The 69,167-nt window shown below is 51.0% G+C and overlaps 3 protein-coding genes, 1 long non-coding RNA gene and 2 other non-coding genes across 7 annotated transcripts; 2 read left to right on the top strand and 4 right to left on the bottom strand.

The window, feature by feature from the left end:
• Nucleotides 1-1,814: 1,814 nt before the first annotated feature.
• LOC123036248 (signal-regulatory protein beta-1-like) lies at nt 1,815-26,462 on the bottom strand. Its single transcript, XM_044455350.1, has 5 exons — nt 26,348-26,462; nt 13,923-14,255; nt 9,854-9,961; nt 5,513-5,555; nt 1,815-2,543 (listed from the first exon to the last, which is right to left on the bottom strand). The coding sequence occupies exons 1-5, from the start codon at nt 26,418-26,420 to the stop codon at nt 2,507-2,509; spliced, it is 594 nt and encodes a 197-aa protein (XP_044311285.1). The 5' UTR covers nt 26,421-26,462; the 3' UTR covers nt 1,815-2,506.
• Nucleotides 26,463-34,343: 7,881 nt separating this feature from the next.
• LOC123036507 (signal-regulatory protein beta-1-like) lies at nt 34,344-42,366 on the top strand. The gene is made up of 4 exons (XM_044455807.1): nt 34,344-34,463; nt 36,192-36,536; nt 37,708-38,028; nt 40,639-42,366. Exons 1-4 carry the CDS (start codon nt 34,391-34,393, stop codon nt 40,803-40,805), a joined length of 906 nt encoding a protein of 301 aa, XP_044311742.1. The 5' UTR covers nt 34,344-34,390; the 3' UTR covers nt 40,806-42,366.
• Nucleotides 42,367-46,068: 3,702 nt separating this feature from the next.
• Nucleotides 46,069-52,398, top strand: LOC123036121 (signal-regulatory protein beta-2-like). Its single transcript, XM_044455126.1, has 5 exons — nt 46,069-46,132; nt 47,115-47,444; nt 48,280-48,384; nt 49,572-49,904; nt 51,999-52,398. Exons 1-5 carry the CDS (start codon nt 46,069-46,071, stop codon nt 52,100-52,102), a joined length of 936 nt encoding a protein of 311 aa, XP_044311061.1. The 3' UTR covers nt 52,103-52,398.
• A 5,743-nt stretch (nt 52,399-58,141) lies between these two features.
• LOC123036481 lies at nt 58,142-67,973 on the bottom strand. 2 transcript variants are annotated; one of them, XR_006417148.1, is made up of 6 exons: nt 67,591-67,973; nt 66,537-66,829; nt 64,315-64,473; nt 62,200-62,266; nt 59,356-59,557; nt 58,142-58,578 (listed from the first exon to the last, which is right to left on the bottom strand). It is a non-coding gene; the product is annotated as an uncharacterized LOC123036481 (long non-coding RNA). The 2 variants fall into 2 exon arrangements; XR_006417147.1 differs by having other exon boundaries at nt 58,142-59,557; nt 67,591-67,957.
• On the bottom strand, nt 63,347-63,481 carry LOC123036533. Its single transcript, XR_006417161.1, has one exon. It is a non-coding gene; the product is annotated as a small nucleolar RNA SNORA5 (small nucleolar RNA).
• On the bottom strand, nt 66,240-66,373 carry LOC123036532. Its single transcript, XR_006417160.1, has one exon. It is a non-coding gene; the product is annotated as a small nucleolar RNA SNORA5 (small nucleolar RNA).
• Nucleotides 67,974-69,167: the final 1,194 nt, after the last annotated feature.

The raw sequence follows: 69,167 nt of genomic DNA, 5'->3' as shown, positions 1-69,167 counted from the left end.
AATAAGTTTTAAATAAAAAGGTCTTCGCCTGGCACCGAAAAACAAATAACGACAACGCCAGGTGGACCTCTCTGGGGAGCGCATTCCATAGATTGGGCGCCACCGCAGAGAAAGCCCTCCTCCAGGTACTCACCCTCCTAATATCATTCACAGAGGGTTCCCGGAGAAGGGCCTCTGCGGCTGATCTGAAGGGGCGGGAGGGCATATATGGATGCAAGCGTTCCTTTAGATATCCAGGTCCCAAGCCGTTTAGGGCTTTATAGGTCATAACCAACACCTTGAATTGGGCCCGGACTTCAATCGGGAGCCAGTGGAGCTGACAGAGAACTGGGGTTATATGAGAACAACGCCCAGTCCCCGTCAGCAACCTGGCAGCTCTATTCTGCACCAACTGAAGTATCCGGACCGTCTTCAAGGGCAGCCCCACGTAGAGCGTGTTGCAGAAATATAATCAGGAAGTCACCAACACGTGTGTCACTGTCGCCAGGCAGTCGTTCTCCAGGAAGGGACGCAGCTGATGGATCAGCCGAAGCTGAAGGAAGGCGCTCCTCGGCACCACCGTCACCGGAGCTTCTAGAGACAGCTCAGGGTCGAGGAGCACTCCTAAGCTCCATTAGAGGGCATCTGAAAGCTGAGAAAGCTTTCCCTGCTCCTTGGAATGCTCCCCAAGGCCACAGCGGTGTTTCGGACATGGAACAAATTGGATCACATCAATTTGCAAAAGGCCATTAGTCTGCTCTGGAGCAATTGCGGTGCAACAGAGCTGCCAGCTCAGTCGGATAAACCGGGAAGCAGGGAGAGGCCCTTTGCTCTGGTCTGCTGTTTATTTGCAAAACAGCCAGGGAGGCTGCGGCGCGGACTCTGCCAAGAGGAAATCTATCTGGAAAAACATGTGAAGCGTTTACAAACAAATTAAGGGGAGGCAGAGAGACGGAAGAGCAGGGGAAGGTGCAGGGTTGCCCGCAGCAGGTTCCCTTGGCAGGGCAAGACCTCGCTTCCTTGCAAACAAGAGGGACTCTGGAGTGCATTTGCTATTCACGTGTTGCTGCCCTGGCAGAGCCGTCTCCACCAGGATGCGTCATCCTGCTTGCATCAGTGCCTTCTGGAAATACGTAGCTGCATCAGTGCCTTGGGAACAGCCCCCTCCCCGCAGTCTGGTGGTTTGCTTGCCTAGCTATCAAATTAATTAGCTACGGATGGCTTGGTCTAGGACAGCGTGGCAGTTTAATACATAAACACCGCTTTTCTGCTCACGGATGATGCAGATAGTCTGTCTTCTGTCCAAGCAGCCCTGTAATGACCCGGGCGATGGTGGGTGGCCTCAGGGCAAAGAGCACAGCGCAATTCCCCGAGCGTCTCTTCTCGTGGCTTCTCCTGCTCAAAGTGCGAGAATGTTGGCGACAGAAGGCAAGCAGCAGTCCGGCCTAACGGAGACTGCAGGGCTTTGTTACACTGAATTGCGGCATCGGGCAGAGGCTTGCAAAAGGTGGAAACTGTCGGGAAGCCGCAACAGCAGCCGCAACAAGGATACCCAGGCTCAGTCAGGAAGGACCCCTTTCCCCTTGAACCTCGGTGGTTTTATTGAAAGATCACCCAGGCCCCCTGCAGTGACGTATGACAGCAGGATCCCGGGCCGTGGTCCTCACCGCCAACTACAAAATCACAGCCCATGTACAGACACTATTACAACCTGCTAGTCACATACACCAATACAGAGTGTTAAGTTTCCAGATGATCTTGGTACAATAGCATCCTGATGTCTTTAGTCATGATATAATGTTCCAAACCGATCAGGAATACTGGTAACAATAGTACGGAAAACATGACTGATTGCTTTATTAACATGTCAGTTCAATAGATTCAGTAGGTTTCTTTGCGGTTTGGATCCTGCTTAAACAGGCAGATGGGTCCGATGGTGGAACCGTTCAGGAAATCTGGTTTGGCAACTACACTGGGCAGGCACTTGCCTCTGTGGAACTAGATGCTTAGGTGGAACCATTCAGAAACAAATGGACACCATTGTTTCAGTGATGGGAACACAGGTATTTCCTCACTGATAATGTTACCTGCAGCAGCTTCTCAGTCCAGTTAAGAATGCCATCATCTTAAAGGGACAGCAGCACTAAACAATGACCTGGCTTGGAATTCTGGTGCTTTCTGAGAAAGGGGTGCAGGTTTGATTTTATAACACAAAGGCCCATATAAGCAACCCTTTTCTGCCAGGATTTATTTGAATTTTCCCAACAAAATGAAGCATCTTTTGGTCTAGAGAGAGGACATGGAGTCTTTTTTGTTGTGTCCTCCCTGCAGCAAGCAGATGGGCACCTCGCTTTGCACCTGGCTTCACACACCTTCCCACAGGTCCACTCCAGGGGGTCTTGGAGTCAGGGCAGTGAGGCCTCCCTTCCATCTTTATCCAGAGGAGACAGTGCTACCTGGATGGTGGCATATGCCGAATGTTCTTCTTTATTGCTTTGCTTGGGCCTCTGGGAAACACGGGGTTCCTTCAGGTCGGCATAGACGATCTCTTTATCAGCCGAGACCTGCAAGAAAAGGCACGTGAACTCCTTTCTGGGGACATTAAACCCGAAGTGGTCTGTGCTGCATGAGCATGCAGAAAACCTGCAGGCTGTGATCTTGGAGGCTCGGTACAACCTCCTGCAAGCCCCAGCTCCTTAAGCAAAAAGGGGCAAGTTTCTAGTCCTTAAGATTACAGAAAGTGATGGGCCTACATTAGAAAAATTCAGAAGCCAGAGTGGAGATGCAACTCGGGAGTGTCACCCAGCCCTCCCTACCAAAGGGGTTCTTCAGACCTGGCAGAGAAGAAACACAATGAATACATCCAGCTGCCTACTTGAAGACTAGCAGAGCAAGACTTGTGTGAAATACAAAAAGCAGCTGCATAAAAGATGCCTCACAAGAGAAAATGAGAGTAATTTATACAGATAGCCAGCTATTGTTGCTGCAGAATTTCATTATTTTCACATGGAGCGCTTAGCCCTAGTTAAATCCATGCCCCATTCACATGAAGCAGCAGTGATGAATAAAACTTGCATGAAGAGGCCATTCGTACAGTTTCTTGTCAGCTAATTGCTGCCCAGTTGGTAGGACAATGTCAGACGGACAGGCAGACGACACCGGTCTTTAATGCTGTATCATTTCCCTCAAAAGCAACCAGCCCCTTCCTGAGGCACAGAAACATCTTCAAAATTAGATGGTGGTGAAGGTGCGCTCGCTCGTGATGGCTTACGGCTGCTCAAAGCCGTGGGAGTTTACATCATAAGTGTTTACATCATCAGTGAGTTTACATAGCTCAACACTTCGAAAGTTGACCTTGGCCAAAGAGTAGGAGACAAATTTCAGTTTGTGCAACCATGTCCTGGGAGGTTTGATGTTTCTTTAAAAATTTCTTTTATAAGTCACTATATTAGGAAATCATTAATGTCGGTGTGGGAAAAGTTAAAGACAACATTGTATAATAAATTACCAAGATGGTTTTCACCTATGGAAGCTCTTGTATATCCAAATGCATTGAACTTTGAAGGGATCATAAGATATGATGACATTTTGGATAATGATGGAGGATTGAAATTGAATCAAGAAACACAAGAACAGGGATCTAATATTTCTTGGTGGCATAAGGTGCAGATAAAATCAAGATATGCTAAAGACTATAAAATGTGGGGCTTTTATAAAGATTTAACAGCATTTGATCAGGTGATGCTTAAATCAGATGAGAAAATGATCAAAAGACTATATAATTTCTTATTCAATAGGAGAATGGAAGATGAACAGATTAAGGAAACCATGATAACATGGGCACAAAACTTTGGATATAATATTGAATTAGAAAAATGGCAAAAGCTGTGGGAGAGAAATATTAAGGTAACATTAGCTACTTCGTATAAAGAAAACCTATATAAAATGTTTTATAGATGGCATCTGTCGCCAAATAGATTAGCTAAGATGTTTCCAAATATGTCAAATGGATGTTGGAAATGTAAACACAAATTGGGTACTTTCTATCATATGTGGTGGACTTGTGATAATGCGAAAAAGTATTGGATTAAAATACATAAATGGCTTGAGGAAATGCTACAAAAATCCCTAGCTTTTAAACCTTAAGTCTTCTTATTAGGCATTATACCTGTTGATATACCTGTTGAAATAACGACAGCGCCCCATCTATGGAATGCGCTCCCCAGAGAGGTCCACCTGGCGCCGTTGTTATTTGTTTTTCAGCGGCAGGCTCAGACCTTTTTATTTCTGAAGATTGATGTTGTTCTTAGTTTTTCTTTTTTGTAGGGTTATTTTGAATAAAACTCATTAAAAAAATCCACAGGGTTGGTTCTCTCCTACTTAACTTGTAGGTTTGCAAATGTACTAACATTAAAAAGCCATTCTAATGTTACTTTTTCCCAGGGAAAGGTTGTTACTACGAGTCTCTGCTCCCCAGGTTTACCGCCCTGGCTGTGGGCTTAAGGTTTTCTGGAATCCCAAGGAAAGCAATATGTCAAGTCAAGTGTTGCTTACAAGGTGAAAAGCAATTTATTGTGCACAAATAGAAGTCAACTCGCTTGCAAAGTGCTTAGCAGCAATTCCTTACAACGCACCATGGACAGTCAGGAAAGGCTGCCAGAGATGAGCTCTGAGCACGGAACCATGGGCTTGGTCGAGTGATATAAGCTGGTCACTAGCCAGGCTATATCTGCCCCAGGCTTGGTTTCAGCATTGTAAGCTGCCTAGAGAGCCCTCAACTTATGGGGCAGCACTGAAGTTGAACAAAACAAATAAATCAAATAATAAATACTAGCCATTAAGTGAGTTTTAACGAACCGTTGGCATGGCATCCCACTGTTTGCAACAGGGGCCCTCAAACATTTCGAATAGGAGGCTGGTTGAAAGGCTGCGGTGACCGTCGCGGGCCGGTGAGGTGCTGTGGGGCGCGCGCGAGGCGGCCTCGGGCATGCGCGGCGGTGGCTCGCTCACTCGGAGGTCTCCCAGCGAGGCCAAAACCACCTCCGAGTGAGCGAGCCACCCCTGCCCCACGCTGCGAGGCAGCGGCGAGCGCGCGCATACAGGAGGCAGGCGGTGGCGGCTTGCTTGCTCAGAGGCCAGCAAGCGCGTGCGCAGGCAGGGAACGGTGGCGCAGGCCGGACGGAAGGCCATGGCAGACTGGATCCGTCCCGCGGGCCGTAGTTTGAGGACCCACAGTTTACAACATCCTTCCCAATAACGTAAGCGTGTGAACTTATCCGCCTCAATGTGCTACAAAGGGGTGTTGGTGTGACAGGCGCAGTTCACAACCTCCTGGCCCGGCTGACATTTGAGCAGCTAATTAATCGGCAGGTGGAGGCTAATACGGCAGGCAGGCCCCGGTCTTTGACCCACTGACACTCACTGACAGCACTCAAAGCAGAAGCTGCAGATGCAGGGAGGAAGAGACGGACGCAGGGGTACCAAAGCCCACAGGAGGGAAGCGGGGAGCACGTTTCTGCATCATTGCCTGTACCTGATTAGTGGCAGCTCCGTCGACGGGAAGGGTGTCTTCCGATCTGGTGGAGAGGAAGCACAGAGAATGCAACTGAAGCCCCCCCAGCGACTACCTGTATTCTCGCATCTCTCCAAGCCTTCGCAACTTATCTAAGATTGTTTATAGCTGAGCCGTGTTCTCCCCTCCCTTCCCCACCCCACACAGATGCGCTGTCTGGAAAACCCAACACTTCTGCCCTGTGATGAATTTCACAAAAGTGTTCGATGCAATGCAAAAGAATGTGCTTAATTTGTCATTAACTTCTTTGTATGCTTTATTATGAGCCAGAAATTTGGCTTTTCACAGGACTGTGGGGGCAGCGAGGAAGGGGAGCTGTTGCAAGGAATAATCAGCCCAGCGCTCCGTGCTGGCTGGGGAGCGAAGGGAGCTGCGATCCCGTTCCCAGCTGGGGAAGGGCTGCGCTTGACAATCTGCAGAGTTTTTGAAGAAGGGGCAGTGGGGAATCTTAAAAAAGGAGAATGGGAACAAAGCCTTGAGGCAGAAGCAGGGGGGGGTGGGCGGGGGGGCGTGCGGGGGCTAAAGGGGGGGGGGGGGGGGGGGGCTTTGAGGACACTGCTGCCAGTTGGCAGCCCATCAATGTGGACAAGAAACTTGCTTTCTGAAGAGAAAGTTCTGCACCTGCGACCAGGATCTGTGCACAAAATGAAGATAAAGTTTGCAAAGGGGGAGAATTTAGGGTTAGGGTTGGATGCCACAGGTGTTTAAGTGAGTCTCTCAGTGCAATCCTGTACCTGTCTGCTCTGAAGTGAGCCTTTGGGGTGCAATATGGCTTTCTCACAGGCAGGTGAGACCAGGATTCCACCATTAAATGCCCGGGATTTTGCATCTTCCTTACAGAAGAAGAGTAAAAGAAGCAGATATGGACAATGGAATATGCTCCCCAGAGAGGTTCGCTGGTGCTGGCATTATGTTCTTTTTGGCGTCAGGCAAAACCCTTTTTATTTTCCCGCTATTTTAATATTTAATTGATTTTAACTGGGGTTTTAGTACATTAATGGTCAGATGCTGTGGGGTTTGTTTTATTCTACTTATTTATTGTAAGCCGTCCTGAGGCACTTGTAGAGGATGGGATAGAAAAGCTTTTGATTGATAGATAGATAGATAGATAGATAGCCCCCAAATCCCATCCATTTTATTATTAGCCACGTGAATAATTCCCCTTCAGTTTCTCTGCTGCTGCCTCTTAAGAGGCACTTTCCTGGCCACCTTTCAAGGCCTTTCCATCTCTGAAAGCCTTTTGGCCCCTGCATTTTCAACGGCTGCCTCTTCGCCGCACGGCGAGGAAAGCACCAGTCATCCATGCAGGGCCCAAGGGGTGGAGAAGGATTTCCGCTCGTCGGGATCCCTCCTGGGGTGCCGCAGCATCAAGCGGTCAGGGAGGGCGGGTACGGGTTGGCTTGGCGGCTTGACGCTCGGGGCATCTTTTCCCTTCCCACTGTCATTCTGAGCTAAACCCACCCCAAAGCTCCTCCTTGCAGGAGTGCCTCGGCCCGTACCAGCCCACCCACCACCAAGGAAGATTAGGGCAACCTCCTGCCCAGGTGTCTCAGGTGCGTTCGGCATCACGAGGGACGGGACATCTTGCGAAGGGCCCAACCGTGACTGCTGTCCCCGTAAAGCTGCAGTCGATGCAGCCACCTTAGCATGGACTCGGAGCCTTTCCTTTGCTGGGGACTCCGTGGATTTGTTTACACTATTCGCTGATTTCTTTCTTTGAGGGCGAGGATGAGTTTCTTTGGCTGGTGGCATTTTGTTATGATAATACTTGTACCAGGCCCACCACCTGGAGAAAGGGCAGCTGGAAAGCATTTAAATAAGTAAATGCACCTTTTGAGGCAGCTGTGGGCGGAGGGAGGAAAATAGCAGCTTTGAGGAGAAGCACTTTGGTTAGGCAAATAATGGTGTGCCAGAAGGACAAGAGTCCGACTTCCTCCGGTGCCGCTGAGCCACTTGCGCTAAGAAGCCTTTAAGAGCAGGTGCTTTAAAAGCAGAAACCAGCATCTCAAGCGAGCGCTGAACCGGGCCCTCTTTCCCCCCGCATCATTTGACTCAGACAGAATGAAAGTAAATTTGGCCAAGGGAGAGAGGCCGTGCCCATTGCAGGATCCGGCCCTTCTTGGAGGGGTCGACTTGGGTGGTAACCTACCAGGCGCTGTTTGACCTTGTGAGTTGCTTGCAGAGCCGTTGCTTGTTCTGGCCCAGATAACATTTAGGGTGAGAAGGAGAGGGGAAGATTGGCGGCCAAGCTGCACGTGGGCTCTCTTGCAAGCAGGCAAGTGGCGGGATGGAGGGGATGCAGTGGATGCGGTTTACCTGGATTTCAGCAAGCCTTTGACAAAGTGCCCCATGATATCCTGGTGGAGAAACTGAGGAGTTTTGGGATACACCAAAGCACTGTCCGGTGGATTAGGGCATGGTTGACTGACCGAAAGCAGAGGGTAACCATTAGTGGGGAATCATCGGGATGGCAGCCAGTGACAAGCGGGGTCCCCCAGGGCTCTGTCCTGGGGCCGATCCTGTTTAAGCTTTTTATCAACCACATGGAAGAAGGGGTGAACAGTCTGCTGATCAAATTCGCAGACGACACTAAAACTGGAGCAGTGGCCACAGCTGAGGAGCAGGTACTCCAGATCCAGAAGGATCTGGACAGACCATGGAAGTGGGCAGGAGACAACAGGATGGCGTTCAATGTGGATAAGTGCAAGGTCTTGCACTTGGGGCACAGGAATGGGTGTCATAAGTGCAGGTTGGGGGACAAGTGGCTGGAGAGCAGCACTTGTGAAAGGGACCTCGGGGTGCTGGTTGACTGCTGGCTGAACGTGAGTCAGCAGTGTGATGCGGTGGTCAAGAGGGCGAACGCCACCCTTGGATGCATAGCCAGAAGTGTGGCTTCTAGATCGAGAGAGGTATTACTACCACTGTATACGACTTTGGTGCACCCGCAACTGGAGTATTGTGCTCAGTTTTGGGCCCCTCGTTACAGGAAGGATATAGCCAGGCTGAAGTCAGTGCAGCGTAGGGCCACAAGGCTGGTGGCCGGTTTGCAGGGGATGCCGTATGAGGCAAAACTGAGGGAACTGGGTCTCTTCAGCCTGGAGAAGAGGAGACTCCGAGGGGATCTGTTGGCGACATACAGGTATGTCAGGGAGTGTCACACGGAGGTGGGTCGAGACTTGTTCTCCCCTGCAGAGGAAGGCAGGATGCGTTCCAACACAGCAAAGCTCAGGGAATCCAGGCTCCATCTGGATGCCAGGAAGCACTTCCTGGCAGTCAGGGCCCCGAGGGTGTGGAATGGGCTTCCCCGGGAGGAGGTTGAGGCCCCATCGGTGCGGGTGCTCAAGGATAGGCTGGACGTCCACATGGTGGGCATGTTGTGAGTGGAGCCGGCTGGAGCTGGGGGGTCAGACTAGATGGCCCACGAGACCCCTTCTGACTCGCTCTATTTCTATGTTTCTATGTTTCTAAGTGGAATTGAGGAGGAGGAGGCAAGTTTGGTGAGAAGGTAAGCCTACCGAGGCAGAGGGGCTCTCCTTGGGGGTGGGGGTGGTGTCTTGCCCAGGCCCTGGAGTCCGCAGTGTTTCCTGGCACAGTGGGCTCTCCATTGTCAAGAGCTTCGGTTTGTGTTTCACCCGGGGGCCCAAGAGCTACGTCGGGCTTGGCTTTGCCTGGTCGGAAGTGGGGCTGCCCCTCCGAAAGAAGCCTTCCCCAATGTAGGCTTCGCAAACAGCCCTTAGATTCCAAAGTAATTTGGCACGTGGCACCAGCAGAGGCTGCTAGAAAAAGCTCGGAGGCTCTCTCTCGCGCGCGCGCGTGTGTGTGTGTACACTGCCTTTGTTCAGTCCAGGCTGTTGTCGTGGGCCAAACAGTCATGGCTCCCCAAGCCCCAAACACCACGTCCCCTAACATGATGAAAAGTTCGCGGAATGACAGCTCACACATACGGACCTTGAGTTGTCGGCTCTGCTTCTGGCTAGATACACACACACACAGAAAAAGAGGGCAGGCTTAGAAATGGGGCTTTCCAATTTCGAGGTTCACATATTTCTTAAATCTGCACCCCTCCTTTCCTCCTAGGACAGCAGGGGAGCCTGCATGGCCGTCCCCCTTCCCGTATTCCGTTTTCTCCTTGCAAGCAGCCCTGGGAAGTCCTCTGGGCCAGAGAGCTCCTTGGCCCAGTGGCGCGCCAGTCCTGGTCCCCGCACGGACCCTTGGGGGAGACCGGGCTGAGAGAGAGCGATGCTCTCGCGTGCTCCCGAGGGTGCGTGGGGAGCTGGGCCTCCACCCTCCACGGCCACTCACCTCGTTTCTTCTTTGCCCAGATGTAAGCTACCGTGAAGAGCAAGGCAGCAAACAGCAGCAGACTGGTGGCCACGGCCACGGCCGTAACGATGAAAACGTCCCGGGCATCTAAAACGGAGCAAGTCCAAAGTCAGGGCTGTCAGACCTTTTGCAGTCTCAAATTCGGGGGCCTTCACAGGGTCTGTGGGGCATACCCCACATCAGGCCTACTGGTGGAAATGGAATTGGGGGACACGGGGCTTTGCTGATCCGGGATCGGGGGCCAACGCAAGGACCATCTGTCTGTGGCAGAGAAATCCACAGCACCGTCAAACGGGTTCCACTTGCCGTGGATCCAATCCATGGATCCTCGACAGACCGGCTGAAATGCTATTTTTTAAAGCTTTCCAGAACTGTATGTAAATACAGTCTTGCAAAAATATAAAACATGCCAACTAAGAATGTGCATCCCCACCTACAGGCAGAAGCTGAACGTGCAGGTCGGGGACGGGGTGTTTTTGGCATTTTCTAGCAAAGCACTCAGAGATTTTATCCTATTAAGCAGTTACGAAGCACTACTAGAAAATAAGTGCATTCAGGAAACGGAGGGGAAAAGCCAGATGCAAACAACAGAATGGAAGACACCTGACGAGCCACAAAACGCAGATGGATCTCACAAAATCCACACAGACATCGTGTCCCTAATTCCCCTGCCCCAGAAAACAAGCGCTGAACACAGTGAAATGATCATTTGTTGTTACTTATCTAGCTATACTGCCCAATAGCCAAAACTGAACGGTGGTAATAAATGCAATAATATAATATACAATAAAACAATACAGCATCCTAAAATTACATTGAAAATTAAAAGCATATTTTTTCAACTAAAAACCTCCCAAGACCGGGTAGCAGACAGGCTATAAAAGTTTTAAATAAGTAAGTAAATAAAACAGACCATTCATCTAGTTCTGCTAAAAGCATCTGGTAATGTCATCCCAAAAGCTTATGTGGTTTTTGATGTTTTAAGGCCTCAGCAAAGAGGCATTAATTAAATTAAAAATTAATTAATAACCTGGCACTGATGGATAGTGAAGTGAGCCCCAGGACCATCTCAATGGGGAGGTCATTCCAGAATGTGGGGGCTACCCCAGAGAAGGCCCTGCTCTGTGTTCCCGCCAGGCCAGCCTCCCTCGAAGGTGGCATCCAAAGTAAAGCCTCAGAGATTGAGTGCAGGGCCCATGGCTGGAAGAAATGCTCCGCCAGGTATTGTGGTCCCAATCCATGGAGGGCATTATAGATTAAAACCAGCACCCTGAATCGTGCTTGCAAGCACTCAGGAAGCATTGGAGAAATCATAAAATCACCCTCTTTTCCTCCCCTCAAATATAAAGGTGAGAAATCTGGCAAGGGATTCTCTGCTCCATTAATTTGGAGGTCAATTAAAGCAATTAACTGATTGTGATGTGCAGCAAGCTTTATTATTGTTCTGCAGAGCGAGCAATCTGCTAAGGAAAAAAGCAGGTTCCCTGAACAAAAGCTTGAACAAAGCTTTTCTACTAGTGGAAACGTCAGATAGGATGACTAGAGGGTCACCCAATCACAAAGAGATATATTTAATCCCAATATATGCAGAGATGGGTCTTCATATCATAACCTAATGGAAACTGCCCAAAATCAGCTTCTTAGTGCATCCCCTGAATTGACACCTGATAAGGGGAGTTATCAAAAGCCCTCCGTCTTGGGCATGGCCAGCTCTTCAATCGTAGGCCCTTCAACGTTTAACCCTTGATGTTCCCTCACTCACTTGCATTTTCTTTCCCCACAGCAGCCAGTGCCAGTGGGCCAGAACCGGTGCTGCACGTTTGGACCTCCTGGTCCCTCTTATTTTGCTGGCTGTCACAGCTCACACAAGCTACAACGTCCAAGCAGTCTTCAAGGGAAGCACCACGAAGGGTGCATTGCAGTAGTCTAGCTCAGAGATTACTGGCGTGTGGATTGTTGAAGCCAGGCTGTCCAGAGCGGGCCAAGCTGGGCCACCAGCCAAAGCTCTGTGCTACTGAGGCCACCTGGCCTCCGGGACAGAGATGGCTCGGAAGCGCCCCCGAGCTGCCGACCTGCTCCTTCAGGGGGAGTGCAACTCCATCCAGGGCAGGCTGAGCACCATGTGTGAATGTGAAAGCTGGGCAGGGGAGGAAGCTGACAGGAAGGAAATGGATGCCTTGGCAACATGGTGGTGGAGGTGAGCCTTGCACAGGCCAAAAGAAAGACTGGATCAGATCCAGCCAGAACTCTCCCCAGAAGCCAGAAAGACAAAAACGGAGCTGCCATCCTTTGGACATATTGCGGGAAAGCAGACTCTGCAGAGAAGTCAATGGTGCTGGGGAAAGTGAGGCAGAAGAAGAGGAGGAGGAGGAGGACCAGCCACGGCATGGAGCATCTCCATCAAGGAAGCCCCAGCCTGGAGTTGAAAGGGGCTGAGCAGGGACCTCTTGGACGGTCTTCCCTGACAGGGCTGCCGTGACTTGGAGATGACCCGACAGCACAATAACCACCCAGAAAGCTTTGGATACTGGGAGAACAGAAATGTAATCGGTCATCAGAGAAACATCGGCTTGCGGGAACCTGTGGGAGAAGCTAGGACAGTCCCCTTGACGAAGCAAGGGTCCGTAAAGCCCCACCTAGCAAGGCCCGGCCTATCCCAGTGCCCCCAGCAGCGCCACGTCCGCCCGCTGCCTCCTCGTTGGGATCCCAGAGAATCCGAGTGCCATGCTGACGGCCCAAGTAGGGACCAAGAGCTTATGCCAAGCTGCACCATGCGCATGTCCTGATGTATATCAATAGATGCACATTTAGAAACCTTTACCATCCTCTAGCTAGAAATCCAACAACTCACAATGGGAAAGGGTGCTAACCTGCGAGTGGCCCCCTTCCAGGCCCTGCTGCTCTTCCACGGTAGGGTTTAGGACAGTGGTGGTGAACCTATGGCACGCGTGCCACAGCGGGCACGCAGAGCCCTCTCTGTCGGCACGCGAGCCCGGTCGCCCCAGCATCACCCCAGCAGCCGAGCATCGGAAAACAGCGCACAGAGGGGCCGTGCGCATGCTCGGAAAGGAGTGGTGGTGCCAGGCGATGACGTCACGAGCCGCGACTCATTAGCCACGACTCGTCCGAGCTTTCGCACGGCCGGTCAGTGCGCTGCCACGGACATATATATATTTGCTTGGACTGGCTGTGAGTTGTTTTTTCTAAACTAAAACCTTAGTTTTCTGGACTTATTGTAATGTTGGCACTTTGTGATAAATAAGTGGGTTTCGGTTGCAGCTTGGGCACTCGGTTTCTAAAAGGTTCACCATCTGGTTTAGGAGAAGCATCTAAAGCTGACTTTAAAAGAGGGGACACCTTCCAACAGAGGACTGTCCTCTCTAAAAGAGGATACATATACACCCAGGGGTCTTAACAGGGAAGGAGAGACGAGTGCTGTGGTGAAATTTCATGCAATCCACTCCTCTAGCATTTGTGAACTCCCTTTGATGCTCAGCCCTCTCTCAGAAAGCGAGCCCAGCAGAGAGAAAGCCTGCAAACATTCAAGGAAGGAAGGAAGGAAGGAAGGAAGGAAGGAAGGAAGGAAGGAAGGAAGGAAGGAAGGTTGGTTGTGAAGCCAGCGACTTCCTTCTGTACCACGTGGTTCAAAAGGAAGGTGCTACTTGCAAGCAGCTGCATGGAGCCACCCCTGACACGGGGGGTGTGCGCACCAGGAATTCGGATTCATGGCCATGACAAAACAGACCAGAGTCCGGCAACCCGAGATCTGGGAGCCTGACAGATTTCCCAAAGATTCCGCAGATGTTCCCACAGGAGGCTGCGGGTGCAACAGCACTGCCACTGGAGACCCCAGGCGGGAGGTCCTGGGAGTGTGAGAGGCGACCCCGGGGGAAAGCCGCCCAGAGCCCCCCAAAATCTGGAGCTGGCTTGAGTTACAGCACTAATACAAGACATGTCCAGGCTGGACTAACAATGAAATAGATGCAATCCCTCTTTTACACACCTCAGTTAACAATGCATATAATTTCCACCACTTTGCTCCACTCACCTTTCATAACCACCCGAGTTCCAGGCCCAGTTTTCACATCTTTGTCATCCCCGATACCTTTCTTCTGCTTCACACAGTAGTAAGTGCCGGCATCCTCCGAAGTGACATTTCGGATGACGATGGAGAAATCCGTGTCGGAGTCCTTGTTGGTCCTCAGGACTCGCTCAAACCATCCGATCTCTGCATAGATGAGCTTCCGAGCGGGACCTTCTCCCAAGAACCATTTCACAGGTCCCGGTAAAGTTGCCCCCGTCACGGAACATCCGAGGATCAGTGTCGCTCCTGCTCGTACCTCGACAACGTCCTGTGGCTGGACCACCGTGAGCTCCTGCCCTGAAAATCAGCACACCCATCTGCTGTTACACCTCCTCCAAGGCATCCTCCACTGTTCTGGATATCAACAGTAGTCAGCAAAGCCCTGGTTGCAGAGAGTGGCAGCTATAGCACCCATGCATTCTCATAAATATATATGCAGTTTATTTAATATATTTATACCCCACCTCTTTTCCTTCCAAGGAACTTATTTATTTATTATTTATTTATCGATTTATATCCTGCCTTTTTCCTACAAGGGCTCAAGGCAGCTGACATCATTCTCCTCCTCCATCTTATCCCCACAACAACAACCCTGTGAGGTAGGTTGGGCTGAGGGTCTGTGACTGGCCCGAAGTCACCCAGTTGGCTCCATGGCTGAGCGGGGACTAGAACCCAGATCCTCTGAGTCCCAGCCCCACGCTCTTAACCACGACACCACACGGGCTCTCCTCTTTATCAAAATTATCTATCAATCTGTCTGTCTGTCTGTCTGTCTGTCTATCTATCTATCTTTCCATTTATATCCTGCCTTTTTCCTACCAAGGGCTCAAGGCAGCTGACATCATTCTCCTCCTCCATCTTATCTCCACAACAACAACCCTGTGAGGTAGGTCGGGCTGAGAGTCTGTGACTGGCCCAAAGTCACCCAGTGGGCTCCATGGCCGAGCGGGGACTCGAACCCGGATCCTGTGAGTCCCAGTCCCATGCTCTTCACCACGACGCCACACTGGAATGCAAGGTACCCTGTGTAACTCTCCTCCTTTTCCCAGTCTTATCTTCACAACAACAACCCTGCGAGGTAGGTTGGACTGAGAGTCTGTGACTGGCCCAAGGCCACCCAGTGGGCTCCAGAGAACTAAACTCATCCCTGCCTGCCACCTTTGGGCTGCTCTCCCAACACACGTCCCCACAGATTGTGGTCTCGGCCATGCTGCTCCCTGGTTCAGACGCAGCAACAACCCGGTTTCCCCATGAAAGAATGAGAGGAAGCGAACGATCGCGCTGCCTCTCTTTGCCCTGCTGTGGCTAAACCACTTGTGAGTGCTTTGCTCAAACCGCGAACTCTGGATTGCTGGAGGAAAGAAAACCTGGAGCTGGAACCGGGGATTTAATCATAGATTCCAAGTCTGGGTTGTTTCTCCTGCATATTCACAACAATCCAATTGTAAAAAATCAGGCTGGAGTGCGTTCTTTGTTTGCATGTTCATGGCGTGTTTGCACCGCTCTTTTACAACAAAAAATAATTTACAAACATAAAAGACTGCATAAAATATAGAAATCTAAATGGTTCAACTATTTTATGCAACAGAACTAGAGTAAGACCTGGCAGCAATATTAAGGTTTAAAATATGATACAGAGTTTAAACAGACTGGAACTAGAATTTCTGGGGGAATTGCTGTTAGACATCTCCTTGTGTACAAACCTAGGCCGAATTTGCATCTCAGAACAACTCAAGGTTTTTCAGAACTGGGTTTAGGTTGGTTCAAAAAACAACAGTCATCCCGCTGTGTACTGTTAAACCACTGAGACGTTTCAGTCTGAGCACAAATAACTTTCCAGATTTCGGAAAGGAAAAATAACCAGAAGGTTTCTATTATTCATTATTTCCATGTTCATTTGTTTGTTAAGTTTGTAACTCTCCTTTCCAACAAATGCTGCTCAAAATGGCTAACAGGATGAAAAGCAGGCTATCCAATATTATAAAATGCAATAGAAAGCAAAGAAAATGCAATATGAATGTATTGGCGGGGGTGGGGTTGTTCTTCTGCATGGGTGAACAGGCGAGTCCACAGGGCATCTCCCAGTGCATGAGCTTCCCGTCCAAAGGTCCAGACCTGATGCTCCGTGCCTTCCCCAGCTCGGGATGCAGGTCCCACGGATGGGAGCTGCCGTCATGCTTCCTGAGGGGACCGAGCCCACGAAGGCTGAGCTCATCGGTCCCCAAGATGGTGCTCACAACCCAGGGACCACAGGTCAGGTTCTGCAGGGCTCTTCTGACTTTCTCATCTTTCTGCCTGGATGCCAACGCGTGCATCTCTCCAGACTTCCTCAAGGGCTCATTCCGGCAGATGGTCGGTCATCATACGCGGTCATTTCTCATGCAAGACAGCTTTTCTCCTGCAGAGTGACCGATAAGAGGGACGGGGCCCGGCTTGGGGAAGGGCAGTGGAGCTGCCGGTGGTCGTGAACAAGCTGGTGGTCTGGACCAGCAGGAAATGCCCTTTGCCGTGCTCTGCACCAATCGACTGGAAGGAAAGAAATGGGACATTTTTTTCCAAGGAAGGAAGGAAGGAGCTTGCCAAATGGTGGCAAGTGTCCCAGCAGGGTTTACAACTGAGCTGATACAATCGGGATTCGAGTTCAGTGATTCCAGCACCCCTCCCTGGTGCCCTTGAGTGGCCAGAGGCCAAAGAGAACCAAGGCAATTGCTTAGAAATGGGAATTTCCAAGGCAGGGATCCTTTCTCCCAAACATTCATTCTCAGACCATTCCTCTCAGAGGAAAAGGCCACCCACATCAAGGGGGCTTCCGGGGGGCGGGGTCCCATCACACAGACTTCTCCTCACCAGCCACAAGTCAGCCAAGGCTGGTCTTCATACGGTGACCCACCGATCACACTCAAATCGTTAGAAGCAGGGCATTGCCGGTAACTCCGCAACATTATAAGGTTCTGAGCAAGGGGCTCAGTGACAAAGCACAAGACGCATTTAAAATCGTGTATAAAATGACTGCACGTATAAAAGTGATTTACATGCTACAACCAAATCCCATACACAGCTGAGAGGCAGTACAATTTTACAGCAACTTTGTAAAATGAAAGTTACAATTCCCTTCCGGGGGGTCAAAAATAAATCAAGAAGTGGCTGCATGCAAGGTCACAACTATGTACGTGTGTCCGCTCAGCCACAAGCCTGTGGCAAAGCCACATTTCCAGAGAAGGACCACAAATCGCACATTCAGAACTGCGCCCTTCAATGCAGAACCTTGTGGCTCTACTCGCGCCATCCAAGGGCCGCTACTGCCCTGCCCTGCCAGGCTCTGCTTCAACCAGTGGCCCGTAAATTAAAAATTTGCCAGGCCGAAGCGCTACGGCGGAAGGTGCCAGTGAGTCCTTTTAAGGTGCAGTGACCCAGACCCTTAGCAGCTGAAATTTATAAATACGTTTTTGCATCCTGAGATGTGGGGGTAGATTGGTCTGTCCTATGGGGCCAGGGGCTGTCTGACCAGCCACAGGCCAGTGGGGCCCAGGGGCAGGCTGGAAGCTTGCTGCTTGGGCAGGGGAGGGGAGGGGAGATGAGCCCAGTCCGGTCCCTGAGCCCCCAGTGCGGAGTCCAGAGAGATGGGCTAGCCAATCAGAGGGCCTGCGTGGATGTAGGAGGCCTGGTCCTCCAGAGGGGCAGAGCATTACAGGAAGGGCAGGTTCTCGTCTGGCTTCTCGTCTGGCTTCCGTGAATCACTGTTCATGCACAGAGACACTTTGTCTGTTGACCAGAGTTTGCAAGCTACATGTGGGAAATCAAGGTCCCTTATGCTAAGGGGCTACCTGTTGTTTGAAAGGGCTGGTGGCGGGGGGGGGGGGGGGACCCAGCTCCCCACAACAACCTTGGAAGGGGAGTGCAGGATGGGACCCTCCCTCTCTGCAGCCTTGCAACCAGGATGGAGAGTCCCACGCTGGCTCTCCTCTTTGCTCAGAGAGGAGGAAAAGGGGGCATTTCACAGGCTGGAGGAAGTGGGCAGAAGAGGTCAGAAAGCACCCAGTCCTTATAGGCAGGGAACCGCAGCCACCCAGAAATGCCGAGATCGCATCAGCCACTCATCCGTCCCTACCGACTTAGGTGTGGCAGGAGACCTGGAAGCCTCCCGTTCAGGGTTTTTCTCTCTTTGAGGGCATGATTAATCGGTTTCCAAGCCAAAGAAAGCTACAAGCTTTGTACAAATCTCCAAGGGGCACCACCTCCTCCTCTAATTCTCCAGCAAGAAAGCCCCTTCCATGGAGGACTTCTGATTTTTTTAGAAAACTACAGAATCTCCACAAAAAGAAGGGCAGGGGTGGTGTGTGGGGGGGAGCATGATCTACCATCTAGCTTTTGGGGACTGATTATGCAAGGGTGTTGGAGCAAGGGCAAAGCCCCGACTGGCAGAACTCCTCCTGGCCCCTCCGAGTTCCCTCTGCATCCCCGTGGATCACCTCTGCACTTTGCCCCCATAGGCACACCTGGTGGGTGCTTATTTTCCCCAACGGTGTGGAGATGCACGCCAAGGCGGCAATGCTTTGCTCATTTGTACAGGACGAAGACCTGTGATTCCACTAATATGAATGGCTGGCTGGGTGCAGGGGCCTCGCTCTGGGGCCTTGTTTCTGCCTCTTGCTCCCTGCATCTCCCTGGGCTAGGAGGCAAAGCCGTTTGTGTAAAGGAGGAAGCAATCAGGGAGCAAATGTGGGGAAAGCCCAGGACCGAAGCAAGATGCAGACTTCTTCCTTCACCAGACAACCAACTGCCAAACTGGTCCTTCTCTGCTTGCACAATTTCTTATTCACACTTCTTCAGTGTATTCCCTGCTCCTTCCTCTTTTGGTGTCTGAACTTGTGAAGTACACAGGAAAAAGGGATTCAAAACTACATGAAAATGGCTTGCACAATTGTTGCGTATTTCACTGCCTGTAGAAAGTGATCAGTGAAATCACATCGGTGGAATAAAAGAGGGGAAGGAAACCCAGTCCAAATAATGGGGGAACTGTTTTAGAATCCATTATGCTTGGGAGAGTCCCAGGCAGAAGGAAAAAAGACCAACTATGAGATGGATTGACTCTGCAAAGAAAACCACAGCTTGAATTGACAAGAGCTGAACAGGATTGTCACGGAAAGGATGTTTTGGAGGGCTTCCATTCATTTGGTTGACAGACCCACGGTGGGCATGTCATGAGTGGACCTGGCTGGAGCCGGGGGTCAGACTAGATGGCCCAGGAGACCCCTTCTGACTCTCCCTGTTTCTATGTTTCTATAAGTCAGATACAACTTTATAGCACATAACAGCAGCAACTTTCCCGAATCCCAGGCATGCCTTAAGTCTCTTTCTCTGCATGACTTCAAGAACCCTGCTTCCTAGGGATGGAAAGCACAGGGGAGAGAAAAGCAATTGCTTTTGGAGAAAAAAACTCGGACAGAAAGATTCAAGGGGTCAGCAAGAGGCACAGCATCTATGTGCAAAAAGCCCCCGCGTTCGGGGGGTTCAGGTGCATGGAGATCAGGGACAGGTCATCATTATTACCAGACTTCATCCCAGTGTTTGTCCGCAGAGCCAATCACACCTTCAGCTGCCCGTTCATCAAGGCGCAAGGTATCGAGTGGTGGCTTCTGCAAACCCACGGACCACCTCCCATTTCAAGCTTGCTTAGGAAAAATTGGAGATGCTCCTTAGATACGGCTGCCATTGCTCTCTTCTTCCCTGGTTCCCTGTCTGTCTTTGTACCGATCCTCTTCCTTTGACTTTAACCATCTCATGGGTTAAGTCCATGCCTGGAAATGCTGCACCTGCTTGATTTCTGCCTGCTGGGTTGTTATTCATCAACTAGGAGCAGGCCCAGCAAGTCTATTTCATGGTGGGTAGTCAAAACGTGGGAAGGGCTGAGCCCGCTGAAGTTGCATGCTCAGGAAAACAACATGGGGAGAGTTGAGGGTAGAGTCCTATGCATGTTTAGATCCTGAAATCCTATGCATGTTTAGACCCTACAATCCCCAGCATTCCCCAGGACTCATTTCTGTCTAAATATGCATAGGATTGTACCCTAAAGGGTTAGAAGACAGGACCAAACAGAAGAGCAATTTAATTAATTCATATATATGGACCATAACAGCAGTTTGGTTTTTTCCATGGGTTAGGCACTATTTGCTTTTTAATATTGCATTTTTAACTGTGTGCCTACTTTCATTTGTTTCATTAATATATTGACTTGATTTCTATGCTGCCCAACAGACAAAATTCTTTTGCAGTTCACAACAGCTTTATGTGATGTTTTGATTAAACCTTGGCTTGACCTCAGCGAATGTAATTTATTGTTGTAGAAGCAGACTATAAACTTTTAACAAACACACATTTATTTATTCTTTTGCTATTAGAGAGGAAACTCCCAGTAGATAAACAAAGATGCATATTTCCTCTTTCACTAATTCACAAATAGAACAAAGATCAGCTAGAGACATAACAACATCCATACCGGTTAAATTGTTCCATTCAGGTCAGGAATCAGTACCACTTAATTCACTCTTACCAGCAATTTAACTGGCAGAATATAAATGTCTAGATAGAAAAGTACTCAGCCACACGGCTAGCTGGCGGGATGGTGGGAGCGCTGATTTTCTGTCTAAACATGCAGAATTGCATCCTAAATAAGACAGCGAGGAAGTGCGAAATGTTTGAATGGCGTGGCGTGCCATCCAGCCATACTGGAACACACTGGCCAACTAATTCTGGCGAGGAAGCCCATCCAGGCTTCTTTATTCTGCTTCTATCTTATCCATACAAGGATTCTTTTGGAGTGTTGTGCTCAGTTCTGGGCCCCTCATTACAGGAAGGATATAGCCAGGTTGGAGTCAGTGCAGCGCAGGGCCACAAGGTTGGTGGCCGGTTTGCAGGGGATGCCGTATGAGGCGAGACTGAGGGAACGGGGCCTCTTCAGCCTGGAGAAGAGGAGACTCGGAGGGGATCTCTTGGCGACACACAAGTATTTGAGGGGGTGTCACACGGAGGTGGGTAGAGACCTGTTCTCCCCTGCAGAGGAAGGCAGAACGCGCTCCAATGGAGCAAAGCTCAGGGAACCCAAGTTCCATTTGGATGCCAGGAAGCACTTCCTGACAGTCAGGACCTCCAGGGCGTGGAATGGGCTTCCACGAGAGGTCACTGAGGCCCCATCGGTGTGGGTGTTCAAAGACAGGCTGGACATGCACATGGTGGGCATGTCGTGAGCAGAGCTGGCTGGTGCCGGAGGTCAGACTTAGATGCTGCGGGATGCCTCTTTCGACTTACTCTGTTTTTATGTTTCTGTGTTCTCTGTTTCTTGCAGTCAGGTGTCTCGTAGCACTACCAGGCTAAAGATGTTGCACAGACCTTCCTTCCTTACCAGAGTCTCCATAGTAAACAGAGAGATGGAGAGAGTGGTGTAAGATCCGGAAGCTTACAAATGGAAGAAAAACACACCTGGATCACTGGTGCACTTGCCTGGATGCCACAGGATGATTGCAGAGCATCCACTGGCACTGCCCTGCCCCGTCTATGGGTGCTTTGCACAGCTCCACCCCTGCATTGGCTTCACTGGGGCCGTGGCTGGCAGGCCTTTTGGGAGCAGCCACCTGCCCTCTCTTGCCCTCGTCGTGTGCAGCTGGAAGATGCAGGAAGGGCAAAATCCTGGAGGGGCAAAATCCAGGGCAAGCTCTTGCAAAAGTACTTCCGCCGCTTCGTTTTCTGCCTAGGCAACTCTCTGCAGCAGCGCAGGTAAGGATGCAGGTGGGCAGGGCAGCTGCAACAGGGCGCGGAGGTGCCTGGTGGTGCAGCTGGCGTCCTTTTCCCCTTCTGCACCAAGCCTGGATGGGTTGAGGACTCCTGCCCCGTTTCAAACCAGGCCATTCTCCGCCGGGCTTCTCTCTGTGAGCCGTTTAACCCCGCACTTTCCCAAGGCTGCTTCCTCCATTTTCTTTGCGGGAGCATCACAACATCCCTCACATGAGCTTTTCCCCCAGGGATTTTGCTCCCTGCCCTTCTGCACTGTCACGGACCATACAAGGCGGTGCTGTGGGAGAGAGCAGAGTCCTAAACTGCACAAGGCTTCTGTAGTGAATCATGGTGGCATCCAGGAAAATAGCCGCCCTTCCTTGCTCGAAAGGAGCTGTGAAAATGGCTGGAGAACGGCCCTGGGGGACGTCATGGAACAGAACCGCAAACTTCTTCCGGGAAAGGTTTGCAAACACACCATAATTGCCCTGCAGGGAGAAGCCGAATAAGAACACGCTGGCATTTGCTCTGGTTCTTTGTTCTTGTCCCGAGTTGCAGGGCTTGCTTTGTCCTTGCCTCCGGTCTGTTCCTGTCATCCCGTGCCATCTCTTTTATTTCCGCTGGCCTCAGCTTCCAGTCCTGCTGCAGTTCGAGTATTTGTCCCTTGAACGGATTAATTTGTTGCTGCCCAAGTTACAGTTCCGGTGATGTTGCACGTCTGATTGACATGGAAGTACGGATGCAGCTGCCTGGGGAGGCCGAGGGTGCCGTGTGTGTTGCGGCTGTCTTCCACAAACCTCCGGAGTCCTAATCTGGGGCTCAAACTCTGACCCACCTTCAGTCTCCCCCCAAACCCAAGGGACTTAAAGGGGCTTCCCTTTATGCACATGCAGGGTCTTTGTTTTATTCATTCATTATATTTATATACCACTTTTTCCTGCAAGGAGCTCAAGGCAGCTTACATAATCTTCCTCTTCTCCAGCTTATCTGCACAACAACCCTGTGAGGTAGGTTGGGCTGAAGGTAGTAACTGGCCCAAAATCTCCCAGGGAACTTCATAACTGAGTGGGGATTCAAAACCACGTCTCCCTAGTCCCCATCCAACTCTGTCATTGCCGCAGTGATATTCCAGTTGTTACAAGATGGCATTAAAGCATGCAAGCCCATGCTCCTGAGCTCAGTAATCGTGAGGCCTGCAAGTTTATGCACGGTCAGGCAGAAAAAGATCCTGCCATGCCCAACATAAGGGAAGGAGAGGTTTCACTCGCTCCCTGTAGTGTAGGCAGGGCAAAGCTTCTGCAGCGGAATACCGGTCCAGCAAAAGAGATAAGTCCAGCCTAGGCAGACCTCCCTGTGCTTTAAGCCATGTGGGTGAAGGCTGCTACCCTGTTTCAGAAGCAACCTGCAGCAGCCAAGATGAAAAGTCAGCACTTGGGTTTCGCTGCTATAAATTGGCCATCCTTTTGGCACCAGGTGGAGCGGTCCTCTTCTCTGAGGCCTTAAAGAGTGAACTGGCCACCCAGGGGCATGAGGGGCATCCCCCCTCCCAGGTGCTTTGCAGAGCTGTTCTTCCCAGCAGAGGACAAGAGGATGGCGTTCCATGTGGAGAAGCACAAGGTCTTGCACTTGGGGCACAGGAATGGGTGTCGTAAGTGCAGGTTAGGGGACAAGTGGCTGGAGAGCAGCGCTTGTGAAAGGGACCTCGGGGTGCTGGTCGACTGCAGGCTGAACGTGAGCCAGCCGTGTGATGCGGTGGCCAAGAGGGCGAACGCCAGCCTTGGTTGCATAGCCAGAGGTGTGACTTCCAGATCAAGAGAGGTGCTGGGGCCGCTCTATAAGATTCTGGGGCGCCCACAACTGGGGTATTTTGTCCAGTTCTGGGCTCCACATTAAGAGAGTGGCATAGCAAGGTTGGAATCAGTTCAGTGCAGGGTCACAAGGATGGTAGCCAGATTGGGGGGTGACATATGACATGAGATCGAGGGAGCTGCATCTTTCAGCCTGGAGAAGAGGAGACTCCGAGGGGATCTTATAGTGACTTACAGGTATGTGAAGGGTGTCACACGGTGGAGGGTCATGACCTGTTCTCCCCCAAGGTGAAGGAAAGGACATGGTCCAATGGGGCGAAGCTCAAGGAACCAGGCTTCAGGTTGGATGTCAGGGAGTACTTCTGGGCGATCAGAACCCCTGGCTATGGAATGGGCTTCCATGGGAGGTGGTGGAGGCCCCATCCATGAGGGTGTTCAAGGAAAGATTGGACAGCCACATGCTGGGGATTACACGAGCCGACCCAGCTGGATCCGGGGGTCAGACTAGATGGCCTTCGGGACCCCGTCTGACTTGCTTTTTATGTTTCTATGCTTCCTATTGTTTGTTTTTAGCAGTTTTAAAGTTTTAACGTTTTTTTTTTCTGATTTTATGATGGTTTAGTGCACTTTTATTGTCTGCTGTTATGGGTTATTGTAAGCCACCCAGAGAGCCTCGGTTGTGGGACAGTATAGAAATGAAAATAATACTAACAACAACAACAACACTATAAGCCCATATTTCTTATTAGGGCCAACTGGTGAGTGTCTTTACAGAGGGGAAAGGGATAACATTCAGCAACACACATTATCCAACAGTTATCCTAAATAAATATCTAATTGATTTATTTGTTTATTTATTCACATTTTTATAGACCATTGGCAATAGCAACATGGCTCTCTGGACAGTTTAGAGCAATTAAAACCATCCAACAAAACATAAAAATCCAGCAGCATTAACAAATTAAAATAATAAAACATCCATTCCAACAGTGGGTGCCCCAACCATGTCGACTTAATACAATAACCACATTCGACAACATCTTATATATAAATAACAATTAAAATGTTAAAATTCATCAATTAAAATACCAACCTAAAATTAAAAATTAAAAAAAAAATCTGCTGAATGTTTCAGTTGTGCCGAGGGCCGCCCTGTTGCTTGCCCAACTGGGTGTGCAAGCAGTTGTGCTGGGGTTGCGCAAGTGGAATGCATATTGGGCTGTATGATGGGTACACACACATGCACAGCTGCATACACAAGTGGAACACACAACAGGGTTGCACAAGAGCCTGTACCACAAGCAGCGGAAATCTCACTTGGGCAAACGTAGCTTTAGGTGGAGTCTTCCCTTGCTACAGTTCAGAACCTGGTTTCTGCAGATACGACATCATTAGCACTAATGGAAGGACACAGTTGGATGCTCTGCGCTGAGATTGAGAAAGTTTCGGAAGTGCCCACATCTGTTTATCTGTAGCTAAGCATGAGTCTTCCCCTGGAAGCCGAGGCTGTTGTGCGTACTTGGGGCATATCATGAGAAGGGGACGCTCTGGAGAAGACAATCAAGCGAGGGAAAGTCGGAGGCTGAAGAAGAAAAGGAGGACCAAACAGGAGATGGACCGAATCCATGACAGAAGCGCCAGCCTTGAACTTGGAAGAGCTGAATGGAGTTGCCATGGATTCTGGAAAGCTTTCATTCATGAGCTCACCATAAGTTGGGGGCAACCTGCCAGCACTTCACAACAACAGCACATCGTGTGTCTTCACACCAAAAAGGAACCAAAGGGAGAGATTCAAGATCACGTTCCGCATGCAAGACAGAGATGGAGGCAAGAGGTCGTGAAGCTGAAGAAGAGGGCCGTTGCCAGCGTTCCCCTGGGTGGCTGGACCATGAGGGTCTCCTCTCTGGATATGTGCAGGATTGCCCCCTAAGAGAAAACATCCCCCGATAGGTCAGGGACCTGGCTGAGAGGAAGGCAGCGTCCGGACACTGTCCCCACCGTCTGCACAGTCAGTGGGAAGGAAGGTCTTGTGACAGTGACTGCGCTCGCCACGAGCCAAATTCCTTGCGGAAAACGAGGGGATGGGCTTCATTCAGAGCCAGAAAGGAAGGGGGTGCAAAGGGGCGGGGCAGCCAGGGCGACTTCCCACGAACGTCCCGTTTTGCTGTTACCCCTTTTCATCCACAGCCCATCACCCAAGGGCCGAAGCACCACTGCCTGCCACTCGGCCACCTTCCACAAGGGTGCTTCGTCCACCAGTCAAGAGGCCCAGGAGTGCGAGGTTTCCACCTTGCGCCGCTGGCTGTTTTTTCCCACTCAAAAATCTCTACCACTTTTTCTTCTACCCACCAGGGGAAAGATTTCTCCACTCTTCCTGCAGAGCTCTGCCCGATTGCTAGTTTTTAATTTTTAAAAGAGCATGGCAGGAAATGTTTCCGCGTAGCTGTGGGTTGCCTCGTTCTCTCTAATGGCAAACTCGGTGGTTGAGTGCAAATTTCTTCTTTAGTCAAAGCAGGGCTGTTGAGGAACCCAAAGGAGGAATTACCACGCAAGGGGAAACTCAAAGTTTGCAAAAGCAGGGAGAATACGTAAGAAGAGAAAGCCCGGGAGAGGCAAAAACACTCCCCAGAGAGCCAAAGAAGACTGGGGATACTCAGGATATTACACGTCTTGCACAAAGGATCTGCTGGAATGGAATGGAGTGCGGCAGAAGATACTGGCCGGCTGGGACCCCAAGCCTTCTATCGCGAGTCCCACATCTTTGACTGAGCTTCCCTGGAAGGTGCCTGCTGTCGCCCTGCGGCTTGTACTCACCGGCAGCTCTTCTCAACGAAGGGCTCAGCAGAAGGCTCAAGCACAGGCTCCAAAAGTAGCCGCCGAAAGCCATGGGGGCTTCTGAGGGTGTGGCAGCAGTTCCGGGACACCAGCCTCTGACTGCGGGCTCTGCCGGCCTGGGCCGGGGCCAACGCTGTCAGATGATTCTGCCTGGGGCATTTCTGCAAGCGTATAGTCTGGGGTTAGTGCAAGAGGGAAGTGACACAAGGAAATGAGGACATGCTGGAGTTTCCTCCGCCAGTCACTGCTTTGCTGCTCCAGCACAGTGAGGAAAGGTCTGCTCGGGGAGGGAGCAGGCAGCGGATTGGATAGGTCCATCCTCAAAGGTAGACTTGGTAGGACAGGTGGACCCATCTGGGGAGGGGACTCGCTCTCAGCCCCTGTACAGGGACACTCGCTCTTGCGCAGATGGAAGCAACACCCCAGATGGGCAACCCCAGAAGAGCAAGGTTGGAAGGGGTCTCTAAGCTGTCACACCTGAGCCCCTGCTCCATGCAGGTCTGCAAGTTAAACTGTCCTGCTCAGGTTTCCCAAGTTAAAGCACCCGCAACTGATGGCTGTCCAGGTGGATCTTGAATGCCTTCGTGGTGGGAGAGCCCATGGGCTCCATTGTCGTACCACTCCGACAATCAGGAAGTTCTCCCTGATGTTCAGCCAGAACCTGGCTTCCTGTGAACTGAGCCCGCTATGGGATGGCGGAGAAGAGATCCCGTCCTCTCTCTCCGGGCGCTTGCAGCCTGCCATCGCACCTCCCCTCAGTCCTCCCTTCTCAAGGCTGAACAGGCCCAGTTCTCTCAGTCCCTCCTCAAGGGGCTTTGCTTCCCGTCCCCGAATCATCTGTATTGCCTTCCTCTGAGCCCTTTGCAGCTTGTCCGCATCCTTTCAAACTGTGGTGCCCAGAACTGGACGCAGGACTCCAAGCGAGGCTTAACCAACGCTGAGTGAAGGGGAACTAGCGCCTCACGGGGTTCAAAAGTGATCGTTCTGCTAATGCAACCTAAAATAGCCTTTGACCCACATCACATGGTTGACTCATTTTCAGCTCATGATCTGCAACAACTTCAAGATCTTGCTCACTTGTTGCGCCAAGTAGCTTTTCCTGTCGTATGACTCTTTATCTTCACACTGGACGTGAATGGGACACCCCTTCAAACAGAAGACGCACAATTATATACATTGTACTTCGCCCAACAATCCGTGTTCTCTGGGGGGATTACAAACAGTTATAACATTCTCAGCGACCTATGCCTTGCTGAAGCTACAGGGATGTACATACTTACTCCCATTGAACTCAGTGCAAATACTTCTGTGCAAAGATTTTATTTATTTTATTTTATTTTTATTGTTGGATTTATATCCTGCCGTTTTCCTACAAAGGGCTGAAGGCAGCTTACATCCTTCTCCTCCTCCATCTTATCCCCACAACAACAACCCTGTGAGGTAGGTTGGGCTGAGAGTCTGTGACTGGCCCAAAGCCACCCAGTGGGATCCATGGCCGAGCGGGGACTCGAACCCGGATCGCCTGAGTCCCAGTCCCATGCTCTTAACCACTGCACCACACTGCCTCTCCTCTTTATCAAAATTATCTATCAATCTATCAGTCTGTCTGTCTGTCTGTCTCTCTTTCCATTTATATCCTGCCTTTTTCCTACAAGGGCTCAAGGTAGCATACATCATCTCTCCTCCTCCATCTTATCCCCACAACAACAGCCCTGTGAGGCAGGTTGGGCTGAGAGTCTGTGACTGGCCCAAAGCCCCCCAGTGGGCTCCATGGCCGAGCGGGGACTCGAACTCGGATCGCCTGAGTCCCAGTCCCAGCTCTTAACCACCGCACCACACTGGCTCTCAGATCTACATGATTGTACCATGGGATGTAAATTCCTCTATGAATTTGTCTTTTAAAGCCACTCAGATTGGTGTCCATCACTACTCCCAGTGGACTTAACAAGACACTGTGTGATGGAGTCCTTCATCTGATCTGTCCTAAACCTCCCATCCTTCAGCTTCATGGGAGGATCCCGGGTTCAAGCGATGGGAGAGGGAGAAGACTGTCCCTCTTTCCACTGTCTCCACAAACGCCTCTTTCGTGTCTCCCCTTTACCCCCCTTTTTCCTTAGCTGACCCGTCACAGTTGTTGCGGCAGCTCTTCAAAGGGGAGCTGCTCCAGCCCCTTGATCAATCTTGCTGTCCTTCTCTGTACTTTTCCCAACTCCATAATGCCCTTTTTGGTGCCGGAGGGGAGTTTTGCAAATATACCAAACTAAGAGAAAGATGAACAAGGGGGTCCCAGATTCAATGAAGCCAAAACTTGTCCTGGAAGCAAAATTCACAAAGCCGAAGCTGTTGTACTTTGGGCATATGAGAAGGCAAGACTCACTGCAGAAGGGGAAGGGGAAGGAAGGGGGGGGGGGATCAATATCAGGTGAGTCACCCCCATAAAGGAAGCCACAGTCTTGAGTTAACAAAAACTGAGCAGGGCTGTCAAGGACAAAACATTTTGGAAGACCTGCATAAGTTGCAGATGACTTGATGGATGTAACAACAAAATGCCCCTTTTCAGGTGGAATGACGAGAACTATACACAATATTCTAAGTGCATTCATGCCAAACTGTTGAATACGGGCATCTATATTTATTTATTTATCTATCTATCTATCTAAAGTTTCTATATGCTGTCCCCTTGCTACATAGCCTCGGGACGGCTCACAGCAATAAATAAATAAAACATGTACAATTACAATTAAAACTTGGAAACACACTGGCTGCACAATTAAAAACTATAAATATTAAAGATTATTAAAATACTGTTTGAATAAAAAGGTCTTAGCCTGGTGCCGAAAAACAAATAACAACGGTGCCAGGCGGACCTCTCTGGGGAGCACATTCCACAGATGGGGCGCCGCCGCAGAGAAGGCCCTCCTCCGGGTACTTTGCCTCCTGATGTCTCTCCCGGAGGGCTCGCGGAGGAGGGCCTCTGCTGCCGATCTCAAGGGGCAGGAGGGCAAATATGGCCGCAGGCGTTCCTTCAGGTATCCGGGTCCCAAGCCGTTAAGGGCTTTATATGTAATTACCAACACCTTGCATCGAGCCCGGACTTCTATGGGAAGCCAGTGAAGCTGGTAGAGGACTGGGGTTATATGATAATCAGAATATTCTCAATTCCTTTTCTGATTGTTCCTAACATGGAGTTTCATTCAGCAGCCCAACAGACTCCCAAGAGCGCTTTCCTGAGCCATCACGGCCAGCTCAGATCCCGCAGCCTGCACTTGAATTCGGAGTTTTTGTTCCAACGTGCGATACTTTGCACTTGCTTATACTGAACGGTGCTTGCCATGTGGGTGCCCATTTTCCCAGCTTGGAGAGGTCCCTCTGGAGCTCCTCGCAATCCTTTTTGGGTTCAACCACCTAAACCATTTGATGTCATCAGCAAATGTGGCCACTTCACTTCCCACTCCTAATTCCAGATGATTTATGAATAGGTTGAAAACTGCTCTTAATACAGAACCTCACAGGACCCCATGGGTGAAGTTTCTCCGCTGGGAGAAGTTGCCCTCTATTCCCACCCTCTGCCTTCTGTCCTCTAACCAGTCAGTGACCCATAAGAGGACTTCCCCTTTTGTTCCATGACCACTTAGTTTTCCCAGAAGCCTTTGAGGAGGGACTTTGTCAAAAGCCCTTTGGAAGTCCAAGGAAACCATGTCTCCCCAATCGTTCTGTCCATGTGCTTTTCGACACTCTCCGAGAACTCCGGTAGGTGGGTGAGATGGGACTTCCTCTTGTGGAAACCATGCTGATTCTTTCAGCAGAGCTACTATTAGCTCACTTCTATAGCTCCTTGTGATTTTGAGGGTGTGATCTTTTCACTCTTCCCCTCGATGCACGGAAGCCTCAAACTCACACATCCCTGAGATCCCAGTGCCCAGCGCTTCTCACCACAGTTTCAGCCAAATCGCAATAAAAGCGAAATCAGGCCCAGCAGATCTGGCTGCTGCTGTGGCCAACTTGGGCGCAACGAGAACACAAGCTGAAATAAAGCAACGTGCAAAACATGCACGGCATAAGAACGCACCACAATGAGTCGAGTCGAGTCGAGTCGAGGCACAGAAAGCTTTGATCACGGATTTCCACTGTCAGGCGGGAAGCAACCTCTGAAATCAGCCGTGTCTAATGGGGCCACAAGAGGGCTCCCAAGTATCATTTTTCCTACAAAAGCAGCAGGAAAAAAAGACCGGGAGCACAGCCCAGTGGAGGGACCGTACTGCCGACTAGGGGGGTTACAGGCTGGAAGCACAAGGAAGGGGCTGCCCAGATGCTCCAGACCTTGGCAGAGCGGTCTCCTTCCCTCCCCGGAGCCAAAAGTCATCTCCAGCGTCATCTCCTTGGGCACGAGCTGGAGCAGATCTTTCTGCGAAGGCAGGTGCTCCACAGGCCGAGCCTGAGTCCCGAGCTTGGAGCAGGCCAGAGCAGGGACTCGGAAAAGCCCCAAACCGAGTGACGCTGCCTAGCAGCTCAGCCCAGATTTCCTACACTTTGCCCCGTTCTTTCTGTGCCCCTGCAAATGCCCCGCCCTGCAAGTCCTTAGCAATCTCCGGGAAATATTATGGGATATTATGGGAAGGGATGGTGCAGAAATGTCTTCGCTGCCAAGTCAGGATAATACTCTGCTGGCTGGAATAACGCATTCCCCAGCTTTCCATCTTAAAAGGCATTCGTGCCTCAAGCAGCCAGCAGTCCATCTAAAACAGAAGTCCACTTTAAGGTGGCAACTCATAAAAGAGCCATTGCATGAAGATGCAGCTCAGGAAACAGTGCAGAACACGGCGGGATATTCCAAAGCCAGTAGCAGAATCCACGGAAGTGAAAGAATGTGGTGGAAGAATTTTGGAGGGTCGTGAGTGTGTAGGCAAGAAGACGACATGGGCCGCACATGATCACAGCTGAGTGCTGCCTGCCCCAGAAAAACACAAACTAAAGAGTTAAGACATCCCGGATCCAGACTGCTTTAGGTCACCCTTTGAGTTGGCCCAGAAGCAAAGTTGTAGCCCACTGCTATTCTCTGATAAAGTTCTTCTGGTGAGAATTTTATCGACATGCCCTAGGATCTCCTAAGAAGTGTAGAAGTCTGGCAAGAATCCTGAACTCCTTAGGAAAAGGAGATGGATCTCTGTCTGAGCTTCAGTGGGTTTGGGCTTCTTGCTCAGTCCAACCCAGTTTGCAGAGAGAAATGGTCCCACATCCCCATTCCAGGTGAATGAAGTGGGGAATATCACCTGCAGTGCAGGAGGGTTTTATCCCAACAGTATCAGCCTGGACCTGTTGCAGAACTGCAAGGAAACCCACCACAAGCTCTGGAGGCAGGAGGGGACGCTGTCCTGAGACATTCCTGGGAAATAGCAGCCATTGAGCAGATCTATGCGCACCTGCCGAGCACAGCCCTCAGAGCGCACATTTACAATCACGAGAGGGTTGAATCATCGGAGGGCTGTGGAGTTACAGGTAAACACCAGGAATGGACACGCACCTGAACCAACTGCCCCGCCTCCACATGCAGGTGGACCAAAGGGTCGCCAAATCCAGCAAGGCTGGCTGGTGCCTGCGCTGCATCAGCTTCCTTAGCAGGGCCGGTCCCACCAGAAGGCACATTGAGGCACTGGCCTCGGGCAGCAGACGCTGGAGGTCAGGGAGCCTGCCAAAGGCCTGGTCCATGACTTAGTCCACCCACACACCCCGCGTGCCTCGGGTTCACGTTGCAACTTCCTGTTTGTCCTCTGCGGCCTGGCTCCAGAACAGAAGCTTGCACAGGGCGCTAAGAGGAATCGCCTGATTCTTAGCCCTGCCTCACACCAGCTAAGGCCGCAGCACAAATTGTGCAGCACTAACATTGCACATTCTAGTCTGCGCTAGAAAATGTGGCAGACTGTGCCTCGGGCCGGAGGTTATACACGTCCCAGCAGGCCATGGCTTTCCTCGCCGGGACCTCGGAGGTGACGTGCGGCCAGCTTGGGTCGTTCGGACTCCTTTCCCGGATGAGAGCAGCCCCAGTCTGAAGATGAGCGGGAGCACTGTGGAGTCCTTCAGAAGCAAGCGCCGAGTGTACTTGGGCGCTTTGGACCAGACGATGAACAGGAGGCACAGAATGCAGCCACCTCTCCGGAGCACCAAGCCTGGTCTTGTCCGGTACACTTTGCTGGGCGAAGACGGGCGATCTGTGGCTGTGGGAACACAGCAGTCAGCCAACACCGAGGCCGGACCATGTCTGGACTCCTTGAGACGGATTCTTCTGTTCAGCAGGTTTTCTGTTTTCCCCAGGTGCTTAGCTAAGGCGTAACCTTGGCCTCTGGGAAAGGAACGAAGGAAAACTGGTTCTGGGCAGATTGGGCGCGACCGAACCAGACAAGGAAAGCCACATGAGGCGAGACGGGGGGGGGGGGCTGGAGAAGAGGAGACGCCGAGGGGGTCTGCTGGCGACACACAGGCATGTGAGGGGGTGTCACACGGAGGTGGGTAGAGGCCTGTTCTCCCCTGCAGAGGAAGGCAGGACGCGCCCCAACAGAGCAAAGCTCAGGGAACCCAGGTTCCATTTGGATGCCAGGAAGCACTTCCTGACAGTCAGGACCCCGAGGGTGTTGAATGGGCTTCCACAGGAGGAGGTTGAGGCCCCATCGGTGCGGGTGCTCAAGGAAAGGCTGGACGTCCACATGGTGGGCATGTCGTGAGCGGAGCCGGCTGGAGCCAGGGTCAGGCTAGAAGGCCCGGGAGACCCCTTCTAACTTGCTCTGTTTCTAAGTTTCTATGACTGGCCCAAAGCAACCAGGAACCTTCATTGTCAAGAGGAGACTCGAACCCGGATCTGCCAACCCCCTTCAAGTCCCCTGCCACCACACCACAAGGGCCCTGACCAGCTTCCCGTTGGATGACACCCACTGGGGGTTGCAACCTGCACTGGGCTGTCAGGACATGCAAACGTCTGGGCAGTGGTGCGGGGCCCAGCCCTCCCTCTTTTCTGAAAGATGTCCCTTTCAGAAAAGATGTGGGGCATAGAGTTAGATGCAAAGTAGGTGCTTTCACAGAACCATGGAAGATGCAAGAAGGCCACCGGGGTCCAACCCCCTGCTGTTGCAGGACACCACGTCACACCATCCACTCAGAGGGCTGTCCAGTTCCTTTTGGATGTCTCTCGTGTGGGAGAGCCCACCAACTCTCCAGGCAGCTGGTTCCACGGTCATGTTGCCCTGACACTGAGGAAGCTTTTAGAAACTGAGAAAGAGAGCGAGTCAGAAGGGGTCTCCCAGGCCATCTAGTCTGACCCCCGGCTCCAGCCGGCTCCGCTCACAACATGCCCACCATGTGCAGGTCCAGCCTGTCCTTGAGCACCCACACCGATGGGGCCTCAACCACCTCCCGTGGAAGCCCATCCCATGCCCTGGGGGTCCTCACCATCAGGAAGTGCTTCCTGGCATCCACCTTGAACCTGGGTTCCCTGAGCTTGGCTCCGTTGGAGCACATCCTGCCTTCCTCTGCAGGGGAGAACAGGCCTCTACCCACCTCACATAGTTTTCTGAGATCTAGCCTAAACCTGGGTTGTCACTACTCGACTTGATTATTCCGTGTCCTGCTCTCTGATATTGGTGAGAAGACAGCCCACCCTTGCTCTTTGTGACAGCCTTTGAGGTCCTTCCCGTGGGATACCATGCACCGTGTTTCTGTGTTTCTATTATCATGAGATTGATGGTGTCACAGCACAGGGAAACGAAGTGGGGGACAGCATGAACTAGCTCTCATGGGCAGATTTTGTAAGAACTGTTCCCGTTCTCTAGGGGCTTCCTTTTTCTTACAGAAATTGACCTCCATGAATCTATCCTATCTGCACAGAGATGTGGCAGTGAGGTGCAATCAAAGGCGGGCTCAGTTGCTGAAAGTTAAGAGGAGGAAGCATCCATTTCCTCTGCTTTCTTCACAGTCCTGATGGGGCAAGAGACAGAACCAGAAAGAGCACTGAAGGTTCCCGTCTCGGCCACCCCGATGGCTGCCTCAAGCCCCTTCCCTGGGCCGCTGTGTGTGATCCAGCTGCTGCTCCTTCTCTTGGAAATCCTTGGTGAGTGTTTGCGGGCAGAAGGTGGACTTTCTCCTGAGCTCCTGCGCTCAGTTTTCCAGCTGCAGGGTGGTTACTGGGGCAATGCCTAACTGGGGGGGGGGGGGGGTGGACAGGTGCCCCTGCTGGTTCTGATGCCGGGTTTTGGCAAGATGATTTTGGTGGGGACATCGTGTGCTGCTCCCGCTGCCTGGTCTCAGGGGCGTCTCTGAACCAGACAGGTAATACTTCCGGCTGCTCCAGGAGGGCAGGGGGCCAAGCCATGAGCCCTGGGAAGGCAGCAGCAAGTCCTTGCCGCACGCACTGAGCGGCTCCCACGTGCCAGCTGACCCAAGGTGCCCCAGCAGCACCCCAGCTGCCATTGCGAGCCACTCCAGGTTCTCTGTGGCTCGACGCTCCCACCACAGGAGCCTGCAAAATCCAGTTGGACAGCCCCCCGCAGCCCCCTCAAAGGGTCGTAGCAAAGCAAAGTTTTGTGGGCAAGGAGCTTGCACACTGTTGGGAAATCTCGGAATCACAGACCAGAAGAATGTATGTTCAGATTCACACAAAAGACCCGACATTCATGAGAAGGGGAGGATAATGGGGAAGTGCAAAAATATAATGCAGAAACACCAAGAAATCATTATAGCCATCAGGAAAAACATCATGGCACATCAGAGTCTTGAGAAACAGATAATAAAAAAATCAATCAGCAGTTAAACATTCTAACAGGCTTCAAAGTTTTGTTTTTTGGCTCTGGCCTCTTGGCAGAGCAGCAGAGCAGCGGAGGCACAGGCTGGGAGAGAGGGCTGCATGGCCAGGGGACCAGTGAAGGCAAGGCAGGAGCTGGGCAGGGGGGCAGGGGGCCAGGGGCAGCGGAGAGGAAGGGGGCGGGGCCAGGAGGGAGCAGGGGGCGGGGCCACCGGCCGGAGGGACTGATAAGGCGTCCTCCCTGTCTGCGTCCCTTGGCTGTGGCCCGGGCTGCCCGGGGACTCCCTTCCCTGGGAGGCTGAGGGTTTTGCTTTCTTCTCTTCCCAAGGCTGAACACGCCCAGTGCTTCGCCTCTTCCCACAGGACCAGTCCAACACCCTGAAACGCAACTCGGAGGGCTCCCAGTGAGCGCGCTGCAAATGTCCAGAAGGACAGGAGGGGGCTGCGGGGGGACGACGGAGAGGCAGCTCTTGCAGGGACGTGGGCTGAGCAGGGGAAGGCCGTCCGGCGAGTGCCAGGGGGCCAGCTCCCAGCCTGGCTTCCCCTCCCCTGCCCCCATGCCCACCGCTGTCTCGGCGCTGACGCCTCGCTCCCCCCCTCCCCTCACCGCTGCCGCTGTCGGCACTCCAGGCGTGGGCAGAGCACCCCCAGACAGACCGCACGGGGGGTCCTGTGAAGCGTGGCAAAAGGGTTCAGGGTTCGAGTCCTCGCTCAGCCATGAAGCTCACCGGCTGACATTGGGCCAGTCACAGACTCTCAGCCCAACCTACCTCGACGGGCTGTTGTTGTGGGCATAAACATGGAGCTAAGCAAGCCGCCTTGGGTTCCTCCCAAGAGGAGAAAAGGGCAGGAAGGCAGCAGAATAAGAAGAGCGGCAGCCGCGGTAGTTCAATGCTTGGATGCTTGTGAGCTGGACTGAGCGGAATGGGGGGGGAGCTGCGCTCGCTTGGATCCCGCGAGCTCCATGGACCCGCCCCTGCGTCCCGCAAAGTGGCCTTGGACGGCATAAACGGACGGGGTGAAATTCCTTTTCTGCAGGTGCCGCGGCCCAGAAGCTGGAGGTGCTGCAGTCCCAGGGACCCGTGTCGGTGTCCGTAGGACAGACCCTCACGCTGAATTGCATGCTCAGGGGGGATCCCGTGCCCGGAGGTGTGCGGTGGCACAAGGGCTCAGACCGGCAACAGCCCCCGATATATAGCCAGAAACAGCCCTTTCCCCGCCGGGTGATCAGGGTCATTCCTGAGTCAAACACGGACTTCACCATCCGGATCACAGACATCCGACCTGAGGACGCAGGCACCTATTTCTGTGTGAAGTACAGATTAAGAGTCACGGGGGAATCGGAGCAGGCGTCTGGAGCAGGCACGGAGGTGTCGGTGATCGGTGAGTCGCGCCCGGACTTATTTCAAAAACCTGGAAGCAAAAGACAGCACAGTGCCTGCGCTGCAATAAAACCCAAGATATTTTCTCTGGGGTTTTTTGGAGGGTGGGGAGGGGGTTGCATTGACAGAAGACTGTTTTCAGGACTTCAAATTTAAATGTGGGTATGGCGGGGGGGCAAAGATTCTCCGTGCCTTTTCTGCTCCCCTTGCTCAGGTCTGAGCTCCCCTTTTCTGCAGCAGAGCCCAAAGGCAGCGGCTACTTCCTTGAAAGTCTAGACTTCACTGCAAGCATTTGTGGAATGTGTTTGGGTAGCCCTTTTGTAAACTCGGGTGGGGAACCGCCTCGATTCCGGATGCCTTTTCCCTGGTGGGGAAAATCAGCGGACACTGTGCCTGGTTTCTCATTTGTTGGAGAGGGAGAGGATTTGAAGGGTCGGAAGCGACCCAGGAAGCTTCAGTGACCGAGTAGAACAGAAATGAACGCAGCAAACGAAAAATGTGAAAACTGCTTTGCAGATGTGTGCAGACGCACTTGCGTGAGCAAAGCTGAATGGGAATCTGGCTTTAAAAAAATCAATTTTGTCAATGAGCAGAGGATGGAGAAGGTGCTTGACAATCCATGAAGCGAATTGAAGACGTCTGATGATCCACGAGACAAAGCAGGTTTAGCAGGACCTACAGATCCCTAGTGGGGAGCAGGTGTAGAACCCCTTTCCTGCCCGTTGTTTCCCTTCTCGCCGAGCTCGGTTCCCCCGGTGTGTATTTCCTTGACTGGAAAGAAATCAGAATCGCCAAGCTAGCTCTCCCGAGATGTCCTGGCCAAAGGCCTCAAATCCAGGGCCTGATCCACGCATGGGGCAGCCACAGCGGCCCCCCCGCCCCCCGCCCCCCAGTACTGGAGCAACAAGGGTGGTGGCGGAAGAGCTGCTGGCGCGTTTCTCCCTGCCCGCCGTGAGAGGTGGGGCTGGAAGGCCAGCACCCCTGGGGGCACTGGGGCGGCGGGGGCTGCCCAGCACGGCCCCGTCCATGCGCTCGCAGGTCCCCTTCCGGCATGTGCCGTGACCCCAGCAGCCCCGCCCTTTCTCTCTGCGCTCTGCGCCTGCAGAGGGGTTCTGTGGGCCATGGCGCACCTGTTGATGTGTGGTCGGTGTGTGTGTGTGTGTCCCCCGCAGCTACGCCATCCCAGCCCGTCATCACTGCCCCCTCCGGCCGAGTGGCGCCAGGAAGCACCGTCGCCTTCAACTGCTCCACAGGCGGATTTTATCCCCGCGACATCACAGTCACCTGGTTCAAGGGCAGCTCCGAAATCAAAGCCTCGGACACCGACACCGTCGTTCTGCCTCTAGGAGATAACATCACCTACCAGGTCTGGAGCACTGTGAAAGTGCAGCTCTGCAGAGAGGACCTGATGACCCAGCTGCTGTGCAGGATCACACACAAGGCCGTTGTTGGCACCTTGGAGCAAAGTTTTCGGCTTGCCGATGTCCTCCGAGGTATGGGACAGGTGGGGCTCCAGGTGCCGGTTTGGGAGGAGCTGCAAGGAAGGGGACAGGTGCAGGTCCGGGATGCCAGGTCAAAGGAGCGGGCGCGATTCCCTCCACGCCACGCTGCTTTCGCGTTACTTGAAGCCGTTTGGTTGGCTTCGGGGTCCCGCAGGACAGACCCTCACGCTGCCTTGCACGCTCAGGGGGGCTGCCGGGCCCAGAGGTGTGCGGTGGCACAAGGGCTCCGACCGGCAACAGCCCCCGATATATAGCCAGAGAGAGCCCTTTCCCCGCCGGGTGATCAGGGTCATTCCTGAGTCGAGCACAGACTTCACCATCTGGATCACAGACATCTGACCTGAGGACGCAGGGACCTATTTCTGTGTGAAGTACAGATTAAGAGTCGGGGGGAATCAGAGGAGGCGTCTGGAGCAGGCACGGAGGTGTCGGTGATCGGTGAGTGCGCGTGAGGAGGGACACGCGACCGGCTTGGCTCGCTTGCCAGTGACGGAGCGCTCGGGGTGCGGGACGCTGAAGAAAGCCCTGGCAACGTTTCTGCAGAACTCGCCTCTCTTGGGGGCTTCCTCTGTCAAGGGAGCTTGCTCTGCTTTGGAGGCTGGTTCCCAGCAGCCGGAGCGGCCCATCCCCACTTCTCCCTGCAGTCGGACCACCAACGGGTGGCTCCCGAGAGAGAAGGGCAGTGATGTGTGGGTTGGTTGCTGCATACACCCAAAGGTGTGAGGGACCTCAGATCACGAAAGTGGGATGTATGGTTGGATGGAGGTGCAGAATCCTGAACAGCAGAGTTCAGAGGGGCCGGGGAGACCTTTGGGTCTCACCCACTCCCAGCTAAACCGCCTCCCCAGCTGGCAGATTCAGGCCAAATCCAGCCTTTCTGGATTGCCGGTGTCACTGCCGCTGGCTTCCGAGAACGTTCTGCACACATTCCTCTCCGGAACAGGCTGTGCAGTCATTACTGGACCCACACGCTCATCAAAGCCATTGTCTTCTCACTCTGTTGTTCTGATCATAATCAACAAGCAACCATCAGGTGGTAACAGTCTGTGGAACTGAAAACCAACTAGTGTGTGGATTAAAATCACTACCTCTGTCTCTGATGGTGATTTAGCACCAGGCCAATTTCAGAGAGTGCAAATCTGGGTCTGTTGTGGGTTCCTCTGACATGCCTTGCAGTAGGAACTTTAGAATTCAGCCTGAACCCTTTCCCCACCTACTGCTTCTCCTCTCCAAATTGCACACTCCAAATCCTCAGCTCCTCGGTGGCAGACCCTCGAAACCACCAAGGTGACTGCGGGGCACTCAGGCCTGCCCTTGAAATGCTAGAAAGCAAGCTGGACCATTCCTCTTCTTGCTGGCCAGCAGCCCAAAGAGGACAGTGCTTTAGCCTTTCTTCTCACACCCGCGGTTCAGAAGCGATTGACGTGGGTGGTCGCTGAGGGACGTGACGTCATCCCCAGCTCATGGTGACCCTTCGAACGAAATTCCTCCACAACCTCCTGCCCTTGACTAGGCTTGGGACGAGCGCTTTCAGAATCCGTCCCTCTTGCACTTCCTCTCTGGTTGTGCGCACGTGCGCCACGGCACCTGCGCTTTTGGTTTGCTGGCGTTGAGCTTCTGGAAGGGCCTCATGCCTGGTCTTAACCGACAGGAATTTTCTTCATACCACGTGATTCTGTTTCGGAGGTTGTTGTGCTAGCCTGGAAAGAAGTCGTGTGCATTTTAAAAAATCTCACAGGCAGGAGGAAAGGCTCGGAATTCCTCAACATGGTAAGGCGTGGTGGGCCATGAAATGCTGCCGGCACATCCATGCTCTTGTCAGGGGAGCTGGGGCCTCTCCGGCAGCGTCTCGCCTTGGGACCTCCTCCTCAGTGGGTCTCCTGTCTTCTCCTTCAATGGGTAGCTCGGCTGCTAATGCGGACTGGCTCACAAGACCCCATTTGGCCCGTGTTCCACCAGCTACACTGGTTACCGACTGAAGTCTGGGCCCAATTCAAAGCAAATTGTGGCACTAACCTATACAGTGTAAAGCCCTAAATGGTAGGCCTGTCATGAGCCGACTGGAGCCGGGGTCAGACTAGATGGCCCAGGAACCCCCTTCTGACTCGCTCTGTTTCTAAATGGCTTGAGGCCAGGTTATCTAAAGGAGCACCTGTCTCCATAGGTCCCTACCCAGTCCCTAAGATTTTCTATGGTGGTCCTTCTCCAAGACCACCCCCTAAAGAGGTGGGGGGGGGAGATGGTTGGGAAAAGAGCCCTCTCCGTGGTCATACCCCACCTGTGGAACAGGCTCCCCAAGGAGGTGCACCTGGCACAGTCCTCGCTTGCTTTCAGGTGCCAGGGGAAGGCCTTTTTATCTGCCAGACATTGCAATAGAATTGTTTTGTTTTATTGTTTTTATGTGAACTGCTTATGCTAGTATATTTATTTCCATGAGGTGTCAGTGTTTCATATTCAGTTTTAACTGATTTTATTCTTTGCACTGTTTTTACTCCTGCTTTATGTTTTTTATGCTGTAAACCACCCAAAGATCCCCATGGGCGATGGGGAGGTATAAAAATGTATTAAACAAACAAACAAGCAATCAAATTCTCCTTGCAGATCAGTGCCTGCTCTCCACTCTCGGTCTCATCATTGGGCTTGTCCTGGGCAAGACTGTAGCTGCTGCTTTTCTCTTCTACCTTTTCCTGAAGAATCACACGGGGCACATGGGATCTGGGGCACACAGCCATGCGCCCCCAGCACAAAGCATTCCTGGGCCTTTCTGACGTCTCCTCTGCTGCCATCTTGCCCTCCCCACAGATGGGTGGAAAGGGGCAGGATGTTCACTGAAAGAGCGGCCCAGACTCACCGTACGAAGTGAACACCGGGGGGATCCCGCTTGCTGGAGCAGCAGGAAAGAAGTTGGCCATGTCCAGCTGGAACGACTTCCAAAGGGACTCTAACAAGGCTGCCGAACGCTTCCGTCGGGGAGCCAGACGGACGGGGGAGTGCGGCCCCGCTGGTCCTCCTGGGCCTCTCACTGGCGGTGGATGCCGTTTGGTGGCGTCCTTCTGGACAGGTTGGCTGAGCTGGGCACAAGCAGAGGGCACGGCTTCGCGGTGGTCCCGCTCCTGCTTGGCCGGCCGTGTCCCGAAGGTGGTGCAGGGGGGTTGTGGCTCTGGGCAGTGGACATGCGCCGTGGTTTTGCAGGGCTCTGTGCTCTGCAACCTCTCCATGACGCCTCTGGGTGGGGTTCCTCAGAAGGTGTGGGCTGAGTTGTCATCGGTTCGCTGGCGACACTCCGCTCTACCTTTCTTTTCCGTCGGACGCAGGTGTGGCGGTGACCATCCTTAACCGCGGCCTGGCTGGGGCCAAGGGCTGGCTGAGGGCCGATAAATTGGGGCTTAATCCAGGCTAGACAGAGACACTGTTGGGGTGGAGGGGTCACCTTTTCAGATGGGCAACTTCATGCTTCTCCTGGCTGGGGTCACACTCCCCTTAAAGGACAGGGTTTGCAGCTTGGGGGTGCTCCTGGACCCCGAATTTTCCCCGGTATTCCAGGTGGATGTGGTGGCCAGGAGCACCTTCCATCAGCCAAAGCTGATATATCAGCTGCAGCTGCATCCGGACAGGCAGGAGCTAGCAAGAGATCCACGCACTGGTAACCCCTCTCCTGGACTGCTGCAATGCGCTTTACATGGAGCCTCCCTTGAAGACAGTCTGGAAACTTCGGTTGGTCCCAAACAGGGCAGCTTGACTGCCAATGAGGCCTGGCAGATTGGGTCATGAAAGCCAGGCCTCCCCCACCCTCCCTGGCTTCTGATTGAGGTCTGGGTCCAATTCCAGGTGCTAACCAGCGTGGGGCCAGGGTGCTTCAAGGAGCACCTCTTCCTGTATCAGCCTGGCTGGCACCTTAGATCCTCATCTGAGGCTTTTCTGGGGGAGCCCCCTCCTCAGGAAATAAGGAGGGGGTGACACAAAGAAGGGCCTTCTCAGGGGTGGCACCCCAAGTTTGGAACAGGCTCCCCAAAGAGGTTCACCTGGCACTCTCTTTATACTGTTTTGGCACCACACAAAGACAGCATTTTTATTCTTAACTTGCTCTTACTGGCATTTTAACAATGGGGTATGCCTCTTATGAAATTACTAGGCCTGATAAGTTTTTTATCATCTTATCATTTTGTAATTTTACTGTTTAGTTTCATTTCTGATTTGTGTTTTCATATTGTACTGCATGGTTTTATTCTTGTAACCTGCCCAAGGAGCCATGTGCCTTATGGGCAGGTGAGAAATAAAATAAACAAACAGCACGGGGAAATTATTTGAATACAGGTGATGAACGAATAAAATTAGTGGAACAACTACGGACTGTTTTGCTGCTGAATGTTTCTGAAGAGGAATGAACCCCGATGTGGCCCAGAGCTCCTCGAAGGCTCGGATCCACGGTTCCTCCTGATGCAACTCATTTTCCCAGACTTCTCCACCGGCCAGTGGTCCATCACCAAGGGTCCAGGGCAGGGAGCCCCCCTCAGTGGCTTTTCAGGGGATACAGGAGAGGACAATATGGCCAGGGGGTTGGAGACACCCCTCGGCAGGGGGAGGCCGCGAGGTGTGTTGGCTGGCAACTTCCATCATCCTGAGACAGCACGGCAAGCCTCAGGAGATGGGACTCATCCCGGGTCAGGCGACGGTTTATCCAGTCCCACGGTCTGTTCCCACATGGCCAATCAAATGCTCTCAAGAAGGGCACAAGCTGGACCCCGGTGCCACAGCACCCTCCCACCCATGCTCCCCAGCAGCTAGTGTGCCCAGGCGTGCCACTGATCCTGGAGGCGGCCTGGGGCCGTCAGGACGAGCAGCCATGGTGCGTCTGCCATGAACTGTCCAGTCGCCATTAAAAGCAGCCCAAATGGGCGACCGCCACTGCCTCCCATGGAGGGGGAGTCCACCATGTCCTTATGCATGGAGCGACGAAGCGCTTCTGGTCTGTCCCAGATCGCCTCCCACTCCATCACTGAAGGCCCGCAGGCTGCGACACGATTTATCTGTCTATTTATTTAAAACTTTATATACTGTCCACTACTGAGGTCCTGGGACGGTCTTACAATAAAACAGTGAAAACATAGAAGCAGAGCGAGTCGGAAGGGGCCTCCTGGGCCATCTAGTCTGACCTCCGGCACCAGCCGGCTCCACTCACGACATGCCCACCATGTGCATGTCCGGCCTATCCTTGAGCACCCGCACCGATGGGGCCTCAACCTCCTCCCGTGGAGCACAGCATCCAAGTCGATTTTCTATACAAACCCCACATTAAGATCAGACACAAACCTTAAAATAATGGGAAAACAAAAAGGTTTTAGCCTGGTGCTGAAAGGAATAAAATAAAATAAGAGGATGAGAAAGAAAGAGATGCAGCTCCTTGCCCGCTTTTTCCATACCATGAATCATTTTGTATGTCTCTGTTGTGTCTCCCCTTCTTCCTTTGAAGGGCACCAGGTTGGGGAAGGCTGGTACAAAACAATAGATCAGCAGCAAGAGGCATGTTTACATGCTTTGACATGCGGCAGCGTCGTTTCGCATCAGCTGTGATTCTATTGGAAAAGTTCCCTTCTGCGTTAGAGAGAATCAGAGCGATGCCTTCCACCTGCGGCTCTGACCGTGAGCACTAATAAATTACTCTATAAACTATTTTAGCTATTTTAACGCTATAAAAATATTTCATAGCTTAAGAGCACATTCCTGTTGCCCTTGCAGCAGATGCTGGTCGGCCCCCAGACTGCCTCCAATTCAAAGTGGGGAGCTGATTCCATGAACGGGTGCCACAACCAAAAAGGCCCTTCATCCGGTTGCCCCCTCCTTAGCTTTCCTCTGAGGGGGCTCCCTGAGAAGGACCTCAAAAATCCTTAAGATCCTTCAGGCGGGTACCTTCAGATATCCTGAATGTTCTCGGCACTCTTAATGCCCCTTTCCCCTTTCCTTGAGCTGAGGACGCCACTGGGACGCGGGGAAGCGCCAAAGCTGGCAGAAAAGCACGTTCTGAACTGCCAAGCAGGTCGCTCCATGAGACAGAACTCCTGGGGTGTGCTCTGCAGGGCGAGAAGTTCGCCCCACTCTCCTCCCACTCCGCAAAGCCCTTAGAAAACAGGGACTCCCCGTTTTGCAAATTGTGCAAGAGGGGAGGGGAGCAGAGTCTGCACTTGTTCCTGGAGTGATTTCGTTTCATGGGTGGAACGAGACAGAGAGACTCTCTGACAAAGGAATGCAAGTGAGAAGATGTTCCGACACGCATTCTTGGGGGTGTCTCTCTTCTGCAGGAGACCCGGGAAAGCATTTCTGCTTTATATCTTACTGTCACACTCTTGAGAAGATGATCTCCGTGAGCAAAATCTTGACTCCATGCAAGCAAGAGCTTCTTAGTCTGGGTCGAAGCTAGCGTTTGCCCTTACATCAAGAGAAAATGGAAAATTCTGTGTGTTCTGAGTGTGAACTGTAGGGATTTTGTGAAATTGGTTCCATCTATGTTTCATGGATTGCCAAGGTCGTTTTTTCCATCATCTGCTCATTGACAGAAACAGATTTTTTAAAACAAAACCTCTTTGTACTCATGCGAATGCGAATTAGGATAATTCCCACCCCACAAGTGAAAAACAAGTTTGCAAGTCAGCAGAATGTGTGTAATCCAGACAAAGCAAGTCTGCTGTCAGGTCAGATTTGCAGAAATCCAAGGTCAGCTGGACCCACTGCGGATTTTCCAGCATCCTCAGTATCAATCCACGCTGCACCAGCACAGGGGGTGGGGGTCCGTGGGGGCAGGCTGCTTCCTTGCCCCCCTGCTAGCGAAGATGCACAGGGAAGCCAAATGCACGGGAGACAGCAGGAGAAACCCACGAAGCTGCCGCATTTGCTGGAAAAATGCCCATGTGATGCTGCAGCCCCTCCAGGACTTCTATTTTTGTCCCACTGGAAGCAGAAGCAGAATTCATTGTGCCAAATCATTTCTGGGGGTGAGAGAGAAAGAAAACGTCCAAATCATGGAGTCCACTTTTTCTTGACAGAGAATTTGCTTCTCTTGGTGTAGAACTTGAGTGGGGCGCTTGCCTTCCTTGAAAGCGCGGAACACGCAGAAGCCCATTCCATCTCCTGGGGGTCCTAACCATCTGGAAGTACTTCCTGGCAGCCGCCCTAAATCTTGGCTCCCTGAGCTTTGCTCCATTGGAACACATCCTGCCCTCCACTGCAGGGGAAAGAAGGTCACGACCCAGCTCTGCATCACACCCCCTCACGGACCTGTAGGTCGCAAACAGCTCCCCCCTGACTCTCCTCAAGGCTGAAAAGACCCAGTTCCCCCAGTCTCTCCTCGAGGGCTTCCCTTGCAAACCAGCCACTATTCCAGTGGCCCTCTGCTGCACCGATTCCAACCTGGCTACATCCCTCTTGTAATGTGTCCAGAATTGACACAATACCCCAGTTGTGGGCGCACCAGAGTCGTGTGGAGTGGTAGTAATCCCTCTCTCGCTCTAGAAGCCACGCTTCTGGCTATGCATCCAAGGGTGGCGTTCGCCCTCTTGGCCACCGCATCACACTGCTGGCTCACGTTCAGCCTGCAGTGGACCAGCACCCCGAGAAAGTGAATCTGCCACCCAACGTGGGACTCGAACCCACAACCCTGAGATTAAGAGTTTCAAGCTCTGGCAACTGACCTGTTAATGCTTTCTTCTTGTCCGCTGTCCATTGTCCAGTTCTGCTGGAAATGATAATCGGGGAAGATAATCCGTGTCTCCATCTCTGGCTGCCAGAAGACAAATGAGCCTTTGGTTTTGATTCTCACATGTATTGCTTGTGAGTCACCCAACAATGTCCAGCATGTCTTCATAGAGAAGTAAAACTGAAGAGTCACCAACATGACTGCATGAAGTGGGGAGTTCCATGTTTTGGGGCTGGCTACTTCTGCTGGCATAAATGTGGCAGGAAGCTTCGATGCTTTCATTTTATCCTGCAGCAGGAAAGAAAAAGCACAAACCCAGAAGGTCTGAGCTCTCTGACACCCTGATGGCCACATCCTGGACTATCCTGGGGCTTCCTCAGCTCCTCGTGCTTCTCCTGAAAGCCTCTGGTGAGTGCTGTGTGTCGAGATTCACCTGGCTGGGTGGCTCAGGCCCGATTTGCACCGTGATGGATGCTAGTGCAAGCGGCAGGGAGAAGAGGTGAGGTGCTGCCGGTCTGAAGTCAGGGCTTGGTGCAGCGTTGACTTGATGCTGAGGCTCACGGAGGGGACACTGAGGCACCAGCTAAGGGGTACCACAAAGGACAGCAGATGCATTGGCGCCCTGCATCATTGATTTGCCAACCAACCCCAATGTCTTCTACTTATTTCAGGCTCTTCTGATGTATCCTCACTAATATGTCTATACTACCTCAAGCTCATGAACCTCCTCTTCCCCATTTTAACCTCAAACAACCTTGCGAGGTAGATTCAGCTCAGGTTCAGGGACTGGCCCAAAGTTTGCCAGAGAATTTCATGGCGGAGTGGGGATCTGATCCCAGCATCCCCGCCCAGTTTCAAGCCCACCCTCCAACCACTACACCACACTGTCTCTATGTCAAATCGCCTGTGCATCTTTGCTCTCCTGCTGCCGGGCTAGAAGGAGAAGAAGGGGTGAATCACAGTGGCAGATGCATGCCGTCAGGACGGGGCTGGGGAGACGCCAGCCAGCCACCCTTCCTGTTGCCCACGTCACAGGGAGAGTTGCTTCCTGAAGGGGCAGACTGCACGGGAACCAGCTCTGGGGGCAATCGCGTCAGTTCTGAAGCTGCAGCGGATGCACTGGGGCGAGGGGGAGCAGGACTTGGGCTTGGACAAGCCCCACGCTGCAAGACGTCTGGGGACCCACACTGTTCCCCAAGGTTTTCGGCTGCATCGAGAAGCCGCTGGTGCTGCTTTAATCTCATACTCGCCACCGCTCTGAAAAGGGACCTTTTTCCCTTGGAGATCCTCAACAAGGTCACATTTAGGGGGGAAACAGGCCGTGGATTGCGGCCAACCACTGAGGAACCTCTGTTCCTGCAGAAACCAATGAGGATGTCTTTATTTGCAGGTGCTGTGGGCCAGGAAGTGGTCCAGCCACAGGCCGTTATCGAGGTACAAGCAGGAGCGACGCTGATCCTTGGATGTTCCGTGATGGGTGCAACTTTACGGGGACCTGTGAAATGGTTCTTGGGAGAAGGTCCCGCTCGGAAGCTCATCTATGCAGAGATCGGATCGTTTGAGCGAGTCCTGAGGACCAACAAGGACTCCAACACGGATTTCTCCATCGCCATCCAAAATGTTACTCAGGCAGATGCCGGGACTTACTACTGTGTGAAACAGAGATTTCCATGGATAAAATTATTGGAACATGGGCCTGGGACCCAGGTGGTTGTGAAAGGTGAGTGGTGGAAACTAGTGAAGAAAACAGTCAAAAGGGGTAAGGTCTGAATTGCTCCACCTGCTTTTAGATGTGAATAAGGCACAGGATAGAGGATTTGAAATCGTCAAGTCATGGGAAGGCGTTTAAACATTCTGCTGTGGCACATGGAGTGTCAAGTGGTTTGGGTCTGTGGTTACAACGTCTAGGAAGACTACGGGGGAAGCACTGAAGGTTGGCAAAATTGCAACAGAAATATTTGCAGCGGTTTCGTTAATTTATTAGATTTATTTGAAGGCCACCTATTAGCATGACGCTCTGTTAGCTTTCCACTAAGAAATTTTGATTCGTGGTATGCAAAGTCTGTCAAAAGCAGTCTTAGGAGAGCTGCATATTTCACAGACCTTTACAACTAATCGCTAGTCCCTGGACTTCTGACTTCTAAAGAAGAATCCAACAGGCAGACAGCATAAATAAATATTAAGATAAATAGCAATATCTTTGGAGGACTGGACAGTAAAAAATCATTTAAACATCAGGCAATATGAAGACATTAAGGAGATAAATGTTTCCAGCAAGAAGATAATGTGAAGGAAAAGGCTCTATCATCTTGAAAAGTTTCATCTCCTTAATTTTGGGGCTTGTCGGGCTTCTGGGCAAAGCACAAGGGAACCTGGGGCGACCTTCATATTAGTTTTATTAGGTGCCCAAGCCCACTCTGCTAACTTGGCCCAAACTATTCTTCAGCCATCCTTTTTTGCTCAGGAAATTTCCCGTGGTGAAGTTCAGAGGGCAACGGCTCGGTTTAGGTCATTTGAATGTGTTCCTTACCTCTCCCAGTGTTCATATCTTTCAGCACCAGCGGGTTTCCCAGCAGAAGAATGGTTCCAAAGTGGGGATGAACCTGGAGGCGACCTACTCCCGCAACCCTTCATTTTCGTTCATCCTAACAGAGGCAGAGGTGAGACGGTTTTGCTCACACCCTGCATTTTGGCACGCCTGAGCGGTGCACGGGCAAAGCCCCTCCTCTGGGTCTCTTCAGCCTTCCCTCGTTTTGCCTCCCAGGTCCTCTTTGAGGGTAGCTTCAATTTCGCCAAAAAGGGAGACAAAGCATAACTAGGAAACCAGTTTATTAGGGCTGTCCCAGGACATACACCTGCCTGAGAAACAGAACAGGACAGTGCCTCTGCTTTGTCATGCACAGAAATGGACCGGACCGGGCAGTGGCCTTCGGCGTTGCTGACCGATGTTGGCGGTGGGCCAGAGGGCCGAGACGTGGCCCTGGCTGCTCCCCCAGAACTGATTTCAGAGGTGCCTTAAGCACGGGGAAGGGGTCTGAAATGGCCAAGTGGTATGTGGGGGCCTTTAAACATTCTGCGGTGGCACATGGGTTGGGGTGGCAAGCAGAGGAAGGCGATGAGGGTTTGGGGAAGCACTGAAGGTAGGCAAAATTGCAACCGATATTTGCGAATGTTTCCCACTAAGAAATTCCGATATGATGGCATGCAATGTTATCTTGGGGGGTGGGGGGAGCTGCATATTTCTCAATACTTTACAATTAATTAAATGCTTTACAATTAGTTACCAGCCAGCCACTGTGATCCCTGAGCAACAATAAGCAGGTGAAGGGATTTTTTTTTTAAAGAAGCAAATAAGTCTTGGGAAAAGCTTCATCTCCTGAATTCCCTTATTTTGTAAGCTGACAAAGGTGTAAGACAAACTCTTACGTTGGAAAAGGAGACATATACAGCCACAGCAGTGCTTGCATTCTGTGACATTCTGGTTTGCCTATTCTGTGCAAACTCCTTTTCCAATATGGTGGCCCAGCTACTAAATTAAATTAAATCCCAAGATTGCAGCACCTAATGGGGGAAGGGAAAATGCAAGCAAGGTTAAATTTGGCCGTGCTACTGACAATGAGATGCTGCGGACCCGGAGCTGAGACTTTAGGATTCAGAACCTTCATGGGACCTGCCTTGAAATGCAGAAAGCAGTGTTTGGATTTTGCATTTCCCTGACTTGGCAAAAGACTATTTTCGCCATAGCCTCCTTCAGCTCACTGCAGAGCGCCAGAGGTTTCTTGGCTAGCCAAAGGGCGACTGATTTCTTGGAGGAGGTGTAACAGCAGATGGGTGTGCTGATTTTCAGGGCAGGAGCTCACGGTGGTCCAGCCACAGGACGTTGTCGAGGTACGAGCAGGAGCGACGCTGATCCTCGGATGTTCCGTGACGGGTACAACTTTACCGGGACCTGTGAAATGGTTCTTGGGAGAAGGTCCCGCTCGGAAGCTCGTTTATGCAGAGATCGGATCGTTTGAGCGAGTCCTGAGGACCGACAAGGCGTCCAACACAAATTTCTCCATCGCCATCCAAAATGTCACTTTGGAGGATGCCGGCACTTACTATTGTGTGAAGCAGAAGAAAGATCTCGGGGGTGACAAAGATGTGAAAACTGGGCCTGGAACTCGGGTGGCTGTGAACCGTAAGTGGTGGAAACTTTATTTATATTTATAAAAGAAGGCATAGCAATTCATTTCATTTGTGTTTGGCCCAGACACATCCTGTATTCATGCTGGGACTAAGCCCACCTGCAGATTTTGGGGGGACTCTGGGCAGAGTGGTTGTGAACGGCGAGGGAGAGAAGCGGGTGGACATCTCATTTCTTGGCTGGTGTTGGTTGGCTGCATTGGCTGAAGCATCCCTTGGATCAGAGGTGTACCTGCAGCTGACTCCCAATTTTGGGAGGCCCTGGGTAGGTGGTGACTCATGGGAGATGCCCCGGATGCCTACCATGTCTAAGCACGTCCCATCACTTGGCTCTCCCATGACTCCTCCGCCCCGGCAGTCCATCTCCCCTTCCCTTGGATGCTTTCAGACATTTCCTTGACTCTTTTCCACATGATTCCACAGGGGAAAACGCAGCACAGGCCTCTGCTGGACTGTGGAGTACGACACTTGTGAGCCAACTGCTCCTTTGCTGGCTGGAAAAATCCATGTTTCTTCCTTGTAGCAAGTGCTTCCTGCTCAGAGACTGAGGGACCCTGGCACTACCACCCGGTCCTCCAAAAGCTGATGCTTTTCCACTGCCACCAATTCTGTTAGAGTATTTTGGATTCTCCTAGTGGCTGGTATTTGAGGCTGTGGCATGAAATAAACACCACCACTGAAGAGGAAGTGAAGTATGAAACCAGCTGATTTATTAAAACCATCTTTTACACAACAGGGAATACGAGCACCTGCTTGGGCGTCTTCAGAAGATGGTTCTGATAATTCTGAGGTGCTCGAGAGAAGCAGCTGCACTTGGACGATCAAGGGGAAAAGAACGCCCGCGGGCGCACTCTGCAATTTGCCCGATTCCCCTGGGGATGCACAGCTTTCCGTGTCATCTGAACCCAGCGGGGTGCTGGCTTGGAAACCTCCCCGAGACCAACGCTTGCTGTAAATTTGGGGCGCTTTTGAACTCAGGACCAGCTGGGCACCTCGGTGGGCTCAGACGTCACAGGAAGGCTCATGAGGCAAATTGTGTGGTGTGCGACCAGGACATGGGGGCAGAGGGAAGATGCCCCCGTGGCATCCTTTCCCCCCGTGATTATGCAGACCCGAGCACCATTGCTGCTCATGTCCTTTGCCTCCAGACAGATTTCCCGAAGCTCAGCCAAATGCACTCACAACCAAGTCTGACTCCTGGGTACACACTTCCTCTTGCTGCCATTTCTGGTTACTTGGACCGTTTCTCTGGGTTTTCATGGTCTTCTTGTAAAGCTGCAAGACCTTTAGGCAGCATCCTGGAATGACCCATCCTGGAATAGCTCAGTTCTGACCTGCACCAGCCCTGTATGGGTATCCCGGAGAGAAAGAACAGCTCGAAATCCAAGCTAATCCCTTTCTCCTCAGCTTCCTCCTTTTTTGGATGGAGGAGGAAGATTGGGTATAATTCAGAAACAGATGGACGAAAAACGCATGCATTTTGGCAATTCTGCCTTGCCGTAGCACCAACCTGCATTCATATAAAGCAACCTAGAGAAAGGCAGAGAAGGAACCTTCCCAAGGAAAGACAAAAACCCACGAGTGAAGGCACCCACCTGAATCCCACAAGGGATCCAGAAGCAGAAACCCCCTAAAGTGGTGGACTGTTTCTTCTTATGGGCCACCCCAGATCGCTCCTGGCCTTCATTACGTGCTTTCTCCCCATCTAGGAGCTGATTCACTGCCCCCTTTCTCTATCCCAACCCTTTGGAGCTCAGCTGCCTTCTCCTGGTTGGTGTGGGCTCCTCCATCCCTTCACCCAGGCAGCTCTGCCTCCCCTCCTGCATCTCTCCTCCATCCCAGTCGGTCAGTGTCCTCCCTCCTCTCCATGCACTCCTTTCATGGGTCCACTCTGCTCTTCTCCTTCTCTCAGGGGTGACCCTCCTCATCCCATCCCTCCCACGGCATCTCCCTGAAGGGCAGCCACTCAATGACATCCCACGAGCTGGTCCAAAGACTAGGCACCCTGTCACCAAAACAACAGGGCATGCATTTATCATGTTCCTAAGGGGAACCCAACATTGACTGAATCGTTGTCTTTTCCTCACAGGTCCTGAGGGATTTCCCAGTCTTGCTTTCTGGATGGGACTTTTCCTGAGTAAGATTGTAGTGACTTCCTTCCTCATTTGCCTTCTCCAGAAGAAAAAACCATAGAAAGTCACTCCTGGGGGGACTTCCAGTTGACGTCGCAGCGAGACGGCTGTGGAGAACGGGGTTCCGTGCTCCACGTCGAAATCCGTTCTACAGGGGGCCCGGGGGGGCCCATCCAAGCCCTGTCGGGGCAGGGATTAGAAGCCCGAGCATACTTCTGCCTGGCAGGGGGTGGCAGTTCCTCACCCGACGGGGGAAATTCAGGGGATTTCTCAGTGAACGGACAGAGAGGGGTGCACCCCCTCACAAGCTGTCGGGGCTCCGGATGAACAGTGAAGAAAACAAAGAGAAGCTTAAGAGTGGACATCCGACCTGCTGGGTGAGCAATTAAACCTTTTAAAATACTGCCCATGGAAGAACCTGTGAGATAACCATCACTCTGAATAACAGCAGGAGGCCCTTTGCTGAGGGAGGGAACCTCTCCCTGTGGAGCTCAAGCCGCGACAAATCTAGGGGAGATGAAGTGAAACTGGGGAAGTCTGGGACTTGGAAGAGAAGAGATTTTCTCTACGTTTAATCTCCACAAGGGCGAAGAATTAAATTTGAACTTATTTTATATTAATTGGTAGAAGAAGCTCTCTTTTCTTATTTCCATTTTGGAAACATGGTGATCAGACTCCTCCAGTTTCTGTATGGTTGAACAAATAACTTTTTGGCTGCCACCCTGTGGTTATTTTATTTTTTAACAGATACATTGCTTGCCAAAAAAAAAAAAAAAAAAAAAAAAAAAATCCCTTATTTTCCTCTCTCTGAGATTTTTTGTTGCTATTTAGTGGCTATCTAGTACCACAACAGGTTATTTAAAAATTGTTTTAATTAAACCTTTTACTTTCATCATGGATAAAGTTTACCTATCATCTTTGGCATCCACATCTGCTTCTCAAAGCTTACAAACAACACTCTTGGCAATAGAAGCATCTTTAACATCTATCCAAGCATCTCAAGAGTCTATGCAAAACGCTATACAAGAATTTGCTTTGGAACAAAAGGATGAATTGGACAAATTGGATAGCTATTTTTATAGTTAGATAGACAGACAGACAGACAGAAGTAAATGACTTTTAGATAGTTCTTATTGCTAAGTAGAAATGGTTTTAAACTTGTCAATTAGACGTTGGAAATGTAAACACAAATTTAAATCTGAAGGCTTTTCTCTTCTTTTTGCTTAGATATTATTCTTAATGCTATTGATAAATAGACCATATATTTGATATTATATGTAATTACTACGGCAAGGATTTTATTTGCTCACTACGGGAGGAATGATGAGCCAGGCACCAAAGAGTGGAGCTCAAAAGGGATCTTGGACTGCATGGAAAGGGACAGATCGATCTTGTCTCTGAAGGAGGAGGAGGAGGTGTATCTCTACCAAACCTGGAATTTGTTCTGTTATCAGCTAGAGAAATGGGATTGTGCGTAGATTTGAATATGACTATTGACTGTTAAAATGAGGAAGATGCTAACCCAGTATATCCGCTGTCTTAAATAATCGTTGTTATTAAAGTTAGATTGTAGTGAAAACAATAAAATGTATTAAAAAGAAAGAAAGAAAGAAAGTCACCCCGGCTTTTCTTTCGGGAGTCCGGGGAAGGAGGCTGGCAAAGAGGCCCGCATGGGATTTCACCGTGTTGCCGAAGGATCCGTAAAGGGGTTGTGGAAGCACCTGCTGAGGAGCCGATGCTTCCTAGGCTGGTACACCTGGTTCAAGGTCGACATTAAACATGCTTCTGTGCCTCTTGAGTGAAAACCTGGCCTAAAATTCTGCTGAAATACAGCACTGAAGTTTTGCTCTTGCGCTTTCCCCGAAGCTGGGTTTCTTCTGAACTCAGCTATTTGCACCTAAAAGGAAGAAATTCGTTGTGCAGTTTCCAGATTAAGGAGACTTCAAAGTGCATTGGCTGCTGGATTGGACCAAAGAATTTCACAAGATCAGTGTGGGCTTTACAGATTACAGCAAAGCCTTTGACTGTGTGGATCGTGAGATGCTCTGGATGGTGCGGGAGAAATGGACCCGTCTCAGCACTTGATTGTCCTGATGCGTCACCTGTATCATGGACAAGAAGCTACAGCTAGGACAGAATACGGAGAGACAGAATGGTTTCCCATAGGCAAAGGCATCATACAAGGGTACATTTTATCTCCCCACCTGTTTGGTCAGCACGCAGGACATATCATAAGGAAACCTGGGTCAAATCAGAGGAAGGAGGAGTGAAAACTGGCAGAAGAGACACCACTGAAGCTATGCAGATCATCCCATATTACTGGCAAAAAGCACCAGTGAATTGAAATGACTCCTGAAGAAAGTGGAAGAAGAAAGTGGAAAAGCAGGACTGCAATTGGACATTAACAAAAATCATGACTATTTATACATTTATGCTAGTTTAAGGTCAACCATGAAGTGAAATTGTGAGAGCTTTTGCATACCTTGGCTCAGTCATCTGTTCAAAAGGACACAGAAGCCAAGATATTCAAAAAAGACCAAGACTTGGAAAGTTCCAGTGAAGGAACTGGGAAAGATTGTCAAGTGTAAGAACGTCTTGCTGGAGACCAAGGCCAAATCATCCCCTCTGAAGTATTCCTGATCACCATTTCTCCATGCAAATCCGAACAGTGAAGAAAGCTAGCAGGAAGAAATTGACAAGTTTGAAACATGTTGCTGGATGGGAGCTTTGGAAATACCCTGGACCAACAATAAGAAGAACAGCTGGGTCCTAGATCAAAGCAAGCTTTCCCTGGAAGCAAAAATGAAGAAAGCGATGCTGTCCAGCGTAAGCAATCGTTTTCCATCGGGGCAGCGCTCCCCTCAGCTGATGCAACAGCCTTTTGTTTTTTGTTTAAAACTGCCCGACTATGAATCACATGGAGAAAACAAAACAGTTCAGGAAATGCAGATCTGTCACTGTTCGCTCGCACTGGTAATATTTCATTTGAGGTATTAGTGCTTTGTTGTGCACCGAAGGGACCGTGGTACAAATGACACCCAGTCATTCCTCAGATTAGTGTCCAGGAATCCTGCTGGGCACATTTTGTAATATGACAAAGTCGTCGCCACGCTCCCGAACACCGCAATGTACGATGGACGGGGAAGCTTGCAAAGGCGACGATGCCTCTTCCGCTCATAACAGATACAGAGTGACTCGCAACACGGTGCCCTGCGGGGGTGGAAGGACCCCAGAGTCCCACCTGTCCAAATGCTTTGCTACATGGCCAAGTTTGCAGGCAATCCCGAACTATTCAGGGTGGTTAAAACCAGCAGGGATCGCGAAGCATTCCCAAGGGAGCCTTCCTTTTTTCTTTTTTTTTAATAAGTTTTATTCTTAATATACCTAACAAAAAGAAACTAAAAAGCATCAGTCATCGAAAACATCAGACCTACTGGGTCAGCTCCCCACATTTTTTCTTTTTATGTTAAACTATACACATATTTAAGGCTATGCATAGTCCCGTTTCTCTAGTCAATGATAAAAAGGAGTCCCAGGTTTGATAGAAGTCTGTATCTTCTTTCTCCCTCAGAGACAGAGTCAATCTGTCCATTTCTGTCCAGTCCAAGATATTTTTGAAAATCAGTTCATCGGGAGGTGGCTCTTCACTCTTCCAGTGTTGGGCAAATGCAATCCTCGCCGCTGTAGTTACATGTAGAGTCAAATACATTGCTTGTTTGGTAAGATCATCAGGTATAATGCCTAATAAGAAAACTTCAGGTTTAAATGTTAGAGATTTTTGTAACATTTCCTCAAGCCATTTGTGTATTTTAATCCACTTTTTTGCCTTATTACTTTTTTGCCTTATCACAGGTCCACCACATATGATAAAAAGTACCTGATTAATGTTTACATTTCCAACATCCATTTGACATATTTGGAAACATCTTAGCTCACCTATTTGGTGACAAATACCATCTCCCCAAGGGATCCTTCCAAGTCATGCAAGAGGGCATCAAAATAGCAAAGGCAGCTGAGTGTAAGGCGGTGTCCCGTGATGCCATGTTGGGGCAAAAAGCCTTCAAGCGCAGGCTGATGGGACCTGAGCGAGCCGTGACTGACCAGGAAAGGGATCTTGGGGTGGCGTTGGAGAGATTGATGAAAATGTTGGCCCAGTGCGCAGCTGTGGTGGAAAAGCCAAAATCCATGTTGTGTCGAAGTAGGAAAATGCCAAGCTCATACTCCCCTCATACGAATCTTTCGTGCAATCGGCTCTGGTCACTGGAGCTGAAAAAGGGCACCGAGTTGGGGAAAGTGCAGAGAAGGGGAAATAAAACAAGCCAGGGTGGCATCCCTCCTACCAGGAATAGTTACAACAGCTGAGGTTGTTTAACTTACCAAAAAAAGTGAGCCATAATAGAGGAATTTAAAGTTCAGAGGTGTAGAGAGCGGGGCACATTGCTCTCTTCCAGAATACTAGAACTCACGGTTGCCCCTTGCAGCCGACTGGCGGGCAGTTCAGAAGAGGTAAAAAAACTTTTTCATGCAGCATGGAGGGAACGGCATTCGTTGCCACGGGAAGGCCACCAATTCGGATGCCTCTGAAAGGGGCTGGAAATATTCCTGGAGGGAGGAAGGCTCCCCGTGGCTGGCGGGCGACATGCCACCTGCGTTAGCCAAGGCAGACCCGCACACGCCGGTTGTTGAGCAGCTTGGGCAGGTGGAGGTTTGGCGCCCACCCTCCTTGGGGAATCCTGTGGCAGCTGGTTTGCCAGTGAACGGTGTGCTGGACCAGGGCTGCTCTTATGAAACATTCTGGACTAAAACCCGATGGGATTTTTAAGATATAGGATTCGGCTGCTAAGTTACTGGTAGGGCTGAGATGAACCCTCTTGGAATCCGTCCCTCCGAGTATTCGTGGACTTCCATTTTTGCTTGGTGTGGTCTTCCAAATCCGCACGAAGAGGAAGCCCATTAATCCCCCGCCCCCCACATGCAACTGGCCACCTTCTTCCGTGGCAGCAGCAGCCTGATTTCCCCTTTTATTATGCTTACGTTTTTGCTGGTCACCACTATGGACACCCATTACTGGACAGGGCCACATGGCCTACAAAGCACCTCACCTTTGAGGATCCTGCGATCACCCATCCCAGGTGCACAGGTAGGGGTGCTCCAACCCTTCCCTCTTGTGTGACGAAATAGAAATAGAGAAAACAATACAATGTAGCCTAGCATACACCTGCCCGTCCCCTTCTCAACCTCCATGTGGTTTTCTCACGGTTATGCAGGATTGCCAGCACAAGGTTATCATTAAAGGTGAAGGTGAAGGTTTCCCCTTGACGTGAAGTCCAGCCATGTCTGACTCTCGGGGCGGTGCTCATCTCTGTTTCCTGGCCGAGGGAGCCAGCGCTTGTCTGCAGACAGTCTCTGTGGTCATGTGGCCGGCATGGCTAAACACCGAGGTGCACGGAACGCTGTTACCTGCCCACCGCAGTGGCACCTTTTCATCTGCATGCATTTGCATGCTTTCGAACTGCAAGGTTGGCAGGAGCTGGGACGAAGCAGGGGGAACTCACCCCGTTGTGCAGATTCGAACCGGCGACCTTTCGATCTACCAGCCCAGCATCAGTTTAAACCACTGCGCCACCTGCATCCCAAGGTTATCATTACATGGGTACAAGTTTTCCTCCATATGGTTAGGGCTGCACCTTGCTAGGCCAAGGGTGCCCGGAAGCAGGCCCACCTCACGCAGAAATTCTGCTGCTTTTGCCTTGTCCACCACCCAGAGAACTTTGGCTGTTGGGCTGCAGAAATAAACTAAAGGAAGCTAATATTTATTTTTATTTATTTATTAAAACATTTCTATGCCACCTCATTCGCCAAAGCCTCAGGGTGGCTCACAACATAAAGTTAAAATACAAAAAATAACAGTATAAAATAAGTCGCCCTGGCCAGATAAAATAAGCATAATATTAACAATTAAAATGCCGCTTAAATAAAAAGGTCTTAGCCTGGTGCCGAAAAACGAACTACGGTGCCAGGCGGACCTCTCTGGGGAGCGCATTCCATAGATTGGGCGCCACCGCAGAGAAAGCCCTCCTCCGGGTACCTACCCTCCTAACTTCTTTCACGGAGCGTTCCTGGAGAAGGGCCTCTCCCGCAGACCTCTCATTTGCTTATTTATCTGGACGGCTTACAAAAAAACAACATACCAACAAACACACTGCATCCTACCATTAGCGATAAAATCAAAGATAGAATCAATTAAATATTAAAATGTTGAGAAAAAGGGGTTTGCCTGATGCTGAAAAGAACAAAGCGAGGGTGCCAGGCGACCCTCCCTGGGGAGCATGTTCCACAGTTGGGGCGCCACAGCCGAAAAGGCCCTTCTTTTCTTGGCAAAGAGCAGCGGCCCAGAACGCACTGGGCAAATACCGAAGGCATCTTGGGTTACTTCCGTGCCTGCTCTGGACTGGCACAGACATCTGCATTTGGGAAAAGCTGGTTCCGCCTTCAGATGGATGCTCTGGTACAGCTATACCTCCTCTAATCAGCGTTCTTTAATTCAACACATAGTGGAAGATGAAGGTTAAGTTTTCTTTTTTTTTTTAAGAAATATTGACAGCTTTTTAAATATCAGCAATCTTAAATGTCTCAAATAGGTTACTTTTTTAAAAAAAAAGTCAGCTTCACTCAATGAATCATAGCAGAGTTGAAAGGGATCAAGAAGGTCATCGGGTCCACCCTCCTGTTCAAGGCAGGACTCCAGGTTAAAGCACCCGCAACTGATGGCTGCCCAGGTGGATCTTGAATGCCTTCGTGGTGGGAGAGCCCATGGGCTCCATTGCCGTACTACTCCGACAATCAGGAAGTTCTCCCTGATGTTCAGCCAGAACCTGGCTTCCTGTGAACTGAGCCCGCTATTCCACGTCCTGCACTCTGGGATGGCGGAGAAGAGATCCCGTCCTCTCTCTCCAGGCGCTTGCAGCCTGCCATCGCACCTCCCCTCAGTCCTCCCTTCCCAAGGCTGAACTGGCTCAGTTCTCTCAGTCCCTCCTCAAGGGGCTTTGCTTCCCGTCCCCGGATCATCTGTATTGCCTTCCTCTGAGCCCTTTCCAGCTTGTCCGCATCCTTTCAAACTGTGGTGCCCAGAACTGGACGCAGGACTCCAAGCGAGGCTTAACCAACGCTGAGTAAAGGGGAACTAGCACCTCACGGTGTTCGAAAGTGATAGTTCTGCTAATGCAACCTAAAATAGCCATTTCTTCTCACGGGGCCTTCCAGGCTCCCTCCTCTGAACCCTTTCCAACTTGCACGCATCTTTCCGAGACCTACCAGGACAATAATATACAAGTCCAAATCGGGATGTTCAATCCAGTAAAAGCTGCTCAGTGTGTTCCTCTTTTGTCTCCCCGTTTCACCAAGCCAGTTCCTTGTCTGTGTTACATATTTAGGAGTGAGTCGTTGAAACACTTCTGCTTTTGTGGAGTGCTTGACATACTGTGGCTTTCCCACAAAAAGAGGTGGTCTTCCAAACCTGTTAAAGAGAGAAAAAAAATGTCTCCTGTATATTTCTTGCCAGTTTCAAAAGAATGACCCATTCAGAACCAAATATTCCCACCGAATTGGAAATTTCACGATCTGAAAGGCATGTTCTCAAGCAAGGCTTGAAACTGATCAACTAGCATGCACAGAGACCAACGTGTGACCAACGAGTCCTCAATTTACGTGGCCCAGAAGTGCGATCCTTGTCTGTTAACGGAGAGGTGAAGATGTGCTGTATTCATCGAGACCTATTCCTTGGTAAGCAAAGTGAGAAAAGCAGTGGTGTCGGTCAACTTTTGCCAAACCTCTCCTCCCATTTCTTGGCTTCACGGAACACTTCCCGACACTTCAGTTCTAAGAGAGCGTCTGGCATACCTGCCTGCTGGCAAACCCTCCAGCGACTGCAGTCAGAAACAGTGGCGATGGTGGTGGTGCTGCTGCTTACATTTCTATATCACACATAAGACGAAGCTCTCTGGGCAGTTCACATCAAGTCCCCCATCAAGATTTCAACCAAGCCTGACCCTGCTTAGCTTCCACGATCAAGCAGGATCAGCGCGTCAGGCTATACAGTTCCAAGCAACTGGAAGGGCAAATCTTTGCTGGCACAAGTCACCGGAGCTTGCAGAAGGGAGTCGCACTGACCCAGGCTGTCCCAGAAACAAGTTTCTGCTTTTTTTTTTTTGGGCAGGGGTATACTTCAAACATTAGCAGCTTAGAGGTAAAAAAGACAGTAGCTTGAAATGACATTAAACATTTCACAGCCCCTTTTTACAATGGAAGCATCACAAGATCAGTCGATTGCTGAAAGAATTTAAGATCAAACATTTCAAGCTTAAAGGTCTGGGAAAGGGCGTTTAGCTGGGATTGAGCAGAGCAGAGCTCCATGCAAGGCTGCCGTGGGGAGGGGTCCCCAATGGGGGGGGGGGGCTGCTGGAAAGGCCTTCCCCCTGGCTGCCACCCACTTCACCTTGCTCAACAGGAGAATCGCAGAGGTGCCTCTGAAGACACTCCTGGGGCCAGAGATGCGGCCGAAGCACACGGCAACTCTTCCAGGTGCCGTTTTCTGTCTTGCTTAGCTGCTCCTGTAACAGTGGGGCAGCCCCCTAACCATCTGCGCTCACCATCCATAGTTGCAGGGAGGAGTTTGCGGCGGCTGCGCTGGAACAGCAGGGCTCCCTTGGATCCCACCCAGCCCCATTTCCTGGGAACAGGCGTAGCACCGCCTTTGAGTCCAGGAGCCGGGACGAGGCAGGACCCGAAAGATCCACCACTTCCAGCACGGCCATGACGCTCCTGGATCTTCCTGAAAACAACAGATGCTCAGACACTCCGCGTTTGAACTGGAAGAGAAACAGCAGCCGAGATTCACACACGGGCTGTGCAGAGCCACACAAGTCAAACAACCCCAACTGAGTCCTCAGTGAGGAAGTCCGGAGGGGTGACTCCCAGCACCAGGGTGGGACGCAGTGGCGCTCACGGTGAGGGAAGAGGGCAAAGGATTGGGCCTCAGTGTCCTCAGGGGTCATTCCAGCTTATAACTCTTTTTTTTAGGTTTTCAAGGTTTTTTTACTTTCTACCAATTAAAACAAAGATTATTCCAAAGACATGAGACATACTGGGTTGTAATCTTATTCTCATTACAATTACTATATATTTCAGCCATTTATTTATTTATTTAATTTGTATGCTGTCCATTACTTGCGTCTCTGGACAGCTTACAACATACATCAGAATAAAATAGATAAATTGACTATTCCACGCTGGCTGTAATTAATAAAATACAAACAATAAAATCCAATTACATATTAAAATATTGACTAAATAAAAAAATGGAATTCCATTTCTCTAGCCAATGATAAAAAAGTCCCAGGTTTGATGTAGTACGTATCTTCTTTGTCCTTAAGAGACAGAGTCAGTCTGTCCATTTCTGCACAGTCCAGTATCCTCTTTAAAATCAGTTTTTCACTTGGTAGCTCTTCATTCCTCCAGTGTTGTGCAAATACAATCCTCGCCGCTGTGATTACATGCAAAGTCAAATATATGCTTTGTTTATCGAAGTCGTCAGGGAGAATGCCTAACAGATATACTTCTGGTTTAAATGTTTATTTATTTATTTATTTATTATTAAAACATTTCTATGCCGCCCCTTGCCGAAGCCTCGGGGCGGCTCACAGCATAACATAAAATACTATAAAATACAAAAATAACAATATAAAATTAACAATATAAAATAAATAACAATATAAAAGAAGTCGCCCTGGCCAGATAAATAAGCAAATATTGTTAACAATTAAAATGACGTTTAAATAAAAAGGTCTTCGTCTGGCGCCGAAAAACAAATAACGACAGGTTATTGCAGGTTATTACAGGTCTCTGCAGCATTTCCCCAGGCCCTCTATGTATTTTGACCCAGTACTTTTTTGCTTTATCACAAGTCCACCACATATGATAAAAGATACCAGGCTTTTGTTTACATTTCCAACACCTCTTTGACATATTTGAAAATATTTTTGTGTATCTATTCAGTGACAGATACCATCTGTAAAGCATTTTATAAAGATTTTCTTCATGAGGTTGACAGAGTTATCCTAATATTTCTTTCCCACAGCTTTTGCCATTTCTGCAACTCACCATTATATCCAAAGTTTTGTGCCCATGATATCAGTTTCCTTGACTTGTTCATCTTCCATTTTCATATCTAAAAGAAAGAGATACAATCTTTTAATCATTTTTTCATCTGATTTTAAAATTACTTGATCAAACACAGCTTGCTCCTTATAAAAACCATACATTTTATAATCTTTAGCATTCCTCGATAGTATTTGCACTTGATGCCACCAAGAAAGGTCAATATCCTGTTTTTGTAATTATTGATTTGATTAAAATCTTCCATCATTATCAAGAATATCATTATAAGTCACAATCTTGTTAAAGTTCAAAGTGTTTGGATATACAAAAGCTTCAGTATCTTATTATAGTTTTGCCTTTAGTTTTTCCCAGTCCGAAATCAATGAGTTTAATATGATTTTGAAAATACCCATGTTTTACATTTCTCATATCACATAAAAGCATGCCACCCCATTTGCAAATCATGACCTTCAAGATAGAGAGTTCTTTTATTTCTTAGTGTTATCCACTCTTTTAGCCACATTAAAACACATGCTTAATAATACAACAATCAATCAGGAAAACCAAAACCCACATTTCCCTTTAGCCTCCTGAAGCATTTTCAACTTAATTCTTGGTTTTTAATTTTGCCATATAAATCTCAAAACTTGTGTATTTAAAATCAAATTTTTTTTTCGATTTTTATAGGAATTGTTTGGAATAAGAACAAAATCTTAATATGTTCATTTTGACTATAGGTATTCTTCCGAACAGCAATAATTGTAATTAGTCCACTTTTCTAAGTCACTCTTAATCTCTTTAAACAGTATGACATAGTTGCCTTCCTTCAATGCAGCCCAACTAGCAGTCAGGCAGATTCCCAAGTATTTAACCTTTTTAACTATTTGAAGATCTACCTGCTCCATCAGGGCTGTCTTTTGCTCCAAAGTAAAATTTTCACTAATAGCTTGGCCTTGTCTCTATTTACCATCTTATAACTCGGCAACAACAGAACTGGAGTAGCGTCTCCACCTGCTGTTCCTTGTGCCACCTCACAACCAACAGAGGCCCACTGAAATGCTCCGAGCAGGCGGGCTCTGGTGAAGCGCCAAGCGAATAAATGCAAGGAATGGCAAGGACAGGGCTGCCTCTGGAGCGCTGCCCGGCCAGGTGTTATCTGCAGCATGCTTCTATCCCCAGGTCCAACAGCCTGGTCCCGGGGCCCATGAACGGCACGTCTGCTGTGGCAGCCAGAGGGCCGGTGCCCGCCACAGAGCAGGCGAGCACCGAATTTGACACGGCTGCAGACCAGCGCCTCCGGATATTTTGGGAGACAAGTCCCATCATCCCTGTGCAGCAGCCATGCTGACTGGGGCTGATGGGAGCTGCAGCCTAAAACATCCGGACAGCACCAAGCAAGAGGAAGGCCAGCTCTGGGCGAATGGGGGCAGCTCAGTGACCCTGCCAGGGCTGCCTGGGGCACCAAGAGGAAGGTCTCAGCTGGCAGCATGAACCAAACCGGCCCTTGTGCGCAACAGGAGGGCCAGAGGGGGTTCTTGGCCACTAGGCCTGATACTCACACCCTTCCTCATTAGCAGACACAGATGGCTCTTGCAAGCGAGTTGCCTCCTTGCATGAATGGGCCATAAAGAACAAGCTAAGATGGCCCCAGAAAAGCTGCTGATGCAGAAGCTGATGGCTCAGCCCCGCAACTCGCTGTGCCAGAACCCGCTGACACCAAGCTCAACAAGCTGGCAGGCCGTGTTCAAGACCACCGCGCCCGTCCTTGTCCCTCGCCCGCACAGCAACTGCAACGGGCTGAGCCACTGAAGGCAGGCAAGAGACGAGACGGGATGCACCAAATCCCCACGTGCCATCTCAGTCCCATGCCAACTCCTGGCGAACCCCGACCAGGCCCAAATCCAGCTTCTGAACAAGAAATGAGGAGGAAAAGGGCAGCCCCACAACAGGAAGTGCCGATGAAGCTGCCCTCATCTCAGACCTGCCTCCTCTCGTGCTCTTTTCCACTCTGTCCGCTCAGTTTAAGTTTGCCGCTTCTGGTGCCACATCCCGCCCCCACTTTCTACCACACCCCCCATTTTAGGTCAAGGCCACGGATGGGCTGAGAACACCACTTACCCCAGGCAGAAAGCAGGCCTAGGAGGACTGTGATGCAAAGAGGACCCTCTGGATGGACTAGGATAACATGGCTTGGCTCAGACAGGCAGTATGTTGGTTCCCATGCGTGAAGACCTCCGCAGTTCACCTGGGGCTGAGCTGCTCAGCCAATTCCAGGCCCTGCAGGGGAAAACGTTTAGTATGAAAAAGGCAGGCCCTTCTCACGGCGGAAAAACTAACTACCGAGATGGCTCATTTCAAAAGAGCCAGATGCATCTTATGTTTCTAGTTTATGGGACCAAAGTTAAATTGAGACAGCATTAAGGATGGGGTGCCAGTTGAAGAGGCGGGGGGAATCTATCCTCAAGCCTACCTCACAGGGTTGTTGTGAGGATATCATCAGTATGAAGACCAAGTAAAGCGAACTCGCCTTCTTGGAGGGAGGAAGAGCAAAAGGTGCATCTTTGCATCCACCTGTGCTTTTCAAACTGGTTCCATGTTTGTGCTAGGCTGCAGCTCTTGCGGAAGCATTTAACTTCACCAATTGTGGACTGCCTTTGGTATTTTCCCAGGAAAAGGTGATTCATAAGCGCTGCAGAGGAATCTCATTCACTGGTTCACCAGATCCAGCTTGGTTTCTACTTGATACGACAAAGACCCTTTGGTCCCAAGGCTGGATTAACTCTCCTGGCAAGACACAGTGGAATGAGAGCTCTGGCCAGCTGAGCCGGACTTTACGCCGGCAGTCGCCTGCTGTGCCACAGCTTGTGGAACCCTCGTCCTCACAGAAGGGAGAAACACGCTCAAAATTGGAGAGCCAGTGTGGCGTAGTGGTGAAGAGCATGGGACTGGGACTCAGATGACCTGGGTTCTAGTCCCCGCTCGGCCATGGAGCCAACTGGGTGACTTTGGGCCAGTCACAGACTCTCAGCCCAGCCTACCTCACAGGGTTGTTGTTGTGGGGATAAGATGCAGGAGGAGAATGATGTAAGCTGCCTTGAGCCCTTGGTAGGAAAAAGGCAGGATATAAATCCAAAAAAAAAAAAAAAAATGCTGGCTGAGCCTGAACTGCAAAGTTCAGAGAGGAACAGCGACAACAAAAACGGCTGATCAGCTGAGAACTTCTCTGAGAACGGCAACTTCTCAGAAAGCAAGTGTACATGTGCAGTTAAGTCAGATACTTTGTGCCCTGCTTGTGGGATGCTTTGGGCTACCTGTCAGCCAATGCATGAAGGAAATGATGGACTAGACGGACCTTCGTTTGATTCAGCTCTTCTGAAGATCACAAGACTCAACCACTAGCACCCTCAGGTAAAAGGAGCAGGCAATGGAGCCCTGGAGAGCCCCTGCTGGACAATACAGAGCTAAGCAGACCAATGGCCAAACTCAGCATATGGCAGCTTCACATATTCATACCTGATTTGCCACAGAAGCAGGTATGGGCTCCAATATGCCCTCTCCACAAACTAAGAGCCCGACTGGAATGGCAGGGTCCCATTCACACCCCGCTGAGGTGCTTGGTTACTGCTGAGTTGAGTGGCAAGCATGGCTGGCCCTGACTCTCCTAATCCTGCATCACCAAACTAAAAGGAAAGCTGGCGCTGGTGTGGAAGAGGAAGGCAAGACACGAAGTGCACAGGGAAGGCAGCCAAGAAGGAAGCCAAGCCCCAGACAAGCCCCTAACTTCTAGCACAGAGATGGGAGAGGCATTCCCCTTCACCTGTTGGATGACACCTGCCATCAGCCTGATCCAGGGCAGGCAATATTGAGGGCCAAGAGAAAGAAAAACAACAACAGGGAGGGAGGGAGGGAGGGAGGGAAGGAGGGAGAGAAAGAAAAAAAGTCACAAGAATTACAATGCAAAGGCTCTTAAAAATAAACTCAGCCTCGCCTGCGAGATGCTGCTTTCAAGCAGCCACTTGCTGCTGAGGCCGAGGGCTTGGTACAGGTGTCTGCAGAAAAACTATCCCCAGAACCCACAAAGAATTCTGAGGCCCATGAACTACAGAACTTGCTGTGGCAGCTGTTTGGACCACTCCCCACCACAGGAAATGCGGGCAATGAATTTGACACAGCTGCACCTTTGCGGGGGGGGGATTATCCCCCACCAAACTCACTCATACCTCAAATGGAGCGCAGGTTACATTAGTGAGCAGGAAAAACACAAAGAATGCCGGGAAAGGATACCAAAAGGAACCCCTTTGTAAAAGTCTGCGTTCCTGTTGAAGCATTTCAAGCCATACCTCTAGCTTAAGGGCCAGGCGGTTCCTCAGTGGTGGAAAGCGGCTCCTCACTCTACACCGACGCATCATTGTGCTGTGCTGTTGCTTCGCCCAGTCCTGAGCATCTCCAGCTTCTCCGCTCGGCTACATGGGAGCTGGCTCTGCTCTCCTTTCATGCTCCCAGCAGCTGCAGATTCAGCGAGAGAAGATATTTCCTGTTCAGTTGTTCCAGTCTCCAATGCATGTTCTACTTCCCTTCTTGCCATGCCTCAGTCACAGAAAACCATGAACCTTTAGGAAGTTTCAGTCAGGACCTAAGAAAGCCAGACAGAAGAGAAAGACAAGCATGCTCTTATAGACAGATTATCATAGTATCCAAATACAAATTAAGCCAAACTTAACTTTTTAATTAAAAGAATTATTCTAGGCTAAACACATGTACCTTTCCCAAGTTCTGCAGCATGAAATACCACTGTGTGTGCCCTAAAATTTTACAAATGATTGTAATGCAGATCCTTATGTAAATTGTACATTTGATTTGTACAGTAAGACCTGAACAATCCATAGGATTCAAGAGCTTTCCAGACACCACTGGACCCCCACCACAGAAAACACAGGTCTAGCATTTGTCTTAATTCTTTGCAATAAAAAATAAAAAAAAAATTGGCAAGTACTATCTTGAATTTCAAGTAATTGTGCCAAAAATAAAATAAAAATCTACAGGCATTATTAACAAAGCTAGTTCTAACTGTTAACTATGTGGTCCCATTTGGTATAGCACATAGAATTATGCACGTTATATATACCGAAAGGCAACAACAGACACCTTTGCCCGACTGAAGCTGCAATTCTATCCATGCTTAGTCTGAAAGGCATCTTGCACGCACCAGCAAGTCACAGCCAGTTGCGGGACTTTTTTCTGTTTAAGCACACAATACTCGAGGTGGACGGGCCTGTAAGGCACACGACCAGAATGGCTCTCTAAGTCTTGCTCGTGTGGTTATATCCCTTCTAACCTCTGATCACACGGAAATTTTTAAAAAGGTTAAAAAAAAACTTTGCAAGCTTTACTTACGGGAGGCAACTTCCGCCAATGAATTTCGCATCCAAATTACCTCAACTGATTTATTTTAAATGCATAAATTCACCCTCGATTCACCATCGCCTGCAATTACTTTGCACCGGGACCAAGATCACCCCCAAGCAACTGGGGGACTCTCAGGCTAAGGCACAGCCTTCCGCGTGATCCAACCCGACGCAAGCCCCCACGTGCCCGCGCCGCGCTGCCAGCACGGCGAGCGGCGGCCGCCGGGCACCGCAGGAGCGCGCCTCCCAATGCGCGCACCCGCCACGTGCTCGCCTTCCGCGGCCATAAAGCCCCGGGGGAGCCTGGCCCGCCGCGGCGCCATCCGCCGCCCCGCACGCCGAAGCCGGTGCCGGCCCGGCCGCGGACCCGCCCGCCCGCCCGCCTGGCAGGCTGCCGAGGCCAAGCAGGGAGGCCGCCGGGCCGCCTCGGCGGGGAAGAAACGCGCGGGGCAGCGGAAGGCAGCTCCGTGCAGCGTGCGAGGCCGGCCCCGCCCGGAGGACAGGGGAGCGGGCCCCGGAGCCCGAGCGCGCCTCCCCGCCCGGCCTCGCCTCGCCTCGCCTCGCCTCGCCTCGGGGGAAGCAGCGAGCGGCCCGCCGCCGCCGCCGCCGCCGCCGCCACCGCCACGTGCGCGCTGCCGGGAAGGGGCTGCGACAGGGCCGGCGCGGGATGAGTGCGTCACTTCCTCCCCGCCCGGGGCCTCGCGTGTCGCCGCCCAAGCGCCCTCAGCCATTGGCTGGCGAAAGCGGCATGACCGGAAACGGTGCCGAAGCCGCCTCACGTGAAGGGAAATTAAAAAAAAACGTGAATTTAGCCTCGCGAGTGAAAGAGGGGAGGCGTGCTGAACTCCTCTGTACTTCTCTGGCGCTGCGATCTAGAAGACCGCCCTGTGCCGCTCCCCGCTGAGGAAGCCCGCCCCCTGGCGGCCGCTCCCTGCGCTGTCCCTGGAGGCGGCGCTCGGAGGTTGCGTTAATGGCAGTGGTGAAAAGCGGAGCTGTGCGGCGTGTTTGAACTGGGCGACATTTTCGGACTCCTTCACTGGTTTAGCATCCGTCAAATGCGCCAAACGGTGGCTCTGCGGTTTGTCAAAAGGCGGGGAGGAGTCACCCCTTTTTCAGTCGTGGTCCATGATCCAGAAGAAGAATGGAAGTGGCTGGTCCCACAGGCGGTCTCCTGCAAAAGGCATCAGTCCCAGGTGATAGTCCTTCAAAAACCAGAGAGAGACTGAACTGGCTGCTTGGTGGCAGGGAGAAAACCAGCTGCCCATAAAGGCCCCCTTGGCACCTTGGGGTTGCCGTCACCACCCCACTCAGGCACAGTTCCGGAGCAACTCTTCCACCCACGCCAGGCTGGCACGTCTGAACCCCAGTGGGGGGTCCGGCGGGACTGATGGAATCGTTTCTGTCAATGGCCCATGCGGGTTTGACTTAAATGCAGATACGTAATCCACGTATCTGCAGCCAAGTACCCCGGTCCTTTGAAGGGACGAGGTCTTGCGGCGGTCCTGCTGGAGGGATCCCGTGGGCAGCTGGTTTGCCACCGTGTGTGCAGAATGCTGGACCAGAGGG

Source organism: Varanus komodoensis, unplaced genomic scaffold, assembly GCF_004798865.1.
Source record: "Varanus komodoensis strain SLA01 unplaced genomic scaffold, ASM479886v1 scaffold8, whole genome shotgun sequence".
Taxonomy (NCBI): Eukaryota; Metazoa; Chordata; class Lepidosauria; order Squamata; family Varanidae; genus Varanus; species Varanus komodoensis.
This window is presented reverse-complemented; position numbering and strand designations above follow the sequence as displayed.

What these genes read in the sequence shown, in the direction of transcription:
- LOC123036248 (XM_044455350.1), bottom strand. Translation starts at nt 26,420, where the DNA reads ATGGCTTTCGGCGGCTACTTTTGGAGCCTGTGCTTGAGCCTTCTGCTG. An exon ending in TTCGTTGAGAAGAGCTGCCG is followed by an intron (nt 14,256 to 26,347) that starts GTGAGTACAAGC and finishes GCTGATTTTCAG; the next exon opens with GGCAGGAGCTCACGGTGGTC. An exon ending in CTGGGCAAAGAAGAAACGAG is followed by an intron (nt 5,556 to 9,853) that starts GTGAGTGGCCGT and finishes CCTCTCCACCAG; the next exon opens with ATCGGAAGACACCCTTCCCG.
- LOC123036507 (XM_044455807.1), top strand. Translation starts at nt 34,391, where the DNA reads ATGGCTGCCTCAAGCCCCTTCCCTGGGCCGCTGTGTGTGATCCAGCTG. An exon ending in CCTTCTCTTGGAAATCCTTG is followed by an intron (nt 34,464 to 36,191) that starts GTGAGTGTTTGC and finishes CCTTTTCTGCAG; the next exon opens with GTGCCGCGGCCCAGAAGCTG. An exon ending in CACGGAGGTGTCGGTGATCG is followed by an intron (nt 36,537 to 37,707) that starts GTGAGTCGCGCC and finishes TGTCCCCCGCAG; the next exon opens with CTACGCCATCCCAGCCCGTC.
- LOC123036121 (XM_044455126.1), top strand. Translation starts at nt 46,069, where the DNA reads ATGGCCACATCCTGGACTATCCTGGGGCTTCCTCAGCTCCTCGTGCTT. An exon ending in GACCCAGGTGGTTGTGAAAG is followed by an intron (nt 47,445 to 48,279) that starts GTGAGTGGTGGA and finishes CATATCTTTCAG; the next exon opens with CACCAGCGGGTTTCCCAGCA. An exon ending in TCATCCTAACAGAGGCAGAG is followed by an intron (nt 48,385 to 49,571) that starts GTGAGACGGTTT and finishes GCTGATTTTCAG; the next exon opens with GGCAGGAGCTCACGGTGGTC.